This window comes from Lygodium microphyllum, chromosome 30 (genome assembly GCF_053477565.2).
Source record: "Lygodium microphyllum isolate KBCC chromosome 30, Lygodium_microphyllum_v1.1.10, whole genome shotgun sequence".
In the NCBI taxonomy this organism is placed as follows: domain Eukaryota; kingdom Viridiplantae; phylum Streptophyta; class Polypodiopsida; order Schizaeales; family Lygodiaceae; genus Lygodium; species Lygodium microphyllum.
In genome coordinates this window covers 53003855-53075943 of record NC_141164.1, presented here as the reverse complement: position 1 = coordinate 53075943, position 72089 = coordinate 53003855, and the positions used below count along the sequence as shown (strand labels likewise).

The following is a 72089-nucleotide window of genomic DNA, read 5'->3' as shown; positions in this document are numbered from 1 at the left end:
CATAGCCATTCTAATCCACCTCATCCAAGGTGTGGGCTACCACGTTCTCCAGCACAGGCACACTGATCAGATGCATAAGGGAATTGTAGTGCTGGCTGGAGAAGAGAGCGTGTACTAGCTTTGCTTGCAGGCGAGTCTCAGCATCAGGGATGTCCTGGATTGCTGATGTTGTCATTGGTCAGTACCTCTTCTCTCTTCATCTTTAGCATGGCATAGATGTCTCTTTTCTGCTTCTTTCCAACCTTAGGCTCCAGCCCTAGTGCCTTCCTACCAAGGCTGGGTTTAAGGGTACCTGCACCTGTTTGGTCTTCTCCCCCCTTCCCACTGTCACAGTTCCACATTCCTAATCTGGGTTGTAAGTTCTGATGAATTCCACACACTTTGTGTGGTCAGGATCTTGTGCGAACTTTTCGAGGTACTTAGGGAGGTTGCACTGCTCTACAACCCTCTTGGTTGCTTCCTCCTTGGCCACTACTCCCTCAATGTTATGGATGGTTCGAAATTTTAGTTGGTTGTAGGCGCGGTTTTCTAGACTGATGCAATACTGCATCCTCTCCTCCTCCGTGAACGGGAGTCGGTGAGCACGATCTTGTTGCGACATCTTTCGTTCCTGTCATGAACCATAGTTTCCATTAGTGCCTTCAAAAGAATAATTTACTGAAAAAGAAAGACTTTATGTTTGTTGAATGAAAGCATTAAGATCCAACATAGATTCTTCCCTTCAAACTTTTTGCCCTTTATTTCAAGCTCTTGCGACATTTTTCCTACCTCACCTATTTCTTATGTGTTTATGTGTTTGCTTGATTTTAATTGGTTTTGCTTTGATTCACCTTACCCCCCTCCCCCTCCAGATTGAGAACAATCCTTCCTAGGATTGAAAGTTAGGAGGTCAAGGGCATTCGGCATACCGATCTAGGGTTTACTTGCGCATGAGCCAAGTATAGAAATTGGGATTGTAGTCTAGCTAAGCTTCATGGTCTAGATCAAAGGGTCGAATGCCTACGTGTGTGATGTAAGTCAGGACATCCGTTAGGAAATCACTGGAATCGACATGGCTAGCAATATGTAACTCTTCCTTGGTTAGTATGCAATCGAGGTAAGGGTGACCTTTGATGTGCTCGGTCCATGGGTCGGCCATGAAGAATGGTTAGCACCCTATACGAGGTTGGCGCGACGTAAGTTGGGTCGTACTCCGATGTCTTGATTACGCGGCGTTGCTCAGCATTGGTCATTATTTGGCATCCTTCAATTTCCCATTGCAATCGAAGAGTGTACCAGTGTCGTAAGAACGGGATTCAGTATCAGCAAGTTTTATTAATTTCGTGATTTCTTGGTCAAGTGATGGTCATTATTTGGCATCCTTCAATTTCCCATTGCAATCGAAGAGTGTACCAGTGTCGTAAGAATGGGGATTCAGTATTAGCAAGTTTTGTTAATTTCGTGATTTCTTGGTCAGTGGTGCAAAAATGTTGATTAAAGCCTTGAGTGCATAATAGGTGCTGGAGTACTATAGTACAAGAGAGGTGCATCATATTGAACAAGGCCATGTAGATGGTGCAAAAATGTTGAAGGCCTTGAGTGCATAATAGATGCTGTAATGCAAGGTAGTGCCCCATGTCACCCACCATCTATTGCCTTGCATGGCTACTGAATTGTGGGCCCATAGCCCATGTGAATGCCTACTCTAGTTCTCCCATTATTTTTTTGCATGTCTACCTACTCTAGCCGCCCAATCAAGTTTTTCCAATTTCTTAATTGATTCTCTTTGGGATTTGGGTGCCAAGTTTATTTCAATCACTCCCTATGTATGCACGCATATATGTATGTATATATATGAATTGAATATTAATTGAAGTCTTCCTTGAGCGAGGCTAGAATGTGAATGATATGCATTTAGAATTTTGGGCCAACACTGGATTTTTTAGAATAAAAAATCAACTGATCTGAAAATTGGATTTGACTTCACTTTTGATAAGTATATATAGCACATTTACATGACGTTCATCCCTCAAAGCAATGGACAAAGAAATAATTTAAGCACTTATAAATAATGTATGTGCTTCTTTTCCTCTACATGTACCAACATTAGGCCTCATTGGAAGGTGGGTGGAGCGGTTTGAGAAGTAGTGTTTGGGAGTGGGACTAAGAGAGAGAAAGGTAGGCATGGAATAGTGCAAATGATTGTTGTTTTGCCTTAATGTATCTATATGTAAACATGTATGAACATCCTCATGTTTCAATGGAGATATAACAATCTTTTCCTTGAAGCATTGGAAGACTTGCAACATACCTCTTTGTGTTGTGATGCAAGGTTCAACAAGCGTAGAAGAGACCATGTCACATGGAATGGAGCATATAAAAATTTAGCATGGGGAAAACAACTCTATATTCTAACATAGTATGAAGAGTTTTAAGCTTCTAATTGGGGTGCTAACACCTTTTTAAGAACTTTTTAAGAATAATGATATGATAGAATAGCATTATTATGATTCGATGAAGAAATGAATTCCATTTTAGAAATATTTGTCTTTGCTCACAATGTGAGAAATGGAGAGACCATCACAAAAACATGTTTTGCACACACACACACACACACACACACACTCTTTGTGTGTGTGTGTGTGTGTGTGTGTGTGTGTGTGTGTGTGTGTGTGTGTGTGTGTGTGTGTGTGTGTGTGTGTGTGTGTGTGTGTGTGTGTGTGTGTGTGTGTGTGTGTGTGTGTGTGTGTGTGTGTGTGTGTGTGTGTGTGTGTGTGTGTGTGTGTGTGTGTGTGTGTGTGTGTGTGTGTGTGTGTGTGTGTGTGTGTGTGTGTGCACGCATGCGCGCGCGCCACAAGAGCAATGCTCTTACGTGCATGACAATGTACCCTTGTTATTGCTTGGGAAAACTTAAAAATTAGCGGAATGATAAAGACAAAAATAGAGTGATTTAGGGTAAATCCAACCACTTTTTGATTTGGAATGGATTATCACTCCAAAATGGTTATGTTGGTGTATTAAATGTGTCAAACTTAAATTGAGGGTCCTATGTAAATGTCATGATGCATCATTGATAGGACATCATTGGTAGGACTTTGGATTTGATTAGGACTTCTTATTGGCAAAAAAGAAAGGATTATATTTGAGTTTAAGTGGTTAAATGTCATTAATGTCAGATTAATGGGAATGAACACCTTATATCCATCAGGTTATCACATCCTTTGGCTATCGTGTAAAGAAAATGGCAAAGTATTTCCATGGCTTTGATTATGGGACTTCCATGTATTACTTATAGTCAAGTTACCATTTTCATATTTGTGGATAGATTGAAAAACATGGCCATGGTTTTATCCACGAAAAAATCAATTAAAGCTTTGGAGTTGGCTTACCAATTTGTCAAGAAATTGTTTAGACTTTATGGTCTATCTTTTGATATTGTGAAAAATTGGGACTTTACATTCAAAGTTCATTCTTGGAATGAATTTTTTAAGAAACTAGAAGCTACTTTGAGTAGGCATTCTTTTAATATCCATGATCTAATTGGCAAACAAATCATGTTGATTAGGTTTTAGAGGATATGTGCTTAATGCACATCTTTGGAAAACCATCCAAATGGGAGAAAAATCTACTAATGATGGAATTTTCCTATAATAGTTCTAAGCATACCCTCCATTGATTATAGACTCTTTATGCTTATGTATGAGTTTCTAATCAAATTTAACATAGTTGCAAACCTTTTGGGTAAGTTGCATGTTTCTTACGGGGAGATTCCCCTAGATTCTCTAAAAAGTTTAAGAAAATGACTCCTTTTTAAAATTGGGTAAAATTTGATATATGGATCTCTAAAAAATTCATATTTATGTATGTTTTGCAAGAGCCACTACTATAAAAAGATTTGTTTTTAAAAAATCAGTCGTTTTTAGGATTTCTTTTCCATGCATGCCAATATCTCGATATCACAAACCTTATATAGCATGAATTTATTGTTTTTCTAAAACTTCGTAATCAACTAGATATGGTACATGATAAGAATCTTGAGACTTGGGGAATTGAAGTGGTAAAACTTTGATGATTAATTTGCAAGAAATGTATTCTTATAGTTATTTGCCAAAATGTGTAATAATTACTTAACTCATATCTTTAATCAATAAAAGAAATTCCATTAACAAGCTATCATTTCACAAATATGTTATCAACATGCTTTTGCATAAGTAAACTTTCATATTATTAAACAAAACTTAACATCTACATAGTATCAAACATAATAATCATGTGAGACAAAATATAAAAACTAAAATTCTCAAATATTAGTGTGAACTAATAAATTTGTGAGTACTATTTAGAATGCTACATAATCAAAAATATATTTAGATTTTCCATAACTTTGTACATTACAATCTTTCATAAAAATTATAGAAAATATGATTTTCAAACATAAACGATTGACTATATTAGTGTAAGCTAATATATTTTGATTAGTACTTAACTGCAAATTATAATGGAACAAGAGAATCCGCTTTAAGAAAAAGGAAAGTTGTGTTCATTTACAAAGTACATGGTGATCTAATACATCAATAGCTTGTCTTATACATCAATAGCTTGTCTTATACATCCATAGCTTATTCGTCTTCAAGGTACTCCTCCTTCTCTTTGGTCTTTCTCATATCATCACTACTACTTTTATCCTCATATTCTTCTTCATTCTCCTCAATTACTTCAACAATGTCAATATCAACAAGCTCTGCAAGTTCTCCCAATTCATTAGATAGAGGAGGCATGGGCTCCTTAGATGCAGGCATAACCTTCTCAATGTCTGGTATGACCTTTGCACCTACTTCTTGGTCCTTATCTAGCAATTCAAGAACACCTTGAAGTGGCATCTTGATAAATGCCACTTAGAGATCATCCTTCTCCACCACAATACAATGTCTCCCTTTCTAAATAGCACACGTGATTGTTGTACCTGTTGATAATGCAAAACTTAAATATAAGTTATATTTACCATGAAGTATATATTTCTTTGTTATATTATTCAAACCTTGCTTCTTAGTACAACAATTATATACGCACTTGTCCTTGAAAATAAATCGAGCACACAGTCATCTTTTGATGGAAATAAGTCAAGCAATCTATTGATCAACCTTTGTTGTTTCTAATATGAGTTGACCATAGACTTACTACCATCCATATGTTTTAGTTATCTTGTGACAGCAAGATACTTGAAGATATTCTCTGTATTTTTTTCAGTTGCACGTGCTTCCACTCTTTTCTTTTTTACTTCATCCCAATATCCGACAGTAATCATTTCAAAGCAACTCTTAAATTGGAATTGAGGTGTATGGTCTAAATTAGTCTTCTCCCTACATACAAAGATGTACAGTTTTAGTGCCAAAAATATCAAACATAAAAGAATATTAGTTTTCTTTAGAAGAGAGAAAAGTAATCATACCATATGAAAGATTCTGCTCCATGTAGTTTGTTTTTAAAGGTGAGTGCCACACTACTAGCTTGGTATATGCTATGGAAGATGACAAATCTAAACAATGGAGAAGTTATAATCTTCTTGAATTTTTCAATCATTTGTGAGATTTCTTTGAATGTAAAGGCTTTCTCATGATTGGTAGATCTTGGCATGTTGAACCCATATGGTATATCTGCAATCGCGAGGGTAAAGTAATGTGGGTCTACCAATTTATCTAAGTCATTCACATCACCATGAATAACTTTGTAATGTATTTCTTGTAGTGGACACTATGGATGATAGAGAGAACGCATCTCCACATCATCAGGTTCTGGTATACATTGGTTCTTTAGTAATCGGCGAGATCTCTTGCTTTGCCCTCTCCAAATGGATCAAGAATTGTGGAGGGAAATTTTGAGCCTACAATGTCGCTTATCCTTTTCCATTTCTTTTATCTTTGGTTGCACTCAGGTTGTGTCTGGGGAGTCTTAGCGGCGCTATCGGGGGTTGATTTATGTGAAGGTGTTTGTTGTTTGGGCCGATAGGCTTGTTCGACTCTCTTGGGCATATGTGTGGGTGAGCGTGTTGGATGTGAGTCCTGGAAGCGTTGTGGCTTCTGGTTCTAAGATTCTATGGGGCTTGGGGTGATCAAGTTTGAGGGCGGCATATGAGTAATGCCTTTGGCCGTGCGGGCCTTAGGGATCCATATACAGGCGTGTGCAAGAGGGCTTTAGGGACCCATCTTGGCTTGATCATGCTTTGGTTTCTATAGCTGCGCCTCGGCCTTCTAGGCTTAGAGTTTCTTGCGTTATGAGGACATGAGCGTCTACTCCTAGGTGGTGGTTGCGAGTGTTTAGTCCGCCATTCAAACTTAGGCTGTTGGGCCTTAGCTTTTGCTACTGTGACTGGGGGTGCTTGAGATTCGGTGGGTGGTGGCCGAGCACTACCCCCCTCCTTAGACTTGGCTGCAAGTGTTTCTACCGGTGGTCTTGCAAACTTCGATGAGGTCGCGCAGCCCTTGCTAAAGGCTGTAACAATATGGTCGTTGCCTATGGCGAGATGGATGCGCTACGACTCATAATCGACATTGCAATGAGTCTGCTTTTTGAAAGTTCACCCTAGCAGCGAATCCGTGCATGCATCTTTAGTGTTTGGCAACATGTAAAAGATCATAGGTACAGTCTCAGACTTGATAGAAACAGCTGCCCTGCACTTGCTGAGAAGTGCATATGAGCAGCCCCCATATGGGCTTAATTTAGCATTAGTGGGCTGCAGCGGTGGTTTACCAAGTTGGGTCCAATGATCATAAGTTAAGACATTGAAGTCTGCTCCCTTGTCGATCAAGGCATTGAAAGCGCATGTTTGCTTGGTAGTGACCGTGATATGGAGGTATGCGGGTTCTACGGTTTCCTCATCATCATCATCAATTTCCCTAATTGTGATGACTCGTACTTTGATAGGGGGTTCTAGCATTGGGGCTCATGCAGAGGATGCGTGGGAGGGTAGTACTTCTTGATGCGACTGCCATTGAAGAAGCCTATGCCCTCGCCGTCTAGAGTCTCGAGCTCAACATTGCCAATTTGGCTGATTGCACGAACTTTGAGAGGTCCAAGCTTCATTTTTTACTTGTGTCCTTTAACTGAGTACATAAGCACTAAGTCCCCCTGTTCAAAGTCGCGCTGCTTGACATGCTTGTCAAACCAGCTCTTGCATCATGCCTTCTCGCATATGAGTACATGAGTGGCTAGAAGGCAAGTTTTCGAGAGGCGTTCAAGTTCAACCAGGCGTTGTGTCCATGCCTCCTTTCCTTCCCATCATTCTTGAAGCGCTATTCTTAGGCTAGGAATGAAGAACTCTACTAGTAGAATTGCCTCAGTTCCATAGGTCAACTTAAAGGGAGTCTGGCCGACAACCGTTTTATAAGCTGTACGGTAAGCCCACAAGCCTGCCATCAGCTTGTTATCACAGTCGCTGCTCGAAACAGAGACTACTTTGGTCAAGACGTTTACAAGAATATTATTTGTGGATTCTGCCTGGCCATTTGCCTGAGGGTAGTATGGAGAGGATTTTTTATGGATAATTAGGAAGGTGGATAGAAGATGCGCTATCACTTCATTGATGAAGTGCGTGCTGTCAAGATTGTGGGAGAGATGGAAGGAGTCTCGCTTGAAGCTTTCTTGCTTGCACAATGGGGGAAGACACACAAGGGTGGAGGCTGAAAACAGTTTTCCTCTTCTTAGTTGTGTAAGCCAAAAGAACTCAAGTACAAAGAAATAGAAGAACCCTCTATATGGGTCTCAAACCAAACTCAACTAACTAAGGTGGCATACTAACTGAGCCACGAACTAGAATAGATAAGGATAGCTATCATGTAGCTATTATTCATGGACGGTGTACCAACCGCATCTGCAACTGACAAGTTGGTGACATAAATACACAACGGTCACCCTGGCGTATCACGAGTGGAGCTCGATATCTCAACACTCCCCCTCGAGCTCAATCCCAATTCCTGCACACCAAGCAGGTCTCTGAACTTGCGCAGCTTCTCTGCGCCCAATGCCTTCGTGAATATGTCAGCTACCTGATCCTCTGTGCTGACATAAACTAGATCAATAAGACCTAGTAAAACCCTCTCTCGCACATAGTGATAATGCACCTCAATGTGCTTTGTTCTAGCATGATAGACTGGGTTATTTGCCAAGTGTATACTACTCATGTTGTCACAATAAATGACAACTGGCCCATCTGTAGACTGATGCATATCATAAAGTAGCTTATGCAACCAAGCTACCTCACATGCAGCCATTGCTGCACCTCTGTACTCGGTCTCTGTGCTCGACAAGGCAACTGTAGGCTGTTTCTTGCTACTCCAAGTGACTGCAGCACTCCCAAAAGAGAACACATATCCACTGGTAGATCGTCTATCAGAAATACTACCAGCCTAATCAGCATCAGTGTATCCATGCAGCTGTATCTGAACCCCAGTCTCATAAAATAGTCCATACTGCAATGTGGACTTCACATACCTGAGTATGCGTCTAGCCGCATCCAAATGTGGTTTCCTTGGAGCTTGCATGAACTGACTTACCAATCCAACAGCATAGCTCAAATCTGGCCTGGTAATAGTCATATAAATCAAGCTTCCTACTATGCGTCTATACATAGTAGGGTCTTCCAGAAGCTCACCTGCATCTGTGCTCAGCTTCACATTCTGCTCCAAAGGAACTGAAATAGGCTTACAGCCTATCATCCCATATTTGGATAGCATGTCCAATCCATACTGCCTCTGCAAGAGCTGTATCCCACTTGGTGATCTAATCACCTCAATGCCCAAGAAATAACGCAGCTCTCCCAAATCCTTCATCTCAAACTTCTGCTTCAATAGCATTTTCACATGAAGGATATCTTCATCACTGTCACCTGTCATAATCAAATCATCAACATAAATGACAAGTAGCATAATACCTTTCTCTGTTTTTCTCACATAAAGTGAGAAATCTGCCTTGGAAATCTGAAAGCCAATAGTGACAAGATACTGTCCTATCTTGTCAGACCATGCTCTAGGTGCTTGCTTCAAGCCATACAAGGCTTTCTTCAACCTGCAAACAAACTCAGGATGAACAGCATGCACATAACCTGGTGGCTGCTCCATATAGACCTCTTCTTGCAAATCACCATGCAAGAAGGCATTCTTTACATCCATCTGATGTAAAGACCATCCCTTTGATGCAGCCATAGCAATGACTACTCTTACAGTTGCCATCCTTGCAACCGGACTGAATGTTTCTTCATAGTCAATGCCATATGTTTGTGCATACCCCTTGACTACTAATCTTGCCTTGTATCTATTCACAGAACCATCTGCATTGTGCTTCACCTTATAAACCCACTTACAGCCAATTGCATTTTTACCTTTAGGCAAAGGTACCAATTCCCATGTAGCATTTGCTTCCAAGGCATCCATTTCTTCATCCATGGCTTTCTCCCATTTTTCTTTTCCCATGGCTTGCTCAAAAGATGTGGGTTCTGGTTCCTGTATCACTTTGACCATATATGCATAGTGAATGGCTGTAAATCCATCATATTTCAGCCTATCCACAGGATACCTAGCTCTCGTAGACCTGCGCAAAGTAGGTTCACTCCCAGGTGCTCTCAAAACATCCCTGGTTTTCCTTACTCCAGGTGTAACAATAGAAGGAATACCCAACTCATCATCAATGCTCTGTTCTGAGCCACTGGATTCACCATCCACATAAGAGTGACCTGCATTCACATCAAACATGGACTGATCAACCTTCTCTTTTCCTTTTCGTGATACCTGCATACCACTATCTGCATTACTTTGAGAAGATTCTCCTGATCTCAATCTGCCTGTCCATGGTGAAGAATGTGAACCACTACTAGAGGACGCTCCAGGTCCACTAATATTTTGTGACTGCTGCTGTGAATTTTGTGCAGCATTACCATTTTGTGCATCTACATCATCAATCACATTTACTGGTTTATACCAGCTACTCATCTCATCAAAAACAACATCTCTGCTCACTGTAAACTTATGAGTAGAAGGGTTATAGCATCTATACCCTTTTTGCTGCAGAGAGTAACCAATAAAGATGCACTTCTCAGCTTTTGGATCCAACTTGGATCTCAACTCATCTGGCACATGTACATAGGCAATGCAACCAAAAATTTTCAAATGAGAAATATCTGGTTTCCTACCAGTATACCTCTCCTCTGGAGTCATTCCATGTATTGCTGCAGTGGGAGTCCTGTTCATTATGTAGACTGCTGTAGCAACTGCTTCAGCCCAATAAAAATCTGGCAAGTCTTTTTCATTGAGCATGGCACGAGATACCTCTCCAATATGCCTGTTTTTCCTTTCTGCAATTCCATTCTGTTGTGGGGTATAACTACATGAATATTGCTGCTTTATGCCATGCTCCTGCAGGAACCTTGCAAACTCATTTGAGAGGTACTCTCCCCCTCCATCTGACCTTAGGCATTTTATCTGCAAGCCTGTTTCTTTTTCAACCATAGCTTTAAGAGTTTTGAAATGCCCAAAAACTTCACTTTTCTTTTTCATAAAATACACCCAAACTTTTCTGCTATAGTCATCAATAAAACTGACAAAATAATGACAGCCTCCAAGAGATGCAGCTTTAGTTGTCCACACATCAGAGTGGATTAATTCCAATGGCTTCTCACTCTCTTGAACATGTCTAGGAAATGGTTTCCTTCACTGTTTTCCAAACTGACAGGCTTCACATACCTTATGCATTTCTGCAACCTTGAATTTGGGCAATCCTACAACAATATTTTGGGCCTGCATTGATTTAAGTCGCTGTACATTAACATGACCAATGCGTTTATGCCAGATATCAATATCTGCAATTACACCGGTCCCATGTGCAAACATTGCTGCACTCAATTCAGACATGTCTGCATCCAATGTAAACATTCTGCCCTTCTTCTTTCCTTTTGCTATCAAGCGACCTTTATTTTTCATATCCTCAACAAAGCATCCATGAAGATTAAATCTGACCTGCAAGCCCTGTTCAACCATTTGACCAACTGAAACCAGATTCTTGGTGATATTCGGGACATGAAATACATCGGACAGGTATTTCTTTTTCCCACCCTGCATAGACAAGGGAATTTTTCCAATCTGCACAATAGGATGTGCAGTATCATCACCAGTCTCCACAAATCCTGGTTTTTCCATTTTCCTTGCATCCTCCATCCATTCTGCATGACCTGTCATGTGGTTTGATGCACCTGAGTCAACATACCATACATCATTGCTTTCTTCTGCACTTGTCATAGAATTGTTCATGTGTTGCACCATGAACAAATGCTCATTTCTGTCATCACCCTGTCTACTAGAAGATGCATAATTCCCTTGTTGCAGTTTTCCATTCATGATGTCATTCTGCTTTTTATAGCAGTCTTTAGCCATATGACCCATTTTACCACAGTAGTAGCATTCAACATTACTGTTTGCATTTTGGCCTCTTTGCCATCCACCACGACCTCTTTGGCTCCCCCTGCCTCTAGAGTTACCACGTCCTCCTCCATAGGACTGGTTTTCTTGAGTTTGCTGCATATTCTGATTTCTGCCACGGCCTCCAAATCGGCCTCCTCTACCTCTGCCTCTACCTCTTCCAGCATTTGAGTAGAAGACAGCTTCTTTTGAAGTTCCTCCTGAAGAAGATGCACCACCATTTCTCTGTTCCTCAGAAATTAGAAGAGCAATCAACTCCTCAAAATCAGGAAATCTTTCACGAACTGAAATGGATGTCCGAAACTGTGCATAATCCTTTCCTAGACCATTCAAGGTCACGGAAACTAAATCATCATCTTCCACTGGCGACCCAATGGAAGCAAGTGCATCTGCAATCTTCTTCACCTTCATGTGGTAGTCGTTGATGCTCATACTTTCTCTTTGCACATTATGCAACTCTTGCTTGAGCTGCATTTTCCTGGCTTGCGTATTTGTGCTATACATTTTTGACAAAGTATCCCATGCCTCCTTTGGCGTACTTGCATCCTGAATATGCACAATCATAGAGTCTGAAATACTGATAGACAGCCAGTACATAACTTTCCTGGCTCTCTCATGCCATGATTTGAATACTTGCATTTGCTGTTGATTGGGAACATCAGGAAGAACTGGTTCTTCTTCATTTCCTGCAACAAATTCCCAATATCCTTTTCCCATAAGGAAATTCGTCATTCTAAACTTCCATGCCTGGAAGTTGTTCTTGTCAAGCTTTTCAGTGACAATCTGTGAGAGAGAATCAGACGCCATTACAGAACACTGCGAAAAATTCTGTCACTGCAAAAACTCAGCTTCACCCTCACAAGGGCAAATCTGCAAAACTGGCGAAAGTGGTATTTAACCACACAGTCACTTCCTAGTGACGATTTTGCATCAACAAGTAACAGGGATGATTCTGTAACTCCCAATGTCTCTGCGCACAAGCATACGATGCGATTTCTACAGTAACTTTTCACTGACCTGTAGAACAGTGGTTGCACAGCATAAAACTGGGCATTTTTCTGAGTGCGTGCAGAGAACTTCCGCCTCCAAAACAGGCCCCGAAATGGCCTCAAACAAAAAAAACAAGGTCGCCGAGAGCTAAAGCCCTCTCCCGCAGCATATACTGCCCTCTTGCTTCACCGCGAAGGGCGTCTCAACCTGAGACAATGCACTCTTGCAATTTCCGGCTGTGCTACCTGCAGAGATCTGCTCCCAAAACAGAAAATGAAAGCAACACTGCTCCTCTTACCAGAACACCGCGAGCTTGGCTTGCTTTCTTGAGCTCCTTACCACGAACAAGGCTCTGATACCATGTCAAGATTGTGGGAGAGATGGAAGGAGTCTCGCTTGAAGCTTTCTTGCTTGCACAATGGGGGAAGACACACAAGGGTGGAGGCTGAAAACAGTTTTCCTCTTCTTAGTTGTGTAAGCCAAAAGAACTCAAGTACAAAGAAATAGAAGAACCCTCTATATGGGTCTCAAACCAAACTCAACTAACTAAGGTGGCATACTAACTGAGCCACAGACTAGAATAGATAAGGATAGCTATCATGTAGCTATTATTCATGGACGGTGTACCAACCGCATCTGCAACTGACAAGTTGGTGACATAAATACACAACGGTCACCCTGGCGTATCACGAGTGGAGCTCGATATCTCAACACGTGCCCTGGTCACTGACTAGTTCGATGGGGCAGCCGAATCGTGAGATCACCTGCTCCCATAAGAACTTGGCAGTCATTCTAGCATCATTCTTTCTTAGGTAGTCTGTGGCCACAATGATGTATTTGGCCTACGAATACTGAGCCGCAGGACTAATGGGTCCTATGAAGTCGATCCCCCATTTCTCCAAGGGTTGTCGTGCAATGATTGGGGTCAACTCCATTTGATCCTTGCGAATCAAGACCTTTGTCTACTACTGACACTCATCATAATGCTTAACAAATCGTGTTGCGTCACGGAACAGTGTTGGCCACCATAGTTGAGACTACAGCACCTTGCGGGCTGTCATGTCTCCACTAAAGTGCCCTCCAGCAATTCTATTGTGCACCTCTGAGAGCACATCATGCATCTCATGCTTGCATATGCATCTACGTAACAACCCATCTTGGCCTAGCCTATATAGTTGGCCTACTATCAACTGATAGGGCTGGATTTTGAGGATAAGTCACCTAAGTCGGGCTTTTTCTATCGGTCGCTCAAGCAGTCCGTGCTCAAGCATTTGGACTATGTCATTTGCTCAATATGGCGTTAGATCAGCCTTAAATAAATCTCTCTCACTGGAAAGGTTAAACAGGTGGGCGTCTGGCAATTCATCGGCAATGCCTTGTCCAGCGGATTCTCCCGTGGGGATGCGTGACATGTGGTCAGCCATGTAGTGTTGTTTTCCCTTCCGTACAACCATGAAGAAGTCAAATTCTAAAAGCAGAAGGAGCCATTAGGCTATGCGTCCTGTAGCGCAGGGTTTATTCACTAGATATTGCAAGGCTTGATGGTCCACAAAGAAGGTAAAAGGCGTAGCCAACAGATAGTGCCGAAACTTCTTTACGGCAAATACCATGGCTAACCCCTCTCTCTCAATGCGTCAAGTAATTCATTTCAGTCTCAGTGAGTTGTTTGCTAGTAAAGCTCACTGGATAGTCGAGGTTGTGTTCACCAGGTTGGCACAACACCACCCCCACGGTGAATTTCGAAGCATCGGTATGCACGTGGAAGGTAACGGTCCAATCTAGGGCTCATAAAATCGGTGGTGTGGTTAGAGCCTTTTTCAATTCCTCATATGCTTGTTGGCATGCTTCATTCCACTCAAAGACAATCAACAGTTTGTACAAAGGTCTAGCAATCAATGCATAGCTCAGCACAAACCATCGATAGTATCCCGTATGGGCTAAGAAGCATTGAACTCCCTTATAGTTGATTGGGGACGGAAGATCAACAATAACCGTGACTTTCGAGAAGTCAGTGGCAATGCCATTCTTCGACACCACGTGCCCTAGGATGCATCCATGTTTCACCCAGAACTAGCACTTTAAGGGGTTCAGGAAGAGACGATATAGGCGACACTGCTCAAAGACTGCTTGGAGTTTGTCTAAGTGTTCTCTCCAAGTCGAGTGAACACACGTCATCTACGAAGACTTCCAACTCTTTGTGAAGCATGTCTTTAAATTTTGTGCACATGAGGCATTGAAAGGTGGCTAGGGCATTAGTCAACCCGAAGGGCATGACTATGTAAGCAAAGATGCCCCACTCAATGGCGAAGGCAGTCTTATGCTTGTCGGCAGGATGCACTTGCACCTGATTGTATCTAGAGAAGTTGTCCAGAAAACTGTAGGCCTCTTTGCCCACCACTCTTTCGAGCATGTGCTCGGTGTACGGCAATGGGTAGTTGTCTCTCTTAGTGGCAACGTTCACCTTCTTGTAATTGACGCACACTCTAATCTTTCCGTTTTTCTTCATCACTATGACTATAGGTGACACCAGTCTATGTGCTCAATTTCGTAAATGAATCCTGCTCTCATCACCTTGTCAATCTCCTCTTTGACTGCATGAGTGTGTTTTGGATTCATCAGGTACGGTCGCTGCTTGACCAGCGTTGCGTCTGGCGTCATGGGTATGTTATGAGTCACTACACTCGGATCTACCCCCTTAAGCTCTTATAAGGACCAAGCGAATACGTCTATATACTCTCGCAAGAGAGCAACAAGACTTGTCTCCTCTTCCTCAGTCAAGTCGTCAGCATAAAGACCTGTCGGGGTGTCTCCCCTTCCTGGGCTAGGTTCACCTCCTTGACCTTGGCTGGTCCTTCAATGGGTTCACTTGTTTGCCCTTGGCGTTTTACACCCAACAGGATCACTACCCTGTCACCCTTCTTGAATTTCGTAAATCTCTTTGGGAGATCCTGCGGTTTTCTTTGCTCTTTCTTTTGCATGTCCCTAGGTTGTTTTGCCCTTTCTTCCTTCAACCGTTTGCGCCTCAGGTGGACGGGTAGGTCCCCCTTGGTGCATCTGGTCTTAGATGGTCTAGGTATTTCTGGGTCACTATCTGAGCTTACTTCCGATTCCGAATCGGAACTCATCGTTTTTGCTAGAAGAGGTGGTTTCTTTTGGTGGTCGCAACTCAGAGGACGACTCTATTCTAAGCACTAGTGTCGTACCTAGTTGGGTTAGGCTTGCTTGTTCGAAATCTATGGCTCCTATGTGTTCCAACCAAGCGCAATCGCAAACCACGTGCATGACCCCTCGCTCTACCTTGAATGCACTCATTCTCCTCAGCTTGGAGTCTGCTTGTATCTGTTCTATCTCTCGTCCTTCAGTGTCGTATTCTACCGTGTCTATCTCTCCTTCACTCTTGTCTCACTGAAGGAACGGCAATCCTCGTATTTATCGTTGGAGTTCTCTTCGTCCAACTGCTCATCGTCTCCTAGGTCTTGGTATGTCTATTGTCTTTGATCAGGGACTAGGGCCCAATTATACATGAGGTTTAGGTCATGCACTTTGGTCCATTGCCACCTTGGTTCATCTAACAGATCTTGGAGTGGCTTGAATTTTGCTATTGGATTGCTAGCTAGCTTGCAAGTCAAGTACTCTAGAATCTATTGGAGTTCCCATGTATTATTTGGCACTTGGAATGTGACAGGTTTTGGTCGCCCACGAAGGATTCTTGCCATCATGCAGACTGGTATGGAGGGCGTGCCTTTTGACTTTCCAATTGTCTTGATGGCTTACTCATATGCCTCATGATCCGAGAATGGAAAGTCGATCGTAGCAAGGACATGCATCCAGTCTCGCTCATCCTCCGGGCATGGGATATACTTGGTCAAGGGCCCATAGGACTTCTTGACTTGAGCATTACCTTTAAGCATTGTGGAGATGGCATCCAAGTCAACTGATGAGGTCTTCCAAGTGTCCATCTCTACCCTCACAGCTTCCGTTCTATTGCCAAGGAAGATTAAGCCATTACCCCAATCTTCGATGACTCTGGCATTGCGCATCTAGGGTCGGACTAATAGGATATCGTACATTAGGGGAGTTTTGAGGTCTCGAAAATGCCTTTTAGGATGTGGAGAGAGAGTGCTCTAGACCAATAAGAGCAAAGCCTCCGTAACGGAACTTCTATTTTTAAAAAAATAAAAAATCATTTTACAAAAATATATAAATATGATAATATTACGAATTTGTATTTTTATTATGTATTTTTAGTCTCTTATATTCGTGATTATGACATCTTTTGCATTAATGGCATAGAGTCTTGGCTACTTTTATTTAATGATGTTTCTAGATTAATGATAATGACTGATGTAATCGAAATTCAAATTGGTGAAAAGCATGGCGCTCAGTTTTTTCCCTCCTTTCTTTTATTCCTCTATTGTTTTTCCCTCCGTTATGGTAGCCTAGTCCTCTCTCTCTCTCTCTCTCTCTCTCTCTCTCTCTCTCTCTCTCTCTCTCTCTCTCTCTCTCTCTCTCTCTCTCTCTCTCTCTCTCTCTCTCTCTGTGTGCATGTATCTCTCTCTTCTACCATGGATACAGAAATTCAACCTTTAACAAGGCGTCCAAGCTCCCAAATCACATCCATATCAGTGTTTAACTCATTCCAAACTGATGGAAGATGGATTCCTACTATCATTAGCAAAGGTAGTTGGATCACCATGCAACAAGCAAAACGTGGAAAAAGGCAAAGACATGAGAGCTCGTTTATTTCTGCTTGGAAGGGCAGAATCCGAGATTTTAAGCTTGGAGCAAATAAGAATAGCATCAAAGAGGTACTAGTGCAACATGTGTTCATGCATAGAGAGCTGTGTTTTAAACCTGGATCTTCAAAGCTTCCAATGCATAGACCAAATTGTAAGAATTTGATTCTTAAAGTTTTTCCTTTCTTAAACATGGTTTAGGTTTTTCCATTATAATATTTGTTTGTCTTGTAGATGTCTATCCCTCTAATCTTGAGGAATGGCAACCAGTGGAATCTATTATTGATGTTATTGATGTTATACATGGTTCAATTGGAGAAGAAATGTATAGAGGCAGAAAGAAGACAGAGCTTGCAGAGAATGGAATATTCTTTTATGACCATTCTTATGTTATTCCTATGCGGCGTTGCCAATGGGGATCAATAAAACTCCTTCCTTTGCCAGATTTTTCAAGCTTTGAGTGGCCTTTGCCAAGTCCAGCTACTAGTGAGGGCTATAGATGTAAGATATTTTCTGAGATCCAGAAAGCACTAAAATCTAATATCTCAAGTAGGCTAAGCAAAGTTACTTTATTTATGCCTATTAATGTATTTATTGATTTCTTCTCTAATATGGAGACTCCGATCCAAAAAAACTTTTCAGCATGAAAGTTGTAGCGCGTGAGCTGAAGTTTCGGCTGGTATTTTTTTATAATTTTTTGGAGCTACGAGTCGGGAGATATGGCCAAAATGGTGGATGCCAACTTTTTCCAACTGCAGTGGAGACCACCTCCCAATTTAATACACATCCATACTTTCTTCCCCACACTTAACACTTCCATAAAACATCATTCATTAGACCCCCAACCCTTTCCCCTCTCTTATCCTCTCTCTCAAGCTAATAAACCATTAGAATTCCCTTCCTAAATCACCCTCAAATCATCCTTAGTTGTAGTAGTAATGTATGAACTCTGATTACTCTCTCTCTATTATTGCTAGATATGATCTTATTTTATGAAGATTCTCTATATTTTTTTATAGGAGAGCTCTTGGACTCAAGCTATGGGGGGGAAAATGGAGACAACTCACCTATGATGGAGCTTGATTAAGTACAAATTGGTCAACAAAACACCTAGATGGAGCTTCCACATTGGTGGAACCGCCTTAATGCAGCTTTGGTGGTGTTAATTCCTATTACATCTTAACCTCCTCCCTAAACACCCTCAAGGCCTATATAAAGAGGCCTTCTCCTTTGTAATTTGTAAGAAGAGAGAGAGCAAAGAGGCCTCCTTCAACCCTATTGAGCCTTCCCCATTCTCCCTCATGAGCTTATGGAATTCCTTCTCTTACTATAGCTTATGTATGCTCTACAATGTAATAAGCCCATGATATTGGTGTCCATATTGTGTATATTGGTTATGTCCCGAGGGTTCTCCATCTCTTAAGTTTATTGATTCATCTATTTTTTCGTAGTTCTCTCACTCTCACTCACTCTCTCTCTCTCTCTCCCTCTCTTAGTTTTCATCTCTTCTCCCTTACAATCTCCTCTCCCTCTTACATAGCGTCCTAGTCCGCTCTTCCATGACTAGGTGGTGCCCTTATCTCATTCACTTTGTGGCAGAAGGGAGTTTGGCATAGTATAGAGGCTGCCATACCGAATTTCCTTCGTCACCATATAGTGAGTAAAGTGTTGATCACCCGAAGCTTCTGTCATCGCCTTTTTGAAAAGGTTCAATTGGTTTTTAAAGTCTTTGAGATCATCATCATTCCATTCAGTCTTATCACAATAAAAAAACACTTTGTCTAGTGTTTCCCAAACTTTAGCTTTTCTATTTCGAGCTTGTCCATTATCAGTGTGATCCTTAACTGCATTATGTAGGGATTTCCACTGATTAAATTTAATAGTTGAGCCACCATTTCTCGAGTTTATCTTGCCAAGTCTCCCATGAAAGCCTAGAAACCTTCTAGCCTTCACTCCACCAATAGATGGTTTTTTTGGGACACAATTACCATCCTTACACTTTTGAAGATCTGGTTCAATAACAACATTGCCACCATGCAAACCAATTGCAGAGAGAACTTTTTCAACCTTTGTTGTAGCATCTGTTCTAGTTGATAATGGCTTCAACTTCCATGCAAATCCTATATAGAGATGAACAAGCTTTTCAATTGTCCTGCAAAGTGCATGAAGTGTACAAATATGGGCATTCGCTAAAGGAATGTCCAAGACTGGTTTAAACTGTGGATCCTTATTGTGCCTAGAGGGAGCTCTATTCCAATTGCTTGAGTTTAACTCTGCAGGCAGCTGTGACATGCAGTATAAGCAAGGAGATCTCGAGTTAGCTCCCTTTGATACATTATACATACATTTGAATGTCTTTAGGTCACCAGCTATGTGCCACTCAATCCTATAGTTCCCAAATCCTTCAATAAATAGCTCTTCTCCTGCTTGTTGCCTTTGAATAACATTAGGTATTGATGTTTGATGAAAAACCCAATATAGTATATCAAAATTCTCAGTATCTACCTCAAATGCTCCTAGCCACCAGATGTTATATTCAGATTGAACACTAAATGATGTTGAGTGATTGCAATGACCTTACGAAAGTGCTCTATTCATCAAGGTGATAGAGATTCTCTCCAATTTTTTACATTTCAGAATCTCACTTTCATCAAGTTTAATCACAAATCTAGCCACTCCCTGTGCCTCTGCTCTACTGACAAGTCATAAAATTTGATCATTAAGCATTGTAGGGTGGGCAAGTCAAGGAAAATATTGTTAAATTCATTGAATGTAACCTCCTTTTTCTTGCCCTTGAAGCTAGCCTTGATATGAAAAGGCTCACCTAGAATCTCCATCACTTTGTTATTAACTCTCTGTCTGATAGTCCTAACCACAAATGGTTTCTGAAGTATGCAATTGTGTACCTATCCTTGCTTCATATTTGATTGTAAAAGCTGGAAAAGTTGCATATAAGCATCTCGACACTATCCAGTGTCTTCTGTACTAACTCAGAATCCAAAGAATGATCCTTTACCAATGACTCCAAGCATTGTTTCTTTGCCTTTTTAAATTTCTTCTTCTCCAAAATATCCTTTGAAACTACTGAAGGAAGAAGATGATAATAAAACTGAGCTGCTTTTAAAGAATCTCTTTCACTTGCATTTGGTTGTAGAAGAGATCTAAGCAAAATTAACATCACAAATCAATGCAAGTAGTTTAAATAAAGCCATATTTAAGATTTTTCAAGTGAAAAAAAATATACCTTGCTGCTTGGATTCTTTTACCACAGCCTCCTCCTCCTCATTTGAGATTCTCAATGTTTTTAAGAGCTCTTTGTCGATTTCAAAGGCCTAATAAAGTTTGCTTTTGTTGATAAGCTTTGATACGCTTTTCCAATGAATGATTTTTTTGTTGACAATCCTCTAGCTTTTGCAACAACTCTATATTGTGTTTCATCAAAAGATGATTCTCTAGTCCAAGGATATCCTTTTCTGCAACAAGATTAAGTGTATAACCTAAAAATCCATTGTAGCCATCACCAATAAACCTCATTAATGATGAGCTATTATAGAAAGGAGGAGTGCTATTTCTGCTAGAATCTTTGGGATATAGCTTTCCATCTAACGAAAGATCAATATTCTTCTTTCCTTCAAACCTCAGTATATGTTTCATAGACTCTATAACCGTGATAGATTTTGTTCTCTTTCTTATTGGTTCATACTCACTGTCCAACTCAATATGAAGATGATAGAGAGGTCTTTTATGAGAGCTACAGAGATCGTTAGATGATTGATCCATAGCTGAGTTACAGAGATCATTGGGTGATTGATCCATAGCTAAGGATATGATTAGAAGCAAGAACGAAAACAAAGAAGAGACTAATAAGGAGGAGAAAAAAAGAAGAGAGAAACGATGGAGAAACGATGGAGGGAGGCAATAGAGTATCCACCAAAATTCAAATTGAATATTACTTTTCACTTTAATGAGGAGAGGTAAGATCTTCATTATGACAACCTTGCCAACTTTATGGCGACCTAGATTTCTAGGTTTGATATGACCACGAGAATATCACGACAATGACTTATTAACGAATTTTGATATTTTAACTTACCAAAATATAAACCTTTTAAAAATTCTATAAAATGATTTTATTTTGTAAATTGTTTTCTCTCTCTAGGATCTCTTACAGCGCATTTTCCAGACCTCAAATCTCCCCTAATGATCCACTCCCTTCATGACTATAAAGTCAACCAAGAATTAGACGCCTGCGATTTTCATTGGCCAGTTTTTAAGTACCCCGAATGGCTTCACTCTCATACAGTTTGCTAGTGTGACATTGAATCTGGCAGTCTCGACATGCGGGTTTCCCCAAGTCTGAAGTACTGTGTGGCTTAGTATGCTAACCCCTGCTCCTGTGTCTACAATCCCCTTTCTCGTTGTATCGCCTAGGGCTAAGACCGATAAGACCGCATGCATCTCGATGCCTTCCCAGAAAGCATTAACGTACAAGGACTTGGGCACGGAGTGCAGCGTCAGACTCGATATTTGTGTCTCTGCATCATGGTCGTGTAGGTCTGCAGCAGCTTGCTCTCGTGATCCTTTAACCCATTGTTCCAGGTCTTACCATAGGGTGGGATACTGCCTAAGCAGATCTCCCAGGCTTAGCGTCACAAGGGTGGTCACTAGCGTGGTAAGGAGGTCATTGGCTACTGATCTTTCTCCTATTCTGGATTGTCCTGGCCAATGGCCGTGACTGATTTGTTGGCCTGTAGTGTCAAGGCTTTGCCTAAGCGGTGCTGCTTGCGGCACAGTCGCATCTCTTGATTTTGGTCGAGGGGGTGAGACTGGCATGCTTATGTTGGAGAGATCCTTGATCTCATCCTCTAAGATGGGCTCAGCATCTTTTAGGTGCTCTTGGGCCTCTTTTACCTATTTCTTCACTTTCTCGATAGCCTCTAGTTGGCGCTTTGGATGCAGGTATTCCCCTACCTTAGCACTTCCCTTTTTGGCTGTCTTAGGAGCTGAAGTTTGTGCATCTGCGTCAGTGACCTTCTTTCCAATAGGCAGAGTCATGGCACTCTCAGTTTTCAGCGTGATCTTAGCTTCGGGTTTCTTCTTTCTCTGTCTATAGCTCTTCTTCCTGATCGAGGCTGCATCGAGATTGCTAGGACCTGGCAACGATATACCGGCCTGCTTCGTTTGTGCTCGGGTCATAACACACAATGGGATAGGTGTGGCCTCCCCATCAAGGTTCTCGACGCCGAACAACCCAAATGGGATAGATGGCACGTTGGCTGAACTTGAGGATGGTTTTTGCTTGGGATAGTCAATGAAGAGATGAGTGATTCTGCACTCAGGGCACCTTAGGTCTACCTTGTCTCTATTTGGTTGGTCCCTTTCAGGACAACGTGATGAGACATGCCCTGGATGACCACAAGTCCAACATATGATTGGATCCTGCGTTTGTCCTCCTAGACCTCTACCTCAGCCTCTTCCTAACGCCATCACTGGTACTGGTTGATAGTCCATAAGGACTGCGTTTCCCTCGTCATCGTACGAGACGTAAGGGTATACATAAGTCTCTTTTTCATTTGGCTCTTCCACATAGTGGACTGGGATGTCAATCGGTGGATGGGTCACATAGGGACCAGGCGGTCTAGGTATGCCTGTAGGGTTTATGTCCATTCTAGGAACAGCCAGCTTAATGTCGTTAGGCGCAAAAAGGGCTAATGGGGCTCCCCTTCCGACTAATTGTTGGGGTCTGTTTGCTAGATATGGCTGGCTGTATGGTTGTGAATGAGAAAGTCTCCTCGGTAATCTACAATGCGTGACCTCGTGACCGAACCTACCACAATTAGCGCAAGGTCGTAACCTAGGGTCCGGCAAGTGGTTTCTGCCACATTAAATGCATTGGACGTGTGGGTGTGTTGGTCATCTCAACATATCCTGCAGTTTGGCTATCTCCATCTTTACCTCAACCAAGTCTTGGTTTGTCTCAATGATTTTCCCTTTGTCCTGGGCAGTTGGACATGATCGTTCACTAGAGGGTGACGCTCTCTCTGAACTTTGCGAGTTGGTCTCTTGTGAGTTTGAGCTCATGGAGCTCCGCTCTTTGAGCTGATTGTCTACTCCAATAGCCTCTTCGAACACTTTAGCTAGCAAGTCTCGCTACAAGCTCGAGTTGCCTGCCAAGGCTTTGTACAACTCCTCACTTCATATTCCACTGCTAAACACGATGGACACCGCTCTTTCTGTAGGTCGTTCACCCATGGGGATTCTCTTGAAGAGGCTTCTCACGTGGGTGACATAGTCGCGGATGTCCTCTTTCTCTTTCTGCTTGACATTCATCAGTCTTATTAGCAAATTGTCAGAGTATCCGGGCTCGGAGAATCTCTTGATAAATTAAAGTTTGCTTGTTCTTTGGCATCTAGACTCGTGTACCAAGTCCTACCCTTGTCACCTAAGTAAAGCCCGAACGCTTGAGAGCGCTGAGTCAGGTCGGTGAGGTACCTCGTGCAATTTTGCATTTTGCCTTTGGCTCCTGGTCTGTTGGTCTCGGTTGTACTCCACTATACCCTGCAACGCTTTGTGGGCTAGCTTTCTCTCCTCTTCTAAGTCTGTAATAATGGCCTCTGACGTTATGCCGCAGTGCTCATACCGGGCGTGCGCGTCATAGCTGCTTACCAGCTGTGCTGAATAGCCTCGGGAAAAACTCCCAGTTCGAGTTTGTCAGGTTGCCTATAGTCTGATCTTCCTTCTGCCATCATCGAGTTCTCGTGCTCCACCAAGCTGTCGATCAGGTTGAGCAAGTTGGTCAGATCCACTTCTCTAGCACCGCTTTAATAAAACTTCAAATAGAGGAAGACAAAGATGGAACAAGCACATATTAGGAGCTCAATGTCAACTTCTCCTCCATTATTCTCCAACCATATCACCAACAGTCCACACACACTAAAATGGTATCCTCAAAAGATAGATACCCCAAACTTAAGGACACTTTACATACAACCACAGGATAGGACATATTTATCAACACTCCCCCTCAAGCTCAGAATGAGCTTGCACACATAAGACTCCAAGTGTACTCCTAAAGTACTCAAACTTATCTTTACCTAATGCTTTGGTAAAGATATCAGCAACTTGGTCATTGGTCTTCACATGGGCCGAGTCAATCTCTCCATCAATGACTTTTTCTCTAATGAAATGATAGTGCACTTCTATGTGTTTTGTTCTTGCATGGTAGACTGGGTTCTTTGCCAACATAATGCTGCTAACATTGTCACAATAGATAATCCCCATGTCATATAGGATCAATCTCAGCCATGTATGCTCACATGCTGCCAATGCAATGCCTCTATACTCTGTTTCAGTGCTTGATAGAGCAACTGTAGGTTGCTTCTTACTACTCCAACTTACCATGGCTGATCCAAATGAGAATGCATAGCCACTACTAGATCTTCTATCCATAGAGCTACCTGCCCAGTCTGCATCTGAGTATCCAAACAATGTAGGCTTGATTCCTTTTTCATAAAACAGCCCAAATCCAGCTGTCTTCTTCACATATCTAAGAACTCTTCTTACTACATCTAAATGTGATTTGCATGGTTTCTGCATAAATTGACTTACCAATCCAACAGTGTAACTCAAGTCTGGTCTTGTAATGGTCAAGTAGATAAGACTACCAACCATCTTTCTGAACATAGTAACATCCTCAACATAAGATCCATCATCCATCAACTTAGCATTTTGATCCAATGGTGTATCAACTGGTTTGTATCGTGTCATGCCATATTTTTCCAACATCTCCAATGCATATTGCCTTTGTATCAGCCATATACCATGAGGTGTGTCAATAACCTCAATACCCAAGAAGTATCTCAACAAACCAAGGTCCTTTATATCAAACTCTTTATGTAACCCATGCTTGACTTCAATAATCTCCTTCTCAAGTGTACCTGTAATAATGAGATCATCAACATAGATTACCACAACAACCATATCATCTTTTGTATGCCTCACATAAAGTGAATAATCAACTTTTCTCTGCTGAAATCCCATACTGCATAAGAATTTGTTGATTCTATCACACCATGCTCTTGGTGCTTGCTTCAATCCATATAAAGCCTTCTTCAACCTGCATACATAATGTGAGTATTTTGGATCCACATAGCCCTCTGGTTGATCCATGTACACTTCCTCTTCTAAGTTGCCATTCAAAAATGCATTTTTCACATCAATTTGATAAAGCCTCCAACCATACATAGAAGCCAAAGCAATTACCGATCTTATTGTCGTCATTTTAGCTACTAGACTGAATGTTTCTTCATAGTTCAAACCATAAGTTTGTGCATATCCTTTTGCAACTAGCCTTGCTTTATACCTTTCAAGAGAACCATCCGACTTACATTTGACCTTGTAAACCCATTTACATCCAATGGACTTCTTGCCATAAGGTAGTTTCACCAAATCCCAAGTCTTGTTTTTCCTTAGTGCATCCATCTCTTCATCCATTGCTTGTCTCCACTCTTTGCTCTCTACTACTTCTTCAAAGCAAGTAGGCTCCACACGTTGTACATAAGAAACCATGTATGCATAATGCATCTTCATGAACCCATTATAAGTCAATCTATCAACTGGATACCTTACCCTTTCTGACCTTCTCAATTGAGGTGCACTACCGTGTGTCTCATTTGATCTAGCATGTGGTGGCACATACTTTCCTGCACTTCTAGTGCCAGGTGTTTTAACATGCGGAATGCCATACTCATCATCTATAGATTCATCTTCTGAACTTTCAGTCATTGGTCTCTTACCTTTTGCAACTTCTGCACTCCTTTGTGCATTTCTCAATCTACCACTCCATGGACTGTAGCCGCCACTGCTTTCCACATTCTCTTGAGGTCCTGAAGCATCTTCCACATGCTGATTTTCAGCCTTGGTATTTGCTGAAATTTTCCTTCCATAGCCATTATCATCATTGCTTTCATAGGAATCAACATCCACTGCAATTTGGGCTTGTACCATGATTCATATTCACTGAATTTGACATCCCTGCTTATGTATACTTCCTTACTCACTAGATCATAGCATTTGTATCCCTTCTTCTCATCAAAATATCGAAGAAAAATGCATTTTACAGCCTTAGCTTCCATCTTCTTTCTCAAATCATCTGAAACATGAACATAACAGACACATCCAAAGACTCTAAGATATGGAACAGTGGGTTTCATGCCATACATTCTCTCATATGGTGACATATTATGAATCAAGGCTGTAGGTGTTCTATTCATAATGTGAACTGCAATATGCACTGCTTCTGCCCAATATGACAGTGGCATGTTCATTTGGTTCATCATTGCCCTTGCAACCTCTGCAATAATCCGATTCTTCCTTTCAGCCACACCATTTTGCTGAGGTGTATACCTGCATGTCAATTGCCTTTTGATACCATGATCTTTCAAGAAGTCACAAAACTCATATGACATGTACTCTCCACCATTATTTGACCTCAAACATTTTATGTAGCATCCAAACTGCTTTTCAGCCATAGATTTAAATTCCAAGAACTTTTCAAATGCTTCACTTTTATGCTGCATAAAGTACACCCAAGTCATCCTGCTGAAATCATCAATGAAAGTGATATAGAATCTACATTTTCCACTCATGGAAACATTCTGGCATGGGCCCCAAATATCTGAGTGTATTATTTCCAAAGGATAGCTGCTTATTCTCCCCCTCTTTGGAAATGGCAATCTGGATTGCTTGCCAAATTGACAAGCCTCACATACATGATCAAAATTCATATATCCTAAATGCGGTAAACCATGGACTATCTGTTTTGATTGCATTTGCTTCAATCTTTGCAAATTAACATGACCAATCCATCTATGCCATAATTCCACATCCTTATCTTGCCCATGTCCTCTCTCAACATACATAGAGTTTTGAATCACTGGAGTACCTTCATCCAAAGCAAACAATCTCCCTTTCTTTCTACCATGAGCAATCACCCTGCCAGTTCTCCCATTATGGAACTCTTCAATAAAACATCCAAACTTATTGAATCTCACCTGCAATCCTTGATCTGTCATTTGACCAACCGATGCTAGGTTCTTAGTTATTGTGGGCACATAAAGTACATCACCAAGCTTGTTCTCAATCCCATCTTTAGTAACAAGTGGCACACTACCAATATGAGTAATTTGGAAACATATTCATCATTCTGCATTTGCTCCTTGCTATCAAACCACTCAGTATGATGAGTCATGTGGTTTGTAGCTCCTGAATCCAAAAACCAGTCATTGTCACGAAGAGGATGAGTCATGCTCTCAAGCACATGCTCCATAGCAAATAGGTGACCTCTAGGCAATCCACCTCTAGGTCCATAACCTGTACCACCATAAGTGCCTGGATAGTGGCCATATTGGGTCCTTCCACGACCCCTAGACATAGCATTCTGTTTCTGATAACAATCCCTCTCAAAGTGACCAAACTTCCCACAATAATGACAAGTGCCATCTCTTTGTGAAGAAGGACTAGACCGTCCTCTACCTCTAGGGAAAGATCTCCCCCTGCCTCTACGCATGAAGTCACCACGACCAAAGTTGCCTCTTCCACGAGCAAAACCATAATTACTACGACCAACTGAAGAGCCTCTAGCTCTAGATGAGCTTCCACGACCTCTCTGGTGATAGAAAACACTATCTCCACCTGCATTTTTGCCACTGCTAGATGCATTCAATCCCAACTTGATTTCTTCTGTAAGTAGCAATCCAATAAGCTCCTCAAAGTCAGGCATAGAGCCTCCCCTAACGGAAATAGAGGTATCCAAAGATTTGAAAGCTGGTCCAAGCCCATTTAGTGTCACTGACACCAAATCATCATCATCAACAGGTGCATTAATGGATGCAAGGTCTTCTGAAATTTGCTTGATTTCCACCACATAGTCACTGATACTGTGATTGCCTCTCCATGCACCATGTAATCTCTGCTTAAGTTATATCTTACGAGCCTCTGTACATGTTCCATACATTTTTTCTATGATTTCCCATGCCTCCTTACAAGTGCTTGCCTTTTTTATATGAGGAATCAATGTTTCTGAAATACATATGGAGATCCAATGCAAAACCTTCCTGTTCTTCCCAGTCCAATCCTTGTACGCTTTCTTTTGCTCTTCAATTGGATGTTCAAGAACTTCTGGACATTCATCATCACCTATTATGAGGTCCCATAGACCTCTACCCATCAAAAAATTCTCCATCCTGTAGGACCAAACACTATAGTTGTCTTTGGTCAATTTGTCTCCCATGATCTGAGTGATCTGTGCCGTGTCAGACACTATGACTGCTGCAAATTCAAAAAAAAACAACAATACAATCTGTCCAGAAATGGTATTCAGCAATATGATTGTCATACATGTGTCCAAAAACTGTCATATACATCCATCCATGATGCCAACATGTCATACATTCAGTTCCCAACAAGAAACATCCAAATGGGATTCCACACGATGTCTGTGTGACCCAAAATGCATCAAAACATGGGTCTAAAGTTGACCACTTTTCCTGCAATTTTTATGCAAATTTTTTTTTGTGCCAAACTGAAAGTACTTGTCAAGCTGAAGTTGGAGAAGATTTCCCATAATTTTCTGAGCAAAAAATCGACCTCCAAACAGCTAATTCAACACTGCAAGACATTAATGCAGCACAACTTTCCCTTGAGCAAACAGAACCCTGTATAATGCTGCAAACACCCAAGAACATTGAAGGCCCTTCCATAGCCCCGTTGTTAAGGTCTACCATGAGTTTACTTCTGATTGCAGCATGCCTTTCTGATGAGCATCCATGATTTTCCACACCTAACCAGCTTTTGCCACTTGGAACAAGTCAGCTTACAGCTTCTGCCATAGCTTAGCATTGAGCATATATGTATGTTGCTACAGACCTGTTTTACCATCTGATGTTTCTTCCGAAATGCTTGAAAGAACATGACAATAATATGAAAGTAGGGTGGTTTCTTCATACACCATTTCCATCTTCAGAAATATATCGGACTTTACCATCACTTTTGGAGCTTCTTAAAGTTGTGCTTTCAGCTGATCTGATAGGATTCCACACTTATGATTATGCCAGACACTTTGTAACCTTGCAAAACAGGCTCAAACGGAGCCAGGACTTCATTGCTGGATACTAGTTTTCACACGTCCATTTTAACATCCAAGCACATCAGGTCTCCAATCATCGCATGTGTACTTCCGCTCTCATCCCCATTGATTGAGTTGTATTTACCTTTCTCACTCATGGCACAATCAAGAAGCAGCACCACCACCACCAGCACGGTAGCACTGGCTGTGCCAAATCAAGTGGAACCATGGGGAAAAACTAGAGGAACTTCTCCGCAGGTTGTCCTTATTGAGCTCAAGCAGCGGATCCTTGCTGCATTAAACAAGTTAGTCGACCGAGACACGCAGCATGGCCATGGCCATACCTATTATGCTCAAGAGGAACCGCAGGACGATTTGCCGCAAAACTAACTTGCTCCTTGGTCACGGAGGTTTGTTGCAAATGGAAAATGGAGCCCAGAGCAATACATTTTGTAACAACTAAGGTATCCATAGCCATAACCATAACCATGCAAAAGAGAGGCAGGAAGACGATTTGCTGCAACAGTAACTTGCTCCTTGGACATGGATGTTCGTTGCAGATGGAAAACTTGGAGCACTAGGAGGATCTTTGTGTGCATTGAAAAAAGCTAACCAAGCCTCACAATCAAACCTCCGATGGATCCTTCACAACCTTACCAAGAAGCCTGATCACATTGTCCTCATCCACTCAGCTCCCTATGTCGGCCCGGATTTGGGGTTTGTTACTTGATATCCACGCAGCAGTCTCGTTTGATTTGCTGCTCCGTCCACAGTTTGTTCTGTCTATCTGCAAATATGGTAGTTGTGGGTAGGAGCAGGTGCATTTGAGATGGAAGAGATCTACTTGCCTCTTGATACAACTGATGAAATGGAAGTACAGGCTCTGATACCATAATGATGGAACAAGCACAGATTAGGAGCTCAATGTCAACTTCTCCTCCATTATTCTCCAACCATATCTCCAACAGTCCACACACTACTCCTCCTCCCAAAGCATACGTACATATGCCTTGTACCACTCAAGTACCTCAAGATACTTTTCACTACTTCCCAATGCTTCTTGCCAAGATTTGACATATACCTCTGCTCACTACCACTGTAAAAGTAATGTCCAAGTGAGTGGCAACCATAGCATACATGAGACTGCGCACACATGATGAATATGGAATATTGGCCATTTCAATCCTCTCCTCATCAGATTTGGGACAATCATCAACACTTGGTTTCACATATGGAGGTAATGGAATACTAATTTTCTTCCTCCCCCTCCATATTGAAACACTGCAACACTTTATTGACATAATCGTTTTGGGACAGATAGAGCAATCTCTTTGTTCTATTCCTGATTATATGCATACTAAGAATATGATTTTCATATCCCAAATCCTTCATTTCAAATGTTTTCATTAACCTCTTCTTTAGGGCATCAATATCATACATATTTTTTCGAGCTATCAACATATCATCCACATAAAGAATCAACACTATCAAGTTGCCTTCCTTAGCCTTTCTAGTGTATAAGGAGTGGTCTATCTCACTTCTCTTATAACCATGAGAGTGCATAAAGGCATCGAACTTGATAGAGCAATCTCTTTGTTCTATCCCTGATTATATGCATTCTAAGAATGTGATATTCATATCCCAAATCCTTCATTTCAAATGTTTCCATTAACCTCTTCTTCAGGGCATCAATCTCATATCTATCTTTTAGAGCTATCAACATATCATCCACATAAAGAATCAACACTATCAAGTTGCCATCCTTAGCCTTTCTAGTGTACAAGCACTCGTCTGTCTCACTTCTCTCATAACCATGAGAGTGTATAAAGGCATCAAACTTATTGTACCATCCTCGTGGGGCTTGTTTTAAGCCATAAAAACTCTTTTTTAGCTTGCAGACAATATTTTCTTTGCTATTTTCCATAAAGCCCTCTAGCTACTGCATGTAGATCTTGTCATGAAGGTCACAATGTAAGAATACCATATTGACATCTAACTGCATCAGGTCCTTCTTTAGCCACTAAGGTAAGCACAATGCAAAGAGTAGTCATTTTCACCACATATGAAAAGATCTCATCAAAGTCCACACCTTTTTCCTACTTAAAGCCTTTGGCTACCAAACGTGCCTTATACTTTGGCTTAGCATTATCAACTAAAACCTTCAATTTCTAAACCCATTTACATGACAAAGAATTATTGCCCTTTGGTAAAGGAACTAACTCTCAAGTTTTATTCTTCACGATAGAAACCATTTTTGACGAGTAGAAATCTGTAACACAATGGGCTAAGTTTGAGTGGGAATTTCAGCCTCCACTCTTTCCTCATGAGACACCATAAGGCTCTCAATTTGCTGCGCAATAGATATATCTACTTCTTGCTCACTAGTAGAAGCACCACTTGAGCCCTCTCTTTGCACACTTGGTGCACTAAAATTTGCCCTTTGTGGCAATACAACAGGTGGCAATGCATCTTGGAAAGTAACCCTTCTTGTTTCCACTTCGTTGAGGGGTTGTTTATGTATCTTTCTCTCATTGAAGATCACATCATCACTTATATGATCTTCCCAGCTTCTGGATCCCAAAGGCAATAACCCATTTTGCACTCTATCCATAGCTATAAAGATGCATTTTCTTAACTTTGGCTTCAACTTATTGCACTTCTCTTTTGGCACATGCACATAAGCTTCACAACCAAACACTTTTAAATGATCATATGAAGGCTTCTGAGGAGATACCGCCATCTAATGTAATATTTGATGACCTGTTTATCAAACATACAGTCGTTGTCATAGCTTCAGTCCCAAAACCTTAAGTAAGACCAACATTCAAAAGCATACTTAACACCCTTACAATAATTTTCCTATTCATGTGTTCTGCCACACCATTTTATGCAGGATTACTAGGTGCAGTCAGCTCCCTCTTGATGCCACGTGCTTCACAAAAGTTTCTAAATTCAAGAGAGATATACTCTCCACCATTATCAGTCCTAAGACACTTAGTCTCTTTTCAGAATGATTCTCTGCAAGTGCCAAAAAAATTTGGAAGCAAGACAATGCATCATCTTTCCTAGCTAGAAAAAGCCCACACTTTCCTAGTCTTATCATCAATAAATGTGATAAACTAGGACACCCGCCCTAAAGACCTTGTAGACATAGGTCCACATATATCAGTGTGTACTAAGTCAAGTGGCTCATTTGTTTCCCATTTAAGTTATTCTTATGGCTAAATGAGATGTTTACTATGTATGCAATGCTCACATATAGAAAAAATAAAAAAAATAAAAAACTAGCAAGTAACCCAAACGAGAAAGCATTTCCATTCCTTTCTTAGATATATGACCTAATAAAAAATGCCACAAAGTTACACTTGGCTGCTCGATTACTGTAATTACATGATCATTTATAATGGATACATGAAGAGGATACAAGGTTCCGCATTTATCTCCTTGTGGACTTTCGATGATTAACTACCAAAGGTAGTGGAATACCCCAAGTAATCAAGTTGACCATGAGAAATTAAGCTCTTTGTGAGCTTTGGCACATGCCATACATTCTTAAGAGTGAAGGTAGGGCCATTTTGAAATGATAATTGCACATCTCTTGTACTAAGTATGTCACACACAATCATTTCTAAGGTGGACAGACCCACACCTATTGTTGTCTTATGAACAGAACTACGCCCTACGAGGAGTTAGATGAAAAGAAGTACAAGAATCAAGTATCTAGTCTTGGTTCAAATGCTGATCTAATGCAGCCAACACATTTGCAGGAATACTACAAGTAAACAACACTGCATCATCATCTTCATGCGTAGTTACTGCATTCATTTCCTCAATCTTCACTTTGTCTTTGCCCTCTTTCTTGTCAATATCCTTTTCATCCTTCTTCTTGTCCTTCTCTTCTTGCTTCCATCTATAATTGTCCTTCTTGATATGCCCTATTTTACCACAATGGAAGCATTCAATGCCTTTCTTGGACTGCCTTTCTTGGACCTAGATTTGCTGTGTGATTGCCCATAGTCCTAGTTCTTGCCTTTATACTACTTTCTGCTTCTTTCTTCCTGAATTGCCAATGCCTGACCATTTTTTCCTTGGTCCATGGATTTTCTACATACTTCTTCAGCCAATAAACATCACACAACATCATTGAACTTCATCTCACCAACTAGAGTTGAACTACTAATGGCTGTCCTAAAGGTATCCCATGACACATGCAAGGAACATAACAGAAATATTGCCTTAACCTCATCTTCAAACTTCAATTTCTACGCTTGTATTTTGCTAAATATTATATTGAACTCATGTGCACTTTTTTTGAGGCAATCTCCTTCTTGTACGTTTCACATAACTTTTTCCATAAGTCATGCGCACTGGTTTTATTCACAATAGTTTAATAAATTGATTCTACCAGGTGCAATTTGATAGTGACTTAGCTAATTCATCCAACTCCATCTAGTCATCTTTAGACATATCTACAGGTTTTGCATCTATGCCTCTTATCGGTCTCAACTACTTTTTTCGTATTAGAACATCTTGGATTTGCTCTTTCCACAAACTAAAGTTTGTGCCATCAAATTTCTGATGCTATAGAGTTTCCTGTCTAATAGAGGATGATGAAGCCATTTTCACAAAATACAACTAACTATCAGGAAAGCAACCAACAAGTCAAAAAACTACACCAAAAAACTGGGAGAGTATCTATAGCAACTGGTTAGTATAACCAAAACTGAGAATAAGCCAGACAAACCACTATTGAGCAATGAGGCATATTATACTGTTTAGAAGTTGTGAAAATCTTAGACTGTATGGTAACAACTAGGAATATATGTAGGTCATATATGCAATAGTATATACATAATAATCTCTGCTCCAATAAACTGTTTATTGCATACAACAACAACAACTAACATCAAACCCCAAAACTGTAAAATCTGCAATCTACAATCTTTGTAAAACAATATGCAATCTGATACAACTTGTATCTAGTAACTTGTAACCTATTATCTTTACTAGGTAACCCGTATACAATGTTTATACAATGGATGTTGTAACCTCTGACTTAATTTACAGGTGTTGTACAGTATGTGTGCAAAATCATATAAAAATATAAAACAACTTGTGTAGCACTAACAAGTCAAAAGCGGAGCTCAAAACAGCCTCAGATAAAAAATGGAGTAGGACTGAGGCCTTATGGACCTACCCCAAGAATTTGTCAACCTCTTCGTGCACACCGAATCTCATCCCCAAAATGGAGATCGTGAAGATTTCTATTAGCGACACTAGCTGGAGACTCCTAATCGCTTTGATACCAGTTGATGAAGGTACTCGGAGCGTGGAGAATCCGCACACACACACACACACACACACACACACACAGAGAAGATGCTTCTTTTTTTTGTGTCTCGATAGCTCTATTGTGAGTAGAATCTTATTGCCTTAACACTCAATAGCTCTCTTGTGACTAGTACCTTATTGCCTTATCACTCAAAGAATAATGAATGAGTGTGTACATATATAGTTAGGGTTACTGAGTAAGATGGGCGATCGGCCACATTGGCCTTTACCCCAATATATAAGTCTGCCCCACGAGAGTTGGGGGTTCAAATGTAGTGCATGAGCCCCTCACCACATTTTGCATAAGCATTCCCAAAAAAAATTGTATTACAACATGTGTAATGAAAACAAAGAGTAGCTAAGAGGAGGGGGGTTCACATGAGGTGTGTGACTTTGATCAACTCAGTTTACATAACCGTTCCCATTAAAACAATAGTAAAACATGAAAGTTAAGAGGTGAAATCACATAAAGGAACATTTTCCTTGTATGAAATAATTACAAGTGAATTGACTAGAACATGCCCACCATCTTATCTCAAGGACCACCACCCATTATAGGTACACACCAGAGTTACATATGAAGAGGTGATGGCACTTGAATGATGTCTAATTTCAACAATGGATGGACAATGAAGAATGTTGATTTGACAAGATGCCAAAGTTGGAGCCTTCTCAAGGCCATTATTTGCAAATCTTTGTATGAGAATTCAAATGCGTATGTGGGCGATATGGGCATTGTTATTAGAATATAGGATTGGTCCCATTTGAGAAAGGATAACTTATAGAAGACTATGAATAAAAATGATTGTGGGATTAGGCACATTGACTAGGAGTCATCATAGTATCGAAAGGAATGTGTAAAGTGCTTTAGAATGTCGAATTGGTTAGCAGAGCTACTTTGCAAAAGGTGTATTCAATACAGAAAAGTTATAAGCTTACCAAAGTAGTGAACAATTAAATACCAGAGGTATGCCACATCGTTGTCTTTTATGTTGTCCAGCAAGGGAAATTATAATATTTTCAATGATCCAAGGGTTACATGCCAAGCAGCCTTCTAGTGTAAGATGGAAATTATCATGATTCTTTATGTTTTTGGTCCAAACTACTTCTCCTTTAAGTTTAAAAAAATGAAGGGAAGTGGCATTTTTTGTCTGAGAATTCCCAAGTATTGCTTTTTTTAGTATTTGTAATAATAAGTAGATTTTCACCATGATGTGGGACATTCTCATAACATTTTATTATGTCAATTGCAACAAATGTTGAAGATAGTAATTAGAAGGTTGATGAAAGCCTCAGAGCAAATTTAATGATCCAATTGATTGGGCGCAAATGCCAAAGAGCACGAATACCTTAAACACGAATAGATTTTGAATTAATTGAATATCGAGGCTTACATCAATACTTGCAGTCAAGGGGTGCCCAAAACCTTGACCACAGATTTTACAAGTGGTCCTAGTACAACGTCCAACTTGGTGACCAACCAAGTGGAGCCATATTCACTTTCTTACATCATACAATATACAAGGTGCTGCATCATTGCTGCCTGCAAGAATGGAACCCGTGACTTGGGGTTTGTGACACCATTTCGCTACCACTTGAGCTAGCGGTTCTTGGCATGAGCATGAATACCTTATCATTAAGATCTACATACAATTTCTTCGCAACTTCTTTACATGCATCAAGGATGCTAAATAATATTATGGTATATTTTGCGTACACACAATGTGCAACATTAGTAAGGCACCCATCAAGAATGATATTTGTTAGGGAAGGGAGTAGTGACATTTTCCATCAAGAAGTAATGTACATCTTGTGTCGAGTTGTGTTGCTTCGAAGTTGTTTCAGAAGGATATTTTCTTAGGGAATAGAGTAAGAAGCTTTTTACAAAAGAAAGAAGGATTATTGGAAGACTTATTAACATTGGCAACATAAAGGTCCTTTAGAAATTGGGCCATGTAACTTGGGTATGGTTACTACATGGCCAAAGTGCCAAGATTAGCCATAGCCACCATACGTTTGTTTAAAATGTAAGGATCACGTAGGGGTTTATTCTTAATAATGCAATATAAAAAGTACCAACATGAACATAGTCCTTATAGTAGAATCTTTTTTCATGTAAGTGGCAATTACATTTGTGATGGGATAGGGCTTGTACATTAAGGATCAAAGAGGGGGCAGAAATTTCCATCCACAAACTATTTCATAAAAAATAGTTGAGGGGAGGGACTTCAGAACCAAAAATAATAATATTTTGAAGCATTTCTTAGGAGAGGTAGTTTGTCGAGTATGCCAATATGAAATATGGAAGATACTATGGGAGTATTTCCTTTCATAAATGGTAATGAGACCACGCTTTTGTCTCATAGGCACTCTCCCTTTATGGAATAAGAGATGGATCCAATTCCAAAATTGTGTGTGTGTGTGTGTGTGTAGAGTAAGTAAGAGACAGGGACTGTGTGAGTGTATGTGTGCAGAGATAGTGAATACACCCATGTAAATTGCATGTGTACGTTGAACAAAGTAGTGACCAGAAGGTCTTCGGTTCAACTCCTACATTCCATGCGATCGTTTAGTATATGTGTTTAAAAAAAGGGAGAATTGAACTTGGGTCAATGGGTTAATAAAACAAGTGGCTTACCACTAGGGTAGCCACTTGATTGTGAAAAGAGAGAGAGGGGGAGAGAGAGTGTGTGTGTGTGCATGCGTGCGCATGTGTTTCAATAACATTAATAATAAGCTTGCCAAGAGAAGAGAAGAGTTTTAACAATAAACCTTTGAAGATACATTAGACCTTGAACAATACTCTCGACAATACTTCATGTTTACATTTGGCCATGGAAAGATTAGCATCTAGCATAGAAAATAATAACTAAAATGTAGTAAAACATACAAGATCAAGAGGAAACGATATCACTTGCTACCTTGCTCGTGTGTGTTACAACAAAGCATAAAAATGCAAATAAGATCATAGTATTACTTATAAATTTTGGATAACATCGGAGAACAAGCTTCGTAAAATAACTTGATAATCTTTTATCAATGTAGAATATACAACATCTGAGGATTACAAGCCCAGTTTAGAATACAACTGTAGTCACTAAACAGATGACACTTGGAATGGGCACTCGAAGAGAGAGGGAGAGAGAGATAGAGAGAGAGAGAGAGAGAGGAGGGCACATGAGGAGTTTTCTTTAGACTCCTATTGTTAACCCCAATTCGAGATGGCGAAAAAATGAAGGAAAAAGTGAAAAAAGGATGGAAAAAGAGCAAAGGCGAAGAGGCGGCCTCTAAAGCTAAGCTGGGGCAAAAAGCATAATTTTAAATGAAAGGCGCCTCAAAAACTCTAAGAACTCTTGTAAAAGAGTGCTAGGATTTCTCCTGTGCCAATTGTAAAAGAATAGACGGGTATAAGCTCAAGGCACTAGGCAAGAAGAGAAAAATAGAAAAAGGACCTTGCCACAATGGCCGGTCATGTAAAAAGGGATGGGCGCCCATGGGATTTTAGGGATGGGTGCCCATGGGATTTTAGGGCTTGTATATAAAGTTCAAAAAGTGAATGGAAGCTCATTCTTTGGTGTGTGGCTAACAAGAGTCCTCTCTTCTTCTCTTCACCTTGCTCATGTGTGTGTGCTCTTGAGAGAGGGAGTGTGAGAGTGTGAGGGAGTGAGTGAGTGTGTGGGAGTGAGGGATCAAGAGGGTGAAGCTCTTCACCATCTCCTCTTCTCTCTTCTTCTCTCTTCTCTTCTCTTATCTTTTCTCGCGCGTGCGACTATGGTGGATGGAGCTTGGAGATGGAGGAGGCTTGAGGATGCTTGAGCTAGCATTTAGGATTGTGGAGCTACCGGCGTGTGCGAGAGAGGAGGCAACTCATTTCGGCATCAAGGTAAGCTCACTACACCCCGAGAAGATTGACGGCACGTCGGCTATGTGAGAGGTAGCCATTAGAGCTCGCTTGAAACGCTTGAAGCAATAAGCGGTCCGTGGGTCTTGGCGATTGAGTGTGAGCTCCCTCTACATTTTGGTTCCATTGCCTGGACAAACAGATTCAAGCTTGAGTACTTGTGTGCCTCATATAGAGCATCGAAGTAAGGGATTCATCCCCGAAACGGAGCTTGAGATAGGTAGGAAGTTTGGGTTTTAAAAAAAACTTCAAAACAAGTAAGTATTTTGGGTTATTTTATTGGTTTGATGATTGGAAAAGATGGAGAAATCATTTTAGTTTTATGTCTTTGATCTTTGTTGCATTTAGCGTAGGTTAGGATTGGGAAATCGGATCGAAAAAGCATAGGGTTTGCTGTTGTAAAACATGGCAAAACAGGGCACAAATCTTGCAAAAAATGGAAAAAAGAGTACTTAGGATGTCTAATGCCGGAAAATGAGTGATTGGGGACATCACAACCTTACCCGGGAAGGGTTTTAAGAGCCAAGAGGTCAAGGAAGAGCTCATTTCATACCCTGACATTGAGAGAGAGAGAGAGAGAGAGAGAGAGAGAGAGAGAGAGAGCCCGTGGGAGATTCGATTCACTACCGAGGTGTCTACCGCGCGCTTTAGGTATATTAAACCCTTCCCCTTCCACCATAGTTGTGATCTGGAAGTCCTTGTAGGCTAGGATATATCGTTTGATTTGATCGATTTATTGTCTTCGTTGTCGTCGTCGTGCGTCGTTCGGCCCGTCCGAGCGGCCGGTTCCTAGGCCGAGTCCCAAAATCGGCCATTGTAGGCACATTATATCGGCAGGGTGTTGATGATATCTATCGCTGATGTGTAATGCCTGACGAGGTTCCCTTTATTTTGGAAGAGTGCCATGACTCCGCTTGTGGAGGGCACTTTACTGGGTGGTTAACGGCACAGAAGGATTTAAGAGATGGATATTGGTGGCCATCCATCTTCCAGGATTCATTTGACTATGTCAAGAGATGTGATATATATCAAAGACATGATAGTTGAGAGAATAGGAAGCGTCCACTTATGCCGATTATGGCTACCCTTCCGTTTGAGAAATGGGGCATCGATTTTGTGGGACCGATTATCCCGTCGTCTACTACTTAGAAAAGATACATTATATTAGCAACAACTGATTATTTTACAAAATGGTCAGAAGCACGGGCGATGAGGCAGGACAATGCAAAAGAGACTGTCAGTCTCCTACTTGAGTAAATCATCTGCCGATTTGTTCCACCAAAAGAAATAGTATCGGACCGTGGAACTCACTTTTTAAATAAAGTGATTAAAAGTCTGACCGAAGCTTGGAAAATCAAGCATAACAAGACGACCCCCTATAATCCGCAAGCAAATGGACAAGTTGAAAGTACCAATAAGCAGCTTGTGGGTATCCTATCTAAGATAGTCTCTGAAAGGAAACGGGACTGGGATACAAAATTATATGTGGCGGTTTGGGCATATAATATGACGTTTAAACGAGCCACTGTCCACACCCCATTCAAATTAGTTTACGGGGAGGAATGTGTCTTGCCCTTAGAAATTGAGTTGCCGACCATAAGATTCGCAATTAATCATTCTTTGGGTAATGAAGATGCCCTATTTTAGTAGTTTACGACTATAGCCCACTTGGACGAGCTCAAATTGTAGAGTTTATTGCACCAGGAGGTAGCTAAATGTCGGATGAAACGGTTGCATGATCTGAAAGCAAAGAAATATACTTTTAAAAAGGGAAAGTTAGTTTTATATTACGATGCGCGTAGGGAGCTATTTCCAGGAAGTTGGAACCTCGATGGGATGGCCCTTACAAGATAGTTCGGATAGGTAAAAATAAGTCCACAGTTCTATTAGCTGATCTACAAGGAGTGGAATTTAAGAATAAGGTTAATCTTAATAAGATTATACCTTATTATTTCTAAGTATGCTAACACGGAAAAATGCATTGCAGGTCCATGCTGGGGCTGATTGGAGACCTGCACGATAGCTTAAATTGGTTGATGGGGTGGTTAATCCCTTATTTGGAGCACCCATATCTCGAGCAAAGATATCATCAGGGGAGGCTTATCTGGTGGAGCAATGGATATAAAGTGATTGAGCAAGAAGACGGTACCTTTGTGTGGGAAATTAAAGTTTTCTTCCATCATTGTTTACAAATCTTAACATGCATCCCTGTTGAGTTTAATGAAGAAGGTGCGATGGAGCCATCAGTTCATCCTCTAAATATGTTGAACTTTGACTATCATAATTACGAATAAGGGAGTTCTTGATGGCTGGCTGTGTAAACCCATTATGGACGTATACATTATACTTTGATGGAGCGTCCAGGGGCTCTAATAGAAAAGGAAGTGTTGGAGTAGTTATATGAGATCCCCAATGTAGAGTCACAATAAAATTAGCTGCTTATCTCGGGGTAGGATTCAGGGGATTCCCAGCTGATTTTAAATCAACTCAATGGGACATACACAGTCCAGAATCCTCTCCTTCGTATGTATCATCGAACTGCTATAACCCTACTTGATGAATTTGAGAGCATATATCTTTAGCTCATTCCACATTATTGGAATCAGTTTTTGCGGATTCCTTAGCTAATTTTGCTTATGAAGAGGACCTCTTTTTCAACTGTGGTCCTAGTGCGGACGTCGTCATTGATAATGAGATAGGACCTGGTCACTTGTGGGGCATGTTATCAGGCCATGCGTTATATGGCAGGCGATGGTTAATATGGGTTATGAGAAGAGTAGCCGAGACCCATCTACCACTATTATCTTGGACCCATAGGTTGATTCGATGGCATGTTATGCATACGCCTCTTGATGTATGTGCAGGAGGTATGGGTCATAACTTGACGCATTTAGTTTAGGGCTGAGTGCCCTATCTTTCCCCTTGGAATGGAGCATATTTGCGGATATCTGTCTTCTTCCAAGGAGGGATCTCTATGAGTTGGTTTGTTTCTTTCATTAGGCCAAGAGGGATAGTTCCTTTAAATTGTTAATTTCTGATTTCTTTAGGCCAAGAGGGCCAGGTTTTAATAATCTATCTCTTTAGGCCAGGAGGGCCAGTTAGTTTGCAGTGAAATGCTTTATTTCATTAGGCCAAGAGGACCAGTTGTCTGTTTAGTACGGGTGTAGTTAATGGCTTTTTGTTTTAGTCATGTGCTAGACAGGTTCAAAGAAGAGCTTGGAAGGAGCCTTTGTAATGTGGAAGCTTCTCTTGGCCCTATCCAGGTGATACCTCTCCTTTACGAGTGCATGTTCTTTCACGTTTTGTGTATCTGTGTACTTGAAGGGGGTTTTCTTTCTTATTGGGGACCGGCAATCAAGGCATGAAGTCCCAGGTTTAGGTTAGGTATATTTGAGGGAGGTCTGAGTAGTTATTGGCTTCTGTAAAGGCATTGTCAAGCATTGAAAGACCTGTTTTAGATGGGAGTTCTAGTGACCTTATTCTGTTGACCTGCTAGGCGGCCATTCTAGGAGTTCTTGCTTAGTTGTGAGGCAGTTAGAGAAGCCTACTAAAATGATGATGATAAAAAGAAGAAAAACCCTGAATATCTCAAAGAAAATATATATATACAAAGGTATGTAAAAAGGGATTCTAACCCCTATAACAATAGAAAAGGAAAGAAAGAAAAATCCTTGAGCTGTTGTTTATCGCCTTGCGAAGGCCTGGTAGGTTCCTAGGGACGAGTGAGACCCGGGGCCGATGCCTTGCCCTTCCTTGGGGTGACATCTTGCCATAAAAAAAGGAAATAAAAGAAGGTTGGAGCGAAAATAAAAGTGAGCGTTAAAAAAGGATTAAGTGTCGCCTTGTGAGGGCTTGGTAGGTTCTTGGGTACCGAGATAGGACCGGAGGCCGATGCCCTATTCTCCTTGGGTCACTACGCTCAACTCCCTCCTTTTTACACGCTCGAGTATGGAAAAATAAAAGCCTCAAAGAAGAAATGTGCTAAAAGAAAATATTTCTTGACCAGGCTATAGGAGTCCTCGCCTAGTGGGAGCTCCTGGTTGAGTTGTCCTTAGTCAGGAAGGTAGGTCAGACCACCACTTAGGGCGACCTTTTTGATAGTTCTTTTTAGTTTGGTCGTGTTGGAACAATCGGTTAGTGACTAGCTTCGAGCCTTCTCTCAGATTATGTTGGGCCTACTCCTCGTGGATTTCATGCCTTGGTTTTGACAGGGGGTAGGGTGAGAGTTGTGATGTGTTGTGTTGTGTATTTTTTATATCAGCTTGATGCTCCTTTTTGTTGTTTATGTGCAGATCTCTTCGTGGGATTCGACGGGCTAAGTCGCCCTATCCCGTGGTCGCCAATGACAGATGCTTTTTTTATGCCGAGAAGTGCTTAAAAATAGCCAAAAATTACGAATTTCAGGGAAAAAATAGACTTCGTCAAAGGCGGCGGTGGCAATCAGTACGATTTTAAGCGGCAATGCCCGAAAAGTGCTTAAAAGAGCCACTGGATGGCGTTCGGAGCATTTTCATAATTTTTTGGCATGACAGACGAGACCCTGGGAGATGTCCGATAGTGGAAGACTTCAAGATGGACGCCCAGGATTTTTCAAACCACGATTCGAGTACCAGACGTGGGAGAGGGAGTGCCCGGAAGGCCAAAGGCCAAAATGCCAAGTGGGAAAGGACTTTAGGAGAGCCCAAAAGATGTGACCCTTTGGGGAGCCCCAAAAATCAAAAAACGTAGGGGGAGGGGGGTGGGGGGGGGGGGGTTTCGTTTTTTTCATGCAGGCATGAAGGAGGGCGCCATGAAACGAAATGGAGGAGAGATGGGTTATGGGGCCAGAGAACAACCCCCCCAACTGACCTTGGGCATGTTCTTTTTCCTATCTTCGCTCTCCATTACTCCAATCCGTTCCTCCAATGGCTGCCCGGTTGTGGAGATGCAGATCTAGTCTTTCTCTCTCCTCCATCTCTCTCCTCTAAGCGGTGGTTTGCATGCAAGAAATCAAGAAGAAGAGGGGCTAAGGGATGCTTGTCTGACTATGATCGGATTGCTTCAAGATAAAAAGGAGGTTGAGAAAAGAGGTTCAACACTAAAGAATGGTTGTTGGTCGGTCCATGGGCTGCCCGGAATAATTATTAAAAACCCACAACATACAAAACGCGCGGTATGCTCCAATTTTACAAAGAAATTTGATTGTTTTTTGTGTTTCATGGTCCAAATGTTGTTCATATGTGATGAATTTTTATTTGAACCTTGTTTGCATCATGTTTGAGGGCTATATCTACAAAAATGCAGAACCCGTAATGATTTAGAGTCGTTATTAATTCTTTAAAACCCGTAAAATGTCATTTTTAATGGAAATTAGTGGTTTTTTTTTCGATTTTGAGATGGGAAAAAGGAGTGGAAATGGGATAAACTCGGAGAAAATGTTAAGTTTCAGTCAAAATAATAAGCCAACACAAATAAATCAGAAAATGCCTATTTTTCATGAATAATAAATAGGAAAAAATAGCAAAAATAAAGAAAATTGGGGTTTTCGCGCTCCAAAAATATGAAAAAATAAGATTTATGTGTGTGAATGTTTGGCGAGGTTAAAGCATGAGGTCAAGCCTCAATTTGGCCTCGTCCTTTGTGTTTATTATTTTTTACATACAAAAATGACACAAAACAACCATTTACACCTATGCACCGCAGCAACACCTAAACGATGAGGGGGGGAGGAAGTTTGTGCGATGATCTAATTGCTGAAAAGATACAAATTCTGATTTCCCTCTTTGTGCATAGCATTTAGGGATCGTTCCATAATTAAATATAGGCGATCAGTAGCATGGAAGTTCCGGTGCACGTCCCTAAAGCAGAGCAGCACGTAACGCTTAGTTAAAATTCATGAAAGGGTTGTTTTTCGCACCTCACATGGCTGGTTTTTTTAATCATAAAATGGTTGTGCACAATTGTCATACACCTTGCATCAAGCATGTCACGTGGTATCTCTTGGAATGCAGTGCAATTGATTGATAAACTTTGACCAACGCTGAGAGGACAGGAAACCTAGGTCGTAGGTTAGACGGGCGCTTCTGTTGGGGAAAGTTTTGTGAGGCAAATCAAAATCTCCTAGAACGCTGAATTATGAAAGAGTGGAGTTTGTGCGAATGTTATATGTGTTAACGATGCATCTTGGGGCTAATCCCCGAGGTGTAGGAGAGTCACAGTGGAGCCACTGCAATCAGCCGAGAGGTGCTTCCCTATGTGTGTATTACGAGGCATTATCCCTATATGTTATGGGATCTCCCTCTGAGGAGAAGGGAAGGTGAACGTTAGACTACATATTGGATATAAACGCAAAATCATCATAAGCAATTAGTGCAAAGTGAGTTTAAGACACTCCTGGCCCGCGAGGCCGTGTGGTGGGGTTATTTGGCGTGTGCATGAGGTCCGGCTAGTGCTATAGCCAATGCCGTCCCATTTTAGGTCCCATCAAACCCACATTCAAGGATCAAGAGACTAGGCTATTGTTATGATTGTTGTCTCATCGCTACTTATTATAGGTGTTCATCCTTTCCACATCTTACCTCTTTAGAATTTCATTTCTTGGTTTTATGTGTAAGTGACAACTTCTTCAATCCTCTCCACGTACATATAAACATTCACAATTTTTTAAAGAGCAAGACTAAAGCCCCTCATGGCAACACTGAGAATATGTGATGAGCAAACAAAACAATGACAATGCCTCTCTAGATTTAATGCTCTAACATGTAAAACTAAAATTTACTTCTATCAACACCTTTAAGCGAGCATCTATAGGTAATCTAATCTCCTTGCTAATACAACCCACAACCAAAAGAAAACAACACATCAAATCACTTTTCTAGGGATATGTTGAAGCATATGTTTAGCACTATTAGGCAAAAACCTCCTCTTCACATAATGCTCTAGGAAAAAGTTTTCTCATTTGCTTCTTCTACAATTCTATTTTCTCTAAATTTCATGCCTTTTCTTCCCAACCTCTTCTTCTTTGCTTCACCTCCTCTTTTTCTTTGATATTCTCTCTCTTCTTCTTAACTTGTTATGTTCCCCTTACAAAATGGAAGTCCACTAGCACCTTCAATCAAATAGCCTTTACATTGATATGTTGATTAAAAAACTATATGTTGTAAATTTATAAAATAGCCTCCTCCTAAATCCAACTATAAATGTAATGGTTCGTAATTTCTCTCTCAACCCTCCATGTCCACAAAAATGCCCTTATACCCCCCACGCATCACCTATGTTGTTGCCAACATGCTAGGCCTATATCGTCATGGTATTGATAGAGATGTTGATGGGCCCATCAAGGGATGGATAAGCATGACTACCTATTTGCAATAACCAACAACAATACACCATTGGCATTGTTATTGTTACCATAATGGAGTTAGTGACATCTAAATAAGGAATAAAAAGAAACTCCTATTGTTAATAAGGTTCTATTGAGTGGTAATCTCTCCCTTCCTAGTTCAAGTACAAGGCTTCCTTTTTGTAGTTATACTTTTGAGACAAAGATGCATTGAATCCAAATGGACCCAAAGTTTGTGCAAAGTTTCACATGCACTTTGGTATTGAAAATAAGCTAGAATTCAATGTAAGTGCTATAAAGCCCTATAAGGGATCAATAAGTCACCTTGTTGGCACATATTTCTAAATCAAAGCTCAAAAGACAACATATCATATAATTGATTTTTATGTATCCAATCATTGCACTTTTTATTCCTAAAAAGTTCAAATTAATTTTTTTTTGAAATAACATTCAGATGAAAAATCATCCTTAGCCAACAAATAATTTGGTAGTCCATATTGGCATGTGAAAAAAGCAATAACAAATACTACATGTTTGTATCACTTGGGGTTGCTATAAGAACTATATACTCCATTTTTTGTGCTAGGCACTTTTCAATAGCAAATAGAAAGATCGATCATTTTCATCCTAGAAAAATTTTATCAACTTCCTTTATGCACGAGGAAGATGCTTATAGAGCATGACTTTGCAATGTCATTATCATCTCATTTATTTGAACTAGTTTTGTGTCTCATTGGCTCTTTGAAACAAAAAATCTTGACATCATAGTTGGTGGATAGGAAAAGACTTCTAATGTAGAACAAAACCTCTTTAGAATCCTTTGGGAAGAGGAAAGGAAACTTTAAATGGAGATTCTTTATAATGCCACTTCTTTTAAAAGTTCAAACAATCATAATTTCTATATCTTGTCTTGCACAACATTGTCTTGCATGGTCCTTACTTATTGGCTTAATTGCAGAAGAACATGCTAAGAAAACATGACCACTTTTTGTAAAGTAAACAACCACCGCCAATTCACATAATGTTCCCTTTTATTATTTAAGGCAAAGTTTCCTATGTACATCTATCCAGGTGCAATGAAAGCACAAACAAACCAAATAGTATGCCCAATACAAACTATGTTTAGTTACTTCTACCTTGTACATCCATTTCATTTGGAGCAAAGGTTTGTTCTTTATATTTTTGTGAAAGTGAATGCACAAGTGCCCACATTTGAGGCACACACATCCATATATATGATTTTCCCATGATCAACATGGTTATGATAGGGATATCATTGACTCTTTTGTTATGATCACAAATTCATCCCAACAAGTTGTAAGGACATGATTCACCATTTCTTCTCTATCAATGTGTAGGATTCTTACTTATATTTTTTATTTAAGTGGAAGGGCCAAGTTTCAAATGGCATCTTTGATATAGATTACTAAACCACAAGTTTTGTACATGGAAGTCTTGATTTATCACATGATCTTTGAGGTGGAGCATCAAACTAGAAATTGTATACCCTTGCATATCATTCTATTAGCAAAAAATAAGATCGAAAAATGAAAAAACAATGGAAAAGCAAATGGAAATTCTAGTTGCTTAAAGAAAATTCAACACTAATTCCCAAGACAAATGGAAATCACAATAGCTACTAACCACATTTATGAGTGTCCACCTTAGTCTAAGCCATTTCAAAAAACTAAATATGGAATCAAGAATGAGGAGCTTAATCCCACATGTAGCAAAGTTTCCTAATTTTGGAGATGGTCTTGTGAGAGGACCTATACATACTAATAGTATCATACATATGACTCTTTAAGCCTACTCAATGCCATCTTTAACATATGTGCTCATCCAACCATTCATGAGTTCTGTGTGTTTAGTTGTTTGATCCTATTTTTTACCATAGGATAAAGGGGCCAATAGAGTGATACTCAAGGATATATTACTTTAAGGTTTTATAAAATCCAAAATATTTAAAATTTTAGATGGCTCAATTGTTTGACTCGCATTAAGTTCATCCATATATATATATATATATATATATCACAATATTAAGTAAATTAAAAAGCTTCATCATTTTTTACAAAATTGTCACTCAATGGGGGTGGGGTGCATTTCCCTTTTTTTTGGGGGGAGGGGGGGGTCACTTTAGTGACCCCTTTACCCTATTTATCAACAATCCTATGAAGAACACACTCCGCTTACATAAATAACAAATAAATATTAGTGCCTGTTCTTTTACATGAAAATCAAATACTATTATTTATCATCAATCTCAAACGAAAAAATATAATGGCAAACCTATTAAGGTTGAGAAATATGTTTTGTTGAATTATACTTACATCCTTCTTATACTACATTGAGGAAGAATTGAAATTTTGGATTGGCTTTCTCTTCATGTTTGCGCAAAATGACAATTAGAATTACATGATCTATGTTTAAATGCATTTTGAGAAGGCCTTTTTTAAGTTTTGGCTTGGCTTGGGGATGAAATGAATCCATTCGTTTCCCAACATTTTGACTTGTTGAGATGACAAGAATAGTAACCTTAAGAGGGGTGTTAGAAGGGGATGTCTAACTATATTTTGGGGCATGTAATTTTGTGTTTCATTGTATGCACTTTCCTATTTAGTTTTTATGGTGCTTTAAACGGCATTGATTGAACTTGCCCATACCCATGTTCAACCTTGTTTTGCTTTTGCAAGGCATAACAAAGTATGAGCTTTCTCTTCAAGGCTTCCTTACAAATCATAATGTTAAAGATTCCAAGGCCAACTCTTGTCTAAAGCCACTCCAACGCAAGAGGCTAGTGACATGACACACAAGGTTGTATTCTTATAATGAGGTTAGAGTGAGGTGCTACCCATAGATACCATGTCATTTTCTTTACTTTATATTCATGCAACATGAGAATACCTAAACAACCCTACTAAGGTTGTTATATGATTGCATTTTTCTAGTTTGGTTTACTATAGTAGTGTTCCATGATAACATCACCTTAATTATGGTTCTTTTTGGAGACCATGGTAAATTTGGCAAGGAAACAATGAAGGCAATCAATTTGGTAAGAGCAATGAATCTTAGGTATATTTGGAATGCTAGGTACATGCTTTTGTTCAACATAATGCCTAGTTGAAAGATCATCTATAATGTTTTTAAAATATAAAGAAAACTAGCATTCCTTTATGAGCTTCATACACAATGAATGCTAGGCTATTTCGTGGCCACTTTGTGCAATACTTGTGAAGTTGCCACGAAGTGCACTACAAGGGGGGAAAAGTTGTCACTTTCCTTGTTTCTTCCTCTCTTGCAATTGGACTTTGGTGTGTTAGTATCCCCCTTCCGTCCCCCTTTTATCTCTTCTCTCTCTCTCTCCTTCTCTTCACTTTGTGCAATACTTGTGAAGGTAGATTTATTGAAAGCCCCACATCCAAAGCTAGTTGGTCCTAGCACAATAGATAAAACAACCAATTTATCAAAGTTTGTAGGCAATGATGATGCCTTTGAAGAATTTGGATGGCTACCCCCTATTGTACTATGTGTTAAACAATGACTTGGAAAAAGTTATCATTGTCACAAGGGTTGAGGAATACTACATGGGAAGAGAGGGTTGCCCCACCAACATGTGTCCCTAGGGTGACTCTGCCCAACACTAGCCAAAACCATGGCCATGTCATACACTACAAATATACCTAGGATAGCTCACGGTTGTGATCTCCATGGATGCTTAGTCTCCACCCCCTCTATTACCATCAATGCATCCCCCTTCCATCTCCCCATCTTTCCCTTTCACCAAATATGGATAGGGTGTTTTTACCTTGCCCACACTCCACACACAATTGATGAAAAGCTAGATTGCCTAATCATCAAAAGGCCAAACACTTAAGCTCTAAGATAACAATAAGTTTGTACACACACACACACACACACACACACACACGCATGCGCGCGCATGCACGCACTCACACACACGCACGCACACACGCACTCACACACACACGCACACACACACGCATGCACGCATGCACACATGCACACACCCACGCATGCGCACGCGCGCGCGCGCACGCACACACACACACACACAATAGGATTAAAAACAACATTGCATATCAGTTATCCTAATAAACAACATTGTGTTGTCACCTATTTTCACTTGAAATGGATCACAAATTGAAAGATATATAAAATGTATCGCAAAGATAGATAGAGGATACCCTACTTTCAATTGCAAAGTAAAGATACACAATAGCAAAGCATATAGAAAAGTTCCTTTCATATGTAAATAGACTTTCTCCATTCATTCTTTAGTCACGTGTATGAATGGATACCACTCAATCATTATTCATCTTGGATTAATGTAAATAGACTTATGACCATGTTGTGATATAGCTTAAAGTTCTTATAAGTTTTGCAAACCACTTTATGTATGTCATGCTACACACACTTCCACACAATGTTGGTAGAGCACACATTGCATTTACTTACAAAATAACTATAATAATAAAGTGTACAAGGAATTCTCGACCGTTTTTCCCTATCGTGTAAAGCTGCCACAATGTGTGTGTGTGTGTGTGTGTGTGTGTGTGTGTGTGTGTGTGTGTGTGTGTGTGTGTGTGTGTGTGTGTGTGTGTGTGTGTGTGTGTGTGTGTGTGTGTGTGTGTGTGTGCTCTCTCTCTCTCTCTCTCTCCATCTATTTTCTTCTTCTATCACTATTTTTTCCTCTTTTTTATCTTTATCCCCCCATTCTCTCTCTCTCTCTCTCTCTCTCTCTCTCTCTCTCTCTCTCTCTCTCAACATTAACAAAGCATTTATGAAGATAATTTGAAAATATTCTACACCTTTCCAAATCCACAAACCTATGACCTCCATTTCTTATCAACTTATGTATACAACTTGCAAAATGATCATTTTTTATTCCTTATCATGCTAATAAGATGAAAGAGATCAAGCAAATTAGAGGGGACAGATAAATACGATGAATGAAGAGTTGCGCCACTCCAAATACATTGAGGTAGAGACATATTAGAGTTTAGAGCCACTATGATACCTTTGAAGGCACTATTTGGCATAAATTATATCCCAATACCTTAATCTTTTTCTAAAGAAGCTAGATGTGGTAGTCCTCACTTATAGGATGAGCTACTTCGACTACATCCTCTTTGCTACTACTCTCACACCCATCATACCTAGTAATAGTCAAGCATGGATCCCAAAACCATCCCACAACCTTCCAATTGACATTGTACGCTCTACAATAAGGAGGGAAAAGGAGAGTTTGCCCCTACCTCTCTCTCTCTCTCTCTCTCTCTCTCTCTCTCTCTCTCTCTCTCTCTCTCTCTCTCTCTCTCTCTCTCTCTCTCTCTCTCTCTCTCTCTCTCTCTCTCTCTCTCTCTCTCTCTCTCTCTCTCTCTCTCTCTCTCTCTCTCTCTCTCTCTCTCTTATGCTAGACATTCCAGCTAGCTTACTGGCTTGCTTGATGCAACATGCTAGCTACTTGTTCCCCATGCTACATACATGTCGATCACCTCCTTCAAGGAAGCTTATCTGCCTCCTTCTTCCTCTCTTGTCTTAGTGTTCAACGCCCTTTGCCTTTCTCTACAAATTCACCTTCAACATCATCAATAACATCATCTTCCCCTTCCCCTTCTTTCCCTTTCCCTCTCAATGTGAGGCCCCCCCTCCCCTATTCCATTTTCAACAACTCCAACAAACCCCCATGGAGCTTCCCTCCTCATTGTTGCCTCCCTCTCCCACCTCACCACTGAAGCTTGCCCCCTAAACCTACTTGTCGCGTCTTAGCTCCTCTTATGGCTTCACTCGCATGTGTCTTGGCTCCTCGTATGGTGATGGCACGTCCTTCGATTTCAAGTATAGCTTTGGTCCCCCAAACAACATTAGTGCACTACAAAAGTTCCTATAAAGACAATGATGGAGAGAATGGCCAATGTATTCATGGCCAACCATGGATGGCTTCCCTTGTGATGATTTCCTCATGTAGGAGTTCAAGGTGAGGAGATGCATAAGGGGAAGGAGCCAAGATTGGACAAAGAGCCCATTTGCTCACCCTTGTGAAAAGAGGAGGATGGATCCTCACTGGTTACATTCCTCTAGTACCTTATGCCTAGTGCAAGGGCAAATAAGTATGTGAGTATGTGCATGACATGTTTGAATATTGGCTATGTCCTATTGGATCATAAACCCACTTGCCAAATACAAGTTGTGGTGTTGGTAGTGCTTCTACATGTTTCTCTTGGCATAGCTAACATACACTTGTTGACATTATTGTCCCATCATAGAGTGCTACTCATCTACACATTCCCCCACTAGGATGGGGAGAGAAAGTGAGAGAGCTTTGGTTGTGAGAGTTGCTAACCCACAGAGTGCTACTACAACTAGACATCCAACCATTGAGAGAGAGAGAGAGAGAGAGAGAGAGAGAGAGAGAGAGAGAGAGAGAGAGAGAGAGAGAGAGAGAGAGAGAGAGAGAGAGAGAGAGAGAGAGAGAGAGAGAGAGAGAGAGAGAGAGAGAGCTTTGGTTGTGACTCATGAGGTAGGTAGATAGGGATAGAAGATGTAAGTAGAGAGAGAGAGGGGGGTTAACACTTGACCCATTGTTAGAGAGAGATTAAGGAAGATTTTCAAAATTTGAATTGGTAGTTTTGGGAAAAGCTATAGACTTGGGAGGCCCTTTAAAGGTTTGGGGCCTTTCCTTAGCCATAGCTAAAATAATATATAGTATAGATGTGGTAGTTGCCTTGAAAGGGCCCAATCACCTTGCCCTTGTTTTCAACATCTTGTATAGTAAGATAAGTTTAAATTAGGATCCTAGAGATATATGGATTCAAAGTAGCTCAGATAACATGATTATTGCGTAACATGAGAGGTCAAGAGTTCAAAACATGTTCTTGGGTGTGCCTTATCCTTAGGGGTGGAAAGATTGGGTTGAACCCTAATCACAAATTGTTCAAATTTGAAGCACTAGAAGAAAACATAGTTTGTGGGTTGATGTGGTTGTAGCCGTCCGACCTCCCCTTGTTATCTGCTTCTCCTAAGGCCACTTATTTGGATGGGTGAGATTTCTTTAAAATGTATGGGGCACTTGGCTTTCACACCACTTGAGTAACATTTAACTTGTTAAAAAGAAAGGTTAGTTGCATGTCCTTATCCTTAGAAGGGTGGAAAGATTGGGTGTGCCTTATCCTTAGGGGTGGAAAGATTGGGTTGAACCCTAATCACAAATTGTTCAAATTTGAAGCATTAGAAGAAAACATAGTTTGTGGGTTGATGTGGTTGTAGTCGCCCGACCTCCCCTTGTTATCTGCTTCTCCTAAGGCCACTTATTTGGATGGGTGAGATTTCTTTAAAATGTATGGGGCACTTGGCTTTCACACCACTTGAGTAACATTTAACTTGTTAAAAAGAAAGGTTAGTTGCTTGTCCTCTAGTCATTGGTGAGTTGAAAACATAAGTGCCTTTTAATGGAGAGGTTGGAAGTTCAATTATTGGTTGGTGCTCAAATTACCCATTTTTAAATCATGGAGAAAAATATCTATTGCAGACAACATTTTCTTTTCTACTACGCATGACGAGTAAGCGCAACACCCTTGCAACGTTAGCTTGTCCAGACAAGTTTGTAACGTTAGCTCATTTGGACGAGTGTATAACTTGCCTAAAGCGTGGAAAACCAATATGGATTGAACCAATGCGATCTAAACATTACGACGATGCCCTTGAAGCATTAGTCTATCTAGATGGGTGTATTACCTACCTAAGGCATGAAAAACCAATGGGGTTTGGACCAATGTGATCTGGATGTTGCAATGTGGTCCACGGGTTTTCGAAATTGCTTTTACATTACCTTAATACAAAGTGTCACAATATTAAAATTTATGTCATATAATAATACAATATAATTGTTTATTGGGTGTGTTTGCGTGTGAGAAGGGGCGTCGATTGCCAAAGGGAAGGGACGCAAGAAGCAACGAGCCACCAAAAAAGGCAAAAGAAACAAGGGCACACTTTTTTTATGTAAAGAGGGCAGGGTAATAAAAACATTCCTATTGGGGCAGGTCCTTTAGACCTCGAAGCAGGCGACGCGGAGCAGCAGCAGCAGAAGAAGAAGAAGAAAGAAGTAGCGAGAGAGAAAGAAGACGACGCAGCAGCACGAGGTCGGTCCAGCACAGGGTCCCCTCGGACCCCCGCGGCTCGCGCCTATGTCCGCCATAGCCAGGGCCCCGGTTTGCATCCGCTTCGCTCCTTTCTTTTTCTCACTTCTTGTCAGTTTTGCTGCCTCTAGGGTTTCGCTCCCCATCATGGCCCTGTGAATTCTACCCCCCCCGCCCCTCGTCCTCCTTCCCTCCTTCTAGCCTCTGGTCTGCTTTTCCCCCTTCCCCCCCTCGCCATGGCGCAGGAGAGCCGTAACATGGACAAGGATGAAACCGGTTGCCAGCCCCCCGAGGGCCCGATCCTCTGTGCGAACAACTGTGGTTTCTTCGGCAACACTGCCACCATGAACCTCTGCTCTCAGTGCTACCGTAACCTTGTGTTAAAGCAGACGGTGGCTGCCACTGCTATGGCTGCTGTCGGAAATGCGCAGGCACTCAGCACAGCAGGGAATGCCAAGGTGGATGGAGTGTCAAAAGAGAAGAAGCGTGCTCTTGCAGTCTTCACTTCAGAAACAACTGTAAAATCCCAGGGTGATGCTGTGAATGTGGTCTCTGGCACTAGCAAGCACCTGACCTCAGAAGGTTCTCCAAGCCTGCAACTTACAGACTCTGGTGATGATGTTGCAGGCTCAGCCGAAGAGCTGCCACGGCAGCCTCCCAATCGGTGCTTCTCATGCAGGAAACGGGTAGGACTGACAGGTTTTAAGTGCAGATGTGGAAATGTCTACTGTGCTCTCCATCGCTATTCAGACAAGCATGGGTGCACCTATGATTACCAAAGCGCGGCTCGCGATGCTATTGCTAAGGCAAATCCTGTCATCAAGGCTGATAAAGTAGATAAGATATGATGCAGAGCTTGCTACTTGTGATGTCACTTTGTGATGGTAAGACTGATGATCGATCATGTAAGTTTATAGCTGTGAAAGGCTTGCCTAAGTGTGCGCTGAAATCTAGGCAGGTCAGGTGTTAGCTTAGTTTGTGCTTGTGTTTGCATGATTTTGATTCAGTCTTTCTTGTAACCTGTGTTCTGGAATCTTGGTTTGGGCTTGTGGCTGCCATATATTAGTTTGTCTGGGATCCATCTATGTTTTATCACTGTTAATATCAACGTATGAACTCAAAAGCTTAGGAGCATTATAAGTGACCAATAATTGTTGCGATGATGTCCAATTGCTGTAGGCTTGCACTTTAAAGCTGATTAAAGAGGCTGGTGATTACCTGGATATTCCTATCCTTGTACAGATGTATTGGCACCTCTTGCAGTGACTGGCAAAGCCAGAAGGATGTCAAAGGAAAAGAAAGTTTCAAGTAATGTTATTTTCTGTCATGTTAGAGTTATTTCATGTTGCAGGTAAACATTGGCTTGCCCCTGGATGAAGTCAGCATTTTGTGAGGTTAGTTTGGTGTTAGCTGTGGTTGAAGCTGCTAATAATTATGACACGCTCCTTAATAGTAGTCAAGAAGGGAAGAGGATGAGGCATGCATGAGGTTATAAGGTGTTCTCTGTAACTTTGTTTTTTGTAACTCGTGATCAAATTCTGCCTGAAGGTCAATAGTTCAAACTTGTTTACAAGGAAGCAATTTCCTGGTTTAGCAGAACACACGAGTTGTTTTATTGAACTTTTTGAGTTAGCATTGTCCACATATAGACTAGGTCTGTTAAAAGGCTGGACTGTGTAAACAGACTGCATCAGTGATAGGGAGACCTGTACGTATGATGAAGAGACCCTGTCTGTCAAGGACTTTCTGTGTGAGTCTAGTAAGACAATAGTTGGCTTGGATTACTTGGTTTCAAGAGCTTTAAAAACTAAGGCCATGGTCCATGTGTCTATATTTGGCTTCACCCGTCAACGGCTGCACTTAGTGAACTTGCTTGAACTTAATATTCCATTTCAAGTATAATTGTGTTAGATAACTCAAAATGAAACACCAATATGTTTCATGTATGTTATTGGTCAACTTGAATTAAGTGTCTCGAGTGCTAATTTAATTTATTAGTCGACAGTTTTGCAGTTTTGCTGGTGCTCTAGCAATTTCAGAGCAATCATTGTTTATTTTATGTCATGACTGTATAACGAGTATTCCAAATTTCAGCAAATGCTCAACTAAACAGTTGGAGTGTTTAGATTTGCAAACTCCCTGCGTGAATGGTTGCAATAGAAGTTGAATTGATCAGTTTTGTGAATGTATACGGATGAAAGAGGTCACTGCAATGGCGATTAATTCATATATTTGCTTGGCCTGCATAGCAAAGCCTAGGATATCATAGAGCTTCTCAGGAGGTGATCTTCAAACATTTTGACTGGTGAAGCATCCACTGCTACCAGTGAAGCTGGGATAAATTACGTTTCTGTATGTACTTAGAGAGAAAACGGTGCAAAAGACTTGCTGCAAAGGGGTATCTGCAACCATCCTGCATGGTAGTACTTCAATAGTGGTGTTTTGATTAGCAAAAGATATTTTCACAGCAGGAAGAATGTGAACCCCTTTCATGAGGAAGTTCTTTCAGGTTTAGAATTATTACCATTTAAAGCATGTTTGATTGTTGGGTTTCAAAGTTCAGAAGTTATGCGCTCAAGGGACAGTCCTGCCTGTATATTTTGAGGTGATGTTCTGGCAGGGTTGTATTTGGTTGCATCTGTGTTTGGGGAATGGACAAGCAAGGATACTAGTGGTCAATATCCTTCCCTTTTGATGGACACTGTGTATATAGTGTGTTCCTGGTTGGTAAATTTGCGGACACTACTAAGGATTATAATAAACAGTGCAATGAGTTGTCTTCAAGCAAAACTTAAGAGCTCGATGGTTTAGACTCATTACTTTCCAAATGTTTCCTATGCTCTTCTTGAGAAGGTGGTAGGAAAACTGCAGTCATGATTTCAAGATGGAAAATTTGCTTTTGGTATATGGAGGTTGTTGCTTCTCTGAAATTGCACCTTTTTGAGCCAAATGAATAAAACAGTATGCAATGTTGGGATGAAGCTGGGTTTAAGTGGTACAATTGCTCCAGCCAGTGAAACGGGCTACTTCAGTGTAGTTGAAGAGTGGAAACAATTGTTGTTTGTGTTTTCTTTGACCTCACGCCAATGGGTTTAAGCACCATGGCTACCCAGAGGATTTGAATCCCTGGCACAAAAACGTCGGAATCCTGCTGTTGATTCATTTGCTCTTCCAAAGGTATGTGCAATAGTAAATTGATGAGTGATTGCTTATTTCAGTAGATTGGTGGACAACTTACAATGGAAAATAGGGAAGCTTCCCACATAGTATTGGGGCATCTGTATTGGAAAAATGGAAACATCCATCTGCACCACCTAGGCTGTGTATAAGGTAACATTTATATACTGTTGATCGACATACTTGTAAATGCTCTTTTAAGGTATGCATAAACAGTGCATTGATGGAGGTTGCTGGTGATCTGTCGGGATGGAGAAATTGGGGAGGTTTTTTGTTTAGAATTGGGGTGTTTCTTTTTTGGCTTCACATCAGATATTTTCAGAAGCTTCTCAAATGTTACTAGGACACACTTGAATTTAAATATTCATCTGGATTTTGAGATGGCTATATACTGTTAAATTAGCTAGAAGAGAATCCGAAATGCAATACAATTGGTTGGGTGGTTTGCTTGTTGATTTTGTATTCTTCAATAATGGTTGAATGCTTAGGCATGTTGGTTGGATATCTCTTGCCCGAAATATGGTCTAGACTCTCTTGGCTTCAAAAGAATTGGTAAATAAATGGGCAAAATATGTTAGTTGTCAAGTCCAAGGTGATCATTAATTTGGCAAGAAGGATGCTGGTTTAGAAGCCGTAGTTAAGCTCAATGTGGTTGTTTCTTGGCATATGTGTAGTGGGGGAGCACTTCAAATTGGAGTTCCTCTTCAATGCAAGGTGCACACTCAACTTGGAAAAAGCTTGAGTGGTGTTCTTTGTTACAATTCGTATTTACCACCACCACAACACCTGGCATAGAGATGTTAACCTACACACCCCTTTGACTTTTTGAGAGAAGGATTGATACAATTTTAGGCTCGCATGAACAATAAGTATGGATTGTGAAGTCAAGCTATATGGGAATCGGACATGCAATACAAATGGTGGGGGTGTTAATTTTGTATTCTTCAATATTGGTCAATGCTTAAGCATGTCTATTGAGTCCCTAACTAGACACATGGTCTCAACTCTTTTGGCTTCAAAGCAAGTGGTAAATAAATGGTTAAAAGATGTTAGTTGTTAAGGTGATCACTAATGTGGCAAGAAAAGATACTAGTTTAGAGGCTTGAGTTAAACCTGAAGGTGTTAGTTTCTAGGCATATGCGTGGGTGGGAGCACTTCAAATTGGAGATCCCTTTCAAAGCAAGGTGCATATTGGACTTAGAAAAAAGCCAGGGTAGAGTTTTTTGTTACCCCCCTTGGACAAGGTTTTTAGAAGGGAAAAAAAGCACAATATGAATGGTTGGGGTATTAGTTTGTTGATTTTGTATTCTTCAATATTGGTTCAATGCATATCGATTGAGCATGTCTTGCAAGAAACATGGTCTTAACTCTTTTGGCTTTAAGCAATTGGTAAATAAATGGTCTAGGATGTTAGTTAAGTCCAAGGTGATCTTTAATATGGCAATAAAAGATGCTAGTCTAGAAGCCCAAGTTAAACCTCAAGGTGATTGTTTTTGGGTACATATGTACTTGGGAGCACTTCAAATTGGAGTTTTCAATGCAAGGTACGTACTTGACTTTGGAAAAGCTTTAGTGCTCTTTGTTATGATTCATATTTACCACCGCCACTGCACCTAGCTCATATAAGCGTGTGTGGCCCCCTCTCCCCCCTCCCCCCCTCCCCCAAAGGTGAGAAGGATCGAAGCTTGCACATGAGCTATGGCGGGAGAGCAAGAGCAAGAAAGAGAGAGACAAGAAATGGGAACTCCAACAGTCACAATGTGTGACCGGGCCTTCCTTTATTCAAACTGTCACTAAAAAGAATAAAGAATAAAGTGACGTGACGGGCGCCCGCCACTTGCAGTGTGCAGTGGCGGGTACTGTCAGTGTAGTAATACACGGGGCGGCACGGCGGAGGCGCCTTTACCCCCAACAACCTCCCACTTAAAGGCGAATCTGCCCTAGTGAGAGAGAGAAGAAAAAAGAAAAGACAGTACAAATGTACATAGGTACAAGGGATGAGGAAAGGCGACATCTCATCCAACGCCCATCAACCTCCTGAGGAAGGCAAAGTGCTCAGTAGTGAGGCTCTTCGTGAGCAGATCTGCAGGTTTCTCGTCAGTGGAGATCTTGCCAAGGTCAACAAACCTGTCCTCCATGACACCACATATGAAGTGATACCTCACCTCAATGTGTTTCGTCTTCGCATGGAAGACCAGATTCTTAGCCAACTGAATGGCACTCGTAGAATCCGAATGCAGTGTAGGTGTAGCATCAATCCCTAGGTCAGCAACTAGAGGGCCTAACCATATGGCCTCCTTGCAAGCCTCAGTGGCTGTAACATACTCGGCCTCAGTGGTAGACAAAGTCGTACACTTTTGAACCCTGGACATCCAAGAGACAGCCCCTCCAGCATAGGTGAATACATAGTCAGAAGTGGACTTCCTACTATCTGCATGTCCTGCATAATCGGAGTCAGTGTATCCCACGACCCCTGTATCTTGGTTGCCATAGCAAATACACATATCTGTTGTGCCCTTCAAGTACCTCATGATACCCTTCACGGCATCCCAATGTCTGCTGCCAGGTGTAGCCATATAGCGTGCCACAACACCAACTGCATGCGCAATATCTGGACGAGTGGCTATCATGGCATACATCAAACTGCCCATGATTGAAGCATAAGGGATCTTGGCCATCTCGGCCCTCTGCTCATCTGTCTGCGGACAATCGGCCTGTGATATCTTCACATAAGAAGGTAATGGACAACCAATAGGCTTTACGTCCTGCATGCGGAAGCGCTCAAGGACTTTATGAATGTACTCCCGCTGTGATAGATACAAAAGCCCTTGATGCCTATCGCGCTTAATGCGCATCCCAAGTATATGTGAGGCCTGTCCCAAATCCTTCATCTCAAAGCTTTAAGAGCATCTAGCTCATCATGAGCTTTCCCTGCTATCAGTATATCATCAACATAGAGTACCAAGATAAGCAAACTACCATCACGGGCTTTCTTCGTGTAAAGACATGGATCCATAGCACTCCTGCTGTAGCCCTGTGACTGCATAAAGGCATCAAACTTATGATACCATTCCCTAGGTGCCTGCTTCAAGTCATACAAGCTCTTCTTCAACTTGCACATGAGGTGCTCCCTGCCAGGTTCTGCAAAGCCCTTAGGCTGATCCATATAGATCTCATCATGCAAGTCCCCATGTAGAAAAGCCGTCTTGACATCCATCTGATATAGATCTAAGTCAAGTTGTGCAACCAAAGCCAAGACTAAGCGCAGGGTGGTCATCTTAACCACAGGAGAGAAGACCTCATCAAAGTCCACACCATGTTCCTGCTTAAAACCCTTTGCTACCAATCTAGCCTTGTATGCCGGCTTGGGGTGTCCAGGGGTACTTTTCGGCTTGTACACCCACTTGCATGGCAAAGCCTTCTTGCCCTTAGGCAAAGCAACCAAATCCCAAGTCTCATTCTTATGCAGGGAGTCTATCTCAGACTGCATAGCCCTCTCCCAGGAGTGATTGTCACCCCTGGGCATAGCCTCATCATAAGTGAAAGGCTCTCCTGCATCTGTAACCAAAACATAATGCATAGAGGGTTGAAATCTGTCTCTAGCAGACCGTCTCACCGTAGGTTCTGCTGCCTGTCTAACTGCCTGTCCAACACCCTGGCCCTGTGGAGGAATTGTTGCAGGCTGTACTATTGGCTGTGCTGGAGCTCTAGGCTCCTCCTGAAAGATCACTCTGCGGATCTCAACCACCTTCTCAGGCTGCCTGTGCATCTTGTCTTCATGGAAGAAGACATCATGGTTGCGTACTATTTTCCGCGCCTGCGGATCCCATAGGCGATAGTCCATCTCTCCTGACTCACCATAGCCAAGGAATATGCATTTAATGCTCTTTGGATCCAATTTACTCCTCTTGTCCTTGGGCACATGACAGAATGCCTCACATCCAAAGACACGGAGATGCGCATGAGGGTGGCTTACCAGCCCAAACTTCCTCTGCAACCTGGAAATCCAATCCACTGGAAGGCGATCGGTTTATGACATGCACTGCCGTACTAACTGCCTCAGCCCAAAAATTCTGGGGTAGGCCTGCATGGCTAAGCATAGAGCGCACACGCTCCTGAATAGTCCTGTTCATGCGCTGAGCCAAACCATTTTGGGGTGGGGTGTAAGGGGCGGTCAACTGACGCTTAATACCCCTGTCATCACAAAATTGCTCAAAAGCATGCGAGACATATTCTCTCCCATTATCTGTTCTAAGGCATTTCAGCCTATACCCAGTTTGGTTCTCAACAAGAGCAGGCCATCTCTGAAAAACTGCCAAGACATTGGACTTCTGCTTTATGGATAAGCCCACACTTTCCTAGAAAAATCATCAATGAAGGTAATGAAGTACTTCACGCCACCCATAGACATGCAAGGCATAGGCCCACAAACATCGGAATGCACCAATGCCAAGGGCTCACTCATGCGTGGCCTACCCGATTTCTTATGCGTAGACCTATTCTGCTTACCATAAAGACAATGATCACACGAGTCAAAACATGCATAATCCAAAGGCGGAAGATACTGCAAACCAGATAACATTTTCATTCCCTTCAAAGACGTGCCCTAAACGAGCATGCCAAAGTGATACATGTGGGATAGAACCCACTGCCAAAACATGGTCAACTGAGGACCTAGATACAACAAGAGGATAGAGGCTGCCAGCCTTGGCGCCTTTAGCAAGCACAAGTCTGCCTTTGGTAATCTTCCAGGCAGAATCCCCAAAACAGACATGAAACCCTGCATCATCCAACTGTCCTGCAGACATAAGATTGCGCGTAAGCGTAGGTACATGACGTACATCCCTAAGCAAAAATGAACTGCGAGTGGAAAACTGCAATTGAATATCACCCATGCCCACAATGTCAAGAGACCTGTCGTCTCCAAGTCTGACTGAACCAGATATAGTGCGGTAAGAGTGGAACCACTCACAATAAGGCGTTACATGGAAGGATGCTGAATCCAATAACCAGCACTGTGCATACATACTAGATGTCTCAGTCAAGTGTGAAGCATCAGAAGAACTAGCTGCAAGTATAAACTCATCACCACCATCGGACTCCTCAGTCTGCGTGACATTAATTTTCTCAATCTTGATGCTGGACTTCGCAGGTACTATGCTGCGATCAGAGGACTTCTCTTGCACTTTATCTTTCCCCTTATCCTTGCGCTTCTCATTGCGCAACTCATGACACTGTGGTCTAATATGGCCCTTTTTCCCACAATGATGACAAGTGACATTTGCATTGCACCCACGCGACTTACTACGCGACTTGCCACGAGATTTAGACCGACCCTTCTGCGAGTCACGGCCTCGGCCATTACCACGATCATACCTATCATTCTTGTCTCTAACTGTCAAAGCATGACTACCACGAGAGGCATCCAAGTTTTTGCGATTCACCTCTTCTTGAAGAAGAGCACTCTCAACATCTACCAATTTTAGAGTAGCACTAGAGGCACAAAGAGCAGTACGGAAAACATCCCATGACTCATTCAGAGTCCCAAGCAAGAGAAGAGGAGTTACTTCCTCTCCAAAGGTGATATCCTGCGAAGTCAGGTTCTTCAGTATAGCATGGAACTTGCTCAAGTGAGCAGACATAGTCGCATTATCCTTCATGCGCAGATCCATAAGCTGCTTCAACTAGTACATCTGACTCGCCGGACTTTTGTTATCATAAAGATTCTTGATCTTATTCCATAGATCCCATGCACTCTGTGCTTCCTCAAATACATTATAATGTACCTGTTCAGTGAGAGAATACAATCGTGGACTTGCATAGCTCATCAAGTTCAAACCAGTCGTCATTGTCCATAGGTTCAGGCTGCTCCCCACTCAACCGAAGTGGCTTAATCTGAGATTTCTGCACCAAGACCTGCCAAATTTGACTCTTCCAATAAGAGTAGTTGGTACCATCCAACTTTGTGATGTTAAAGATGGCACTATCATGCGAAGATGACGCCATTATGCAGGCTGGAAATGCCCAAACAATTCAAAACTGCTTGCTGTTTTACTGCAGAAACTGCCCAAAAATGACCAAAACGGGGTCAAAAGGGCGAGGAAAGTGTGCCAAAAGTTGCTGCCCACTTAGTACTAGGTGCGGTACACCAAATCAGGATATTTCAGCATGAAAAGTACACCTCAGTCCACCAATAACTGCTTGCTGTAATAAATTGCAGGTATGCAGTCTAGAGAGCAAACTGCCCCAAAATAGGATCCAATGTCAAGCAAACAATGCTAGGTCCAAAGCCGGCATGAAACGGACATAAGCAAGGCCAATGACAGTGAAAAGAACATGAGCTCAACACCGAAGCATGTCAAAATAACATCTGCCAGTGAAAGGCACACCCCCAGACACTCTAGGCAAAGTGTTCCTGTAACTGCCAAAACCTGACACAAATAGGTGTCTGCTCAAAGAGAAAGATCCAAATACGAGACTCAGCTCATAAGCATCCTGTGAACCAAGAGTACATCAATGCATATCCATAAAGATCGGAGTATGATCCCAAAGTCTCAATGCGTATGTAGCTGCTCAAGACATAAACTGCTCCAAATACATGTAAGTGCTCCAATAGTATGCAACTGTCAAAGGTCAAGCAAGCATGTAAAATGCTCCCACTGGCACAAAAGGCGTACAAAGCGAGCTCAGAAGCTCAAACAACCCAAGAGAAAGCACCAGTGATAAGTGACCCTGTCAATGTATCAAGCGCATCTAAGAGAGCATGATATACATGAAGCACCGGTCGTATTAACCATGAAGCAATACATAAGCCTAAATAAGCTCTCGGTCAACTCAATGACATCCAAATAGCAACCAAGATCAGTGATCAAGTAAGCCGGGAATGCTCAAATACATCCAAATCCAAGCTCCAAATGTCGGTATGGCATACACGAACCAAAGCATGTAATGCAAAAGCCTAACTGTCAAGCAGAGACATGAGGCATAGGCGATCCACGAGCATGCCAAGTCGGTCCAAATGCCAGTGAAGATGGAGCTAATGCGAAGCTCAAAAGCATCCCATAATCTCATACATATGCTCCAAGTCATCCCCAAATGTCAGCGACATCATGCCAAAGCTCAAAGCATACATCCGGTATCGGTAGGTAAGTGCCAAAGCATGTAAAGTACCTTCAGCCCACTGTTATTCCAGCATGTATTTACTGTTCTAAACAGTAGATTTCAGCCCCGAATTCAAACCAAAATCATGGTCAAACCAAATGCATACATCCTCAATACATCCGGGTAGGAAGTAGACCGCATACGGGCATCAAATAGCTCCAATGGAATGAGGCATAAGCAACAAATGTCAGTGTCAGGGGTGCTGCCCTGTTTCCAGCACTGTTATGCAGTAAATGACAGTTTCAAAACTGAGAATGATCAGCTCCCAACCTCAATGTCAAGCCAAAACATCAAAATGACATCCAAAAATGGCTCAAATGCCCTCCAAATAGGCTAATGATGAGTGCTCCATGAGCAACAAAGCATTCAGTTGTAAAACGTGGAGGTCAAAGTCTGAAAATGGGCGCCATATTCAGCGTGTTGAGGCATGGAGTGCTGCTTTAATCACGTGGCTGAATGTTGAGTGTGGGGGGGCTCAATGATGGCCCAAGGTAGGCACATACCAAGCCATGAAGGCCCAATGCAAAGGGGAGGGAAGATATGAGCTATGGAGCTCAAGAAGAGTGGTTGCCCTTTGTTCCTGCCCTGTTTCAAACTGAGAATACACTCAAATGCTTGCAAATGTTGAAGCAATACCTCAAGGGCAAGGCCCTGATGAAGCTCAAGAAGGCCGGGATGGAGCTCGGGAAGCCGGGGAGAGTCGGGAGCTCAAGAGGTCGGCTATGGCTGCCGGGATGGAGACCCAATGCATGAAGCGAGTCGATGCGAAGGTCGGGAAGCACCGAGTCGAGCTCGAGCAAGAGAATGCCAAGCTCTGATACCAGTTGAAAGGTGAGAAGGATCGAAGCTTGCACGTGAGCTATGGCGGGAGAGCAAGAGCAAGAAAGAGAGAGACAAGAAATGGGAACTCCAACAGTCACAATGTGTGACCGGGCCTTCCTTTATTCAAACTATCACTAAAAAGAATAAAGAATAAAGTGACGTGACGGGCGCTCGCCACCTGCAGTGTGCAATGGCGGGTACTGTCAGTGTAGTAATACACGGGGCGGCACGGCGGAGGCGCCTTTACCCCCCCCCCCCCCCAAAAAAAAAAAACAAATAAACCCAAAAAAAACAACAACAATATTTAGATCCACGATTCTTTGTGCACATGCACCCATGCATGTTGGTTTTCTTTGTTGATTTAGTTTAATAGTGAGACCTCAAGGTGATTGTTTTTAGGGTTGTGCAGAGGAGAGCACTTAGAATTGGAGTTCCTCTTCAATGCAAGGTGCATACTTGATTTAGGAAAAAGCTTGAGTAGTGTTCTTTGTTATAGTTTATATATTACAGCCACCTCCATATTCTATCCACCATCACACACGAACATGACCTTTTTCCTTATTTTGAGAAAATTTCCACTATTATTTTTAAAGACTACAATGGTGGAGATGGTGGGGTGCATATTTGCCATCACCTTAACACATCCTTTGGATTAGCAAAGTTGATGTTTGCATTTCACCAGTGCTAGTGGCAATATCTTCTGACCAATATCTCATCAACTTATTTCAAGAGCAACTACACAAGACAGTTCTCAACAACATTCAACACCCACACTTCCTCTTAGGTTCGCATGAAAGCTACTCAACCAATAATATTACTTAAAAGGGCCACGATAGAAAAAGATAATACAATGAGTAGGACTGCATCTCCACATGCTCATCCCTCTTGACCACAAGATGAAGATGCAACAATGAATCTTGAATTTGGGTAGGAAGCTCAACAAATTTGCTATTGAATAGGTGTTTCATGTAGTGCCTTCATTAATGATGCAAATTAGCCATACAGATTAGACCTTGGCAAACTTGTTAGCACACAATTAGAACCAACAAGGTTAGAGCACAAACCCAAAGGTGCGGCTAAAGCAATTTAGTGTTTCCAATGGAAGATGTTTTAACATGGATCAATTTGAAAATGTCTCTAGCTATTATGTATGGAGTGAAGAGAGACTTTAGAAATGTACATATTGGCCGAAGGAATCATCGCAACTTGGTTCATGCAACTGGCCCAAACAAAAGTAAGCTAGACAATGAACGGTTATTGTTAAGAGTAGTCCCCACAATGCTAGAGATGAAAATGTTATTTCTTTGGCCATGTCTTATACATGATATCTAATAAGGGGTTAAGGATCAAGGCCCATCGATATTCCACCCAGTAATCTAGATAGCATAGAGGATAGAAGCTAACACCAAATATATAGCAAATGTTCAAAATGTAGAGATGATAGAGAAAAAAAGCCACACATTCCCAATAGCCAAATGCAAGGCACTAGTAAGACATTACTAATACTTATGGAAATAGATACCCAAAATGTAGAGATGACATAGAGAAGTTAGCCACACATTCCCAATAGCCAAATTCAAGGCACCAATAGGACATTATTGCTTGCAAATGACAACCAAGGGAGACTTAAATGTTTCCATTATAAGAGCTATGGACACATTAGGAAGTACTATTGCAAGCTTCAAGGGGCACAAACACAAAATTTGTAACAAGTTATCATTGCTGAGCCAATAGAATTTGGAGTTCTCTAGGAAAATATTCAAGTCAATGGATGATGAAGGCCACACATTTGCTATGTAACATAGAGCAACAACCTTCACAATATAAGTCTCACTCCAAGTGCAACAAGTAAAGCACTCATAGACACATGGAGTACACTCTCTTCAATAAGCCAAATACTAGTAGACAAACTAAAGATATGGGTCACACAAACACAACCCATCACAGTCCTATTCGGAAATGACAACTTATTTCACGCAAGAAACATAACAAAATGGAACATGGAAATGGGAAACATAAAGAACACACAAATTTTATGTACTTTCAATACATATATTTAACACTATAATAGGAACAGATTGACTATTAAAACCACAAGCCCTAATTGATTTTAGAACATTCACACTTAGGCTACACAACCATGCACCAATACCACTCATTGCACTAGCAAATTGGCAAGAGAGAGCATGCACAATAATTCATGAAATACCACTGATTCTTCAAGATAAACGAACATGAGACATAGAGAGATGTACTCCAACATTATAAAGATAGTCATCACAGAAGATCTCTAACACAATGAACTTACCAATATGTCATGAAAATAGGATTGGAACCTCACCTTCAATCAAGATGGCTATGCGTAGGTCTCCCAAAGAGAATCATGATGTTAATGAAGTTGTCAAAGAAATGCTAGAGGAAAGGCATTGCCATACCTTCTTCAAGTGATTGGGCATTTGAGCCACATTTGGTTAAGAAAAATGATGATGCTTATTAATTCTATGTTGACTTTAGGCCACTAAACAAATAACATTGCATGATCTATACCCACTTCTAAGGTTGGATGTCTCTTGGACACAAGAAAATCATCGTATTTTACATAATTGGACTTAGCATCCAGTTATTGGAAAATCCCATTAGCAACAAAGGATGCACACAAAACAACCTTTTGCACAACATTCGGATTATATCAGTTTACAAGAATGCCGTTTGGCTTGAATGATGCTAACAACACCTTGTACCAAATGGGAAACAAAATATTTAGGGATTTAATCGAATAAAAAGTGTTGGCAATCTATCTAGATAACATTCTCATCCATATAGTAAGTTGGAACATAAATAGATAATTCAAAAAGTATTAGAAAGGATCAAGAAGTATAACTTGTAACTTCAACCTATGAAATGCAAATGGGGAGCAACATGCTTAAAGTTCTTTGGGTTCATTATTTCAGTTGTAGGGATTCGCATAGATCCAACAAAAATCAATGTAGTAAAGCACTTTCCAAGGCCTACAACAACACAAAAACTACTTAGTTTCCTTGGGTTAGTAACTTTCTCAACTAGCTTCATTCCCAACTTGGTAGCAAAGATACAACCCTTAAAAAATCTATTAAAGGGCAACAAATACATATGGACCACCCAATGTGAGCATACATTCCAATAGCTAAATAAAGAAATGTGGTCCACAACATAGTTGAGCTATTTAGATTTCAATAAAGAATTCGAACTACAAAATTGATGCATCTAATGAAGGGATAGGAGCAATATTACTCTAATAAAATGAAGATGATAAATGGAATCTAATATCATACATAAGTCATTGACTAACGAAGGCAGAAGAAAATTACAACACCATAGAAAAATAACTTATAGTGTTGGTATGGGCAATAAACAAATTACATCCATACCTACATGGAAAGAAATTTATAATTGAAACAGATCATTAGTCTGTTAATACCCATGATGCAGAAGATACACACACTTGGAAGGTTCATGCGGTGGATCCTCGACCTACAAGAACACCAATTCATAATCAAGTACACAAAGTGACAAGCAAATGTCATAGTTGGTTGCCTATCCACAAATCTAGAAATACAAAATACATAGGTATGAGACATTCCAATTAATTCTAATAATACATTAGCAACATTGCAACAAAAACAAAACAATATAAGAGAAATCATTTTCAACATTAAATAGAGCATGCCACATGTAAACATAAAATATTTCAAATCAAGGACAATGTGCTATGCCACATTCAAGAAGATCAAGAACCTTGCATTTATGTAGCAATAGCATTATAAAACACATATATGGATTATTATCATACACACCCAATGTCATAGTTGATTGCCTATCCAAAAATATAGAAATACAAAATACATAGCTATGTGACATTCCAATTGATTCTAATACATTAGCAACATTGCAACAACAAGAAAACAATATAAGAGAAATCATTTTCAACATTAAACAGAACATGCCACATGCAAACACAATATTTCAAACCAAGGACTGTGCTATGCTACATTCAAGAAGATTAGGAATCTTGCATATATGTACCAACAACATTATAAAACACATATATGGATTATTTTCATACACACCCAATGTTTGGGTATTTAAGATCTCATAAATTGTTGGCTCAACTATGAAGGACATATTATTGGCCGTAAATGGAAAGTATAATCTCTCAATACATAGGAATGCCCAACATGTGAATAATTTAAAACTCCATCAATGAATTATGGGAAGTAAGAGCCAAGAACAACCATAACACCATTTGAGATAATGGGCAAGAAAATATTATTTAACTAGGTGGTGTGAGACACAGGAAGTACCAAACAACTTAGCATAAACGGCAGTACACTTCATGCTACAGAAAGTCATCCTACAACACATGTCCCAAGAAAATGTTATTTGATCAATATAAATAATTCAAAAGTGAGGTAATGGAAATCCTTTCAAAAAGCATGGTGTAAAGTAGGTGTTCACATCCCCTTGCCACCCTCAAAGTAACAGCCTTATAGAGAGGCTAAGCGAAACCATAAAATAAATGTTGGCAATGTACATTGATCCATTGCATTAGAATTGGGATGAGATGCTCCCTTACTCTTATTGGACATCGGTTTAGGCATCCATGAAAATAAGCCATTTTAAGGCATTGTACGTTTGAGATCCAATCTTCCCACATGAAATGGGCACCACAACCTTGCAATCTAAATGTACATATGTACTAGATTGGTATACCATGTTGTCACAGAAACACTGAATGACTAGGTCACCAATCCATTGAAACATAAGTTAGGCAAAACAAAAGCAAAAGAAAAATTATGATCACAATCATAGACATAAGGAATACAACAAAGGAGATTTAGGAAGCATACACTTCCCCATAAATAGGAAAGGCATATTAGAACTCTTTATGCATTGATAGCCTGGTCCATATTAGATTTTAGAGAAGATAAAAAAATATACCTACAAGGAAAAACATTTACAAAGAGGTACAATATCATCAACACATACAAAGGATTAAACCATATTTTAAGCCCTTCATGTGGTAGATACTCAGAAACAATAGTATAGGGAAAAGACCGATAAAGAATCAACACAACATTATCAAGCCACATGCAACAACATAAAACAAAGATCAAATAGTAAGTTCCACACCAGAGGAAAGAAACTTACATGCAGCCATGACAATACAAAGCAAACAAAAGATAGAAGAGAGTTTGAGATGGCCTAAATTGGTGTATTTTCTCTTTGAAATTATCATTATATTATGGTGGAGAGAGTTCTTCTTTTGGGGGGTCATTTTATTGGCCCCTTTAACCTTGTCCTTTGGATTCTAATCATTTGAAATTTTTTGGATGATTTAGCATTTCATATGATGTGTTTGTAACAAGTTTGGATGGCCATTTTAATTGACCTCTCAATTTCTTATAAGCCTAGTCCAAACAAGGGTTCATTTGCAATTTGCAAAGTTAACAATGCACAAAAATCATTATTACTACCCACATCATACTGTTGACTATTTGAATCCATGGCTATAGATCTTGCAAAAGGGAGCTTCATGGCATATAGTTGCACCTTCAAATTCATCCTTGACATGTGTCTTGTGTAAAATGCCCCACCTTAGTGAATGCATTTTCTATGTATCATACAATCCCACAAAAGCTCACCCATATATTTGTGCACTTCATCAATTGCATAGTGACTCCATGGAGCCAAATGGAGAGAATACACCATAACTATATAAGAATGTTGAGCAATCTTTAGCCCAACATGGACTTCAAGATTGGCATTGCTAGTGGGGGAAAACCTACAAACTTTGAATGATGTCTTCTAAAACTCTAAAATGTAGGTGGATGAACAAATTGCTAAATAGATGTAAGAGAAATAATCTTACCTTTACAAACTTAATTAGATAGAACCTCTTCGTACAATAAATCAAAGTGGATTTATGCAAATTTGTACAAAAGTATAGTATGCAAGAGCATGTAGAGAAGTTTGACTACATTGGTCAAAGTGGCTTTAAAGATAAGGAAGGAATCATTTGCCATAATTTGTCCCACTATATGTTTAATTAAGAGTAATTGTAATATTACAGTGCCTTTGGTCTGCCAATCAATGTAGTTGTATTTAAAGAGGATGAGTTAAAAGTACAAAGAGCAAATGATGATTTAGATGGTCTCCTTGCCTCAAAGAAGTTTAGTGTAAATGGGCCAAGTCTTCATTTAGTTTGGACCATGGAAGAAGCAATAACAATGAATTAGATGAATAGGATTTGTCAATTTTTAATACAAATCCCTAAGTCTTCATTTTTTATCGAGGTCTTAAGTGTATTTAATTTCAATCTTAACGTTTATATTGTTACACATCATGTTTCTCTCTTCATTAAACCCGTATTACAAAGGATTTGCAAACCTTCACAAAAATTTTCAAAAAGAGTTAGCCAAGTGTCTAGCAATAGTTTCTGGTCTCTATATTTATTGGGGATTTATGTCTCCAACTAAATAGAGGTAGGTAGTCCTATTTTGGAAGCTAGCTCAATTATAGACATATATAAGGCAGCACACATGCCAAATGTTTCGGCACTATGCTAGCATGGGATTTTGTAGTTTTATCCTAAAAGGGTTTTCACAACTTGTTAGCCAAGAAATTAGCAAAATTGTGGCATCCCATGATGATAGATGAAATATGTTCTAAATGAGACTAAAGTGTAGGTATGGACTAATTAAAGTGGCATGCATCTATTTTCCTAAATGTGTTGGCACATTATCAACATGGGATCCTCTAGTCCTATTTTGAATCTATTTATAAATTTAGGTGTAAAGTTTAAAACCCATTTTGTATCTTAGGTATGATAATAATAAGAGATTACTTATATGTGCAAGAGGGGCCCAAAAGTAGCAAATGTGTTTGTT

The 72089-nt window shown here is 40.7% G+C and overlaps 1 protein-coding gene across 1 annotated transcript; it reads left to right on the top strand.

The window, feature by feature from the left end:
* Positions 1-53880: 53880 nt before the first annotated feature.
* On the top strand, positions 53881-55341 carry LOC148009849 (zinc finger A20 and AN1 domain-containing stress-associated protein 4-like). Its single transcript, XM_087672416.1, has 2 exons — positions 53881-54887; positions 55183-55341. The coding sequence occupies exon 1, from the start codon at positions 54240-54242 to the stop codon at positions 54849-54851; it is 612 nt and encodes a 203-aa protein (XP_087528542.1). The 5' UTR covers positions 53881-54239; the 3' UTR covers positions 54852-54887; positions 55183-55341.
* Positions 55342-72089: the final 16748 nt, after the last annotated feature.

What these genes read in the sequence shown, in the direction of transcription:
- LOC148009849 (XM_087672416.1), top strand. Translation starts at nt 54,240, where the DNA reads ATGGCGCAGGAGAGCCGTAACATGGACAAGGATGAAACCGGTTGCCAG.